This window comes from Hyperoodon ampullatus (genome assembly GCF_949752795.1).
Source record: "Hyperoodon ampullatus genome assembly, chromosome: 2".
In the NCBI taxonomy this organism is placed as follows: domain Eukaryota; kingdom Metazoa; phylum Chordata; class Mammalia; order Artiodactyla; family Ziphiidae; genus Hyperoodon; species Hyperoodon ampullatus.
The window spans coordinates 150,861,088-150,931,520 of NC_136915.1; the positions used below are offsets into that span (position 1 = coordinate 150,861,088).

Sequence of the window (70,433 nt, forward strand, 5' to 3'; positions counted from 1 at the left end):
GATCCTCTTTAGCGTTGACCTTCTCAGAGCCTGGAGGGAGCCTGCTTCTCACCCTTTTCCAGGGGAACATGGGGATGCCTTAGTCGCTGACTACTCTTCCCTGTATTCTGGCTTCTGGGCTGGGTGAGGGGCAGTGGGGCGTCCTGGGGGAGGGTCAGAGAGGACGTGTCTCATTCACATCCTCCCGCGTGTACCCTCACTGCCCTGGACAAGAAAGCAAACAGGAGTCATGTGAATGGAGATAAAACCCTGGAAGCACCAGTGGGTGGAGGGGAGGAGGCTAGGGTTTTAAGGGCTCTGCTAACTATTTGGATTTTCAGTATACACAGAACTGTGTGCTTCCTGGGAGCAAAGTTCAGAGCCTCGGAGCACAGTGCACCCTCACCAACATCCCCATGACCTCTGAGAACAGCATTGACTGACCTGTTCATTCATTCCTCAACATGTACTTTTAGCAGAAATGCCTGCCGTGGGCCACAGGATGGGGTGGGCTGAGGGACAGGTGGCCTTCATGCATCTTTGTTCCTACACAAGCAGGGGGCCGGGGCAGGGAAACACACCCATAGCTCAAGGGGGAAGAGGTGAGTTATTGAGCCGCAACAGAGCAAGTGCTTTTCAATTGAAAGGCCCTAGTATCCCCTTGGCCTTGCAGGAGTGGGCCCAAGAAGCAATTTTTTTTTGCTTTCTTCTGTAGACCTGACTGGTCTCGCTGTGCGATGGGAAGCTAGTCTAGGTGATCTCTAGTCCTTTCCAACCATGACGCCAGCCACCAGAGCAGGAGGGAGACTCACAGGAACGTCCCTCTGTCTCCTCAAGAGGGTGCCAGTGCTGCCGCCACTCCCAGGGCACTGTCTGGCTCACGGGCCCAGCCGCTCCACGGCATATGGGATCTTCCCAGACCAGGGCACAAACCCGTGTCCCCTGCATCGGCAGGCGGACTCTCAACCACTGCGTCCAGGGAAGCTCTATGCCCATGTTTTACTCAGCTTCTTAGAATAACCACAGGAAGTCAGAAGGACAGGAAAGGTTAGTGCCATTTTACAAGTGACAAAAGTGAGGGTCTGAAAGGTCAGCCATTTGTCCAAGGTCCCTCTGCAATAAGAGGTAGTGATGGGGCCAGAGCCCAGGACTTTTGAGGCCAAGCATGTGCCTGTCTGCTATCAGCCCTCCCTCCACCGGCCACCTTTCTTGCCACTGTCCAGCCTTTCTGCAGATGTCCCTAAGGTCGAGGTGTTGGAACAGGAGCTGGCGTGGCTGAAGGAGCACCTGCCTCAGTTGGAATCCCCTGTGGTGTTTTGCCACAATGATCTGCTCTGCAAGAACATCATCTACGACAGCACCAAAGGTATAGCTTCCCTGGCCCCGGCCAGGCAGCAGCAGGGCTCAGGCTGCTTGATCAGCTGGCGTTGGGGTTCTACTCCTCAGGCTGGTACTTGGACAAGCAAAGTGAGACCTTCTGGTGTAGGTCTCAAGTTAATTTGTAGGAGAGAAATGAAAAAGAAACAAATTCCTACTTAGAAAAATCTTTGCCAAGAAAGAACTCAAAATCATGGTTTGTGGAGCCATTCCCCTGACAACGAGGACGTCTTGGCTGCCCTGAGCCTGCCCTGTGTTCCTGATGATAGCTTCACCCCCATGGAGTACTTGCCTTTATTTTCTGGTCCTCAGCTATGCTGAGGACAGATGTCTTTAGTTGGGGAGAGTCTGAGGACCCAGCTGTGTGAGAGGGACAGCTGGAGCTGGAGAAAGGGCAGGCAGACAGACAGATGGAAAGATGGAAGGAAGCAACTTAGAAGAAAGTTGCCACTGAGAAGTTGGGTGAGGCTGGGTTGCTGCAGAGGCCAGTGAGAGTCAGTGGGTGCATTCCTGAGGTCTGTGAAAGCTTGACCAAGCCCTATATCCAGATCTGGGGCCAACCCTCACTGCCTTTCCTCTACCTCACAGGTCATGTACGGTTCATTGACTATGAATATGCCGGCTATAACTACCAAGCTTTTGACATTGGCAACCATTTCAATGAGTTTGCAGGTGAGAAGGGCATTACTCTTTGGCCTGTATCCTGCTTGTGATGGAGGGCCAGGTCCAGGGGAAGTGTTGGAGGGGGTTCTGTGCATGGGGAATGGAGGCTGGACAGCCCTGTCCTCAGGATATCACAGCTTGAGGGAGGGGCCAGGCACAGCCTGCCTTAAGAAAGCTCCAGGTCTCATGGGCAGGGGTGGGGGTGGGACAGTGTGGGGCAGACCCACATACACAGAGCAAGCCCCTGCTAGCCTATATGGCACTTTGGTACAAATTAGGAAAATGTGCCCTCTGTAGGATCCCTGAGGACATTCGGCTTGGCATGTGAATTCTAAAGAGACCCCTTCCTTCCTCTGGGCAGACACAGCCCGCGCCAGCTGGCCCAGCTCAGCTTGATGTCAGCCTCCACTCACCCCCTGTCCAAGCTCCTTTATGCCCAGTCAACCCGTGCAGTCATAACTAGGGGCCCTGCAGGCAGATAAGGGGCAGAACAAGCTGCAGGTAGCTATCTGCCTGGTGACCTGACAAGATTACTCATGGTGGAACTAGTTAAAAGTGTGTGCTTTGCAACTTGACTCCCCTTCTTCACATCCTGGCTTTATTGCTTACTAGCTGCATGACGCTTGGGGCAGGTTACTCACCTTCTCTGTGCCTCTGTAAAATGGAGATGATAATAGTGCCTGCTTCACAGTATTGATATGCGGTACACACACCAGTGTGGCACATACTAAGCTCCACGTTGGTGTTTGCTGCTGATGTCAGGCAGGGTAGCTTTTCTGCCTCCGAGGGAGGCTGGAGGGGTCATGGGAGAGGTTGGATTTGGGGTGTGTCCTGGAAGAGGTTGGATTTGGGGTGTGTCCTGGCATAGGCCGTCCTTCCATAAAGGTAGGTGTGTACAATAGAATCATTTGTGTAAAGGAAGCAGGGCAGGTTTTTCCAGCTCGAGGGCTTAATTGTTAAACAATTCGATGGGGCTAAAGAGGCAACTGGTGGATGGAGGTGGACACTGGGGCTGGAGGGACATCCCCAGGCTAGCAGTGCGGGGTGCTCAGCGTGATGTGGCCAGTCCCTATGGCTTAGGATAGGTGAGGCACGCCCAGGCCAACTGTAGAGCCGGCACCTGGGCCAGCCTGAGGCACTCCCCAGGCCAATACAGGCCAATCCTGCCCCTTCTGGAACCCCAGGTGACCAGGGCTGTCAAGCACTGCTTGTACGTGAAGGTATGACTCCCCAGGGTGGCCACCAGCTGCATCTCGGCACCCAAGGGACAGATGGGGCTTCAGCTGGGCAGAGCAGCTGAGCTGTGGGGTGTGGCCTGGAGCAGAGGCTGGCACCCGCACGGCACGGGGCCTGTGATTGCTCAGCTGACAGACCCACTGGCCTTTCCAAAAGGGATAATTTTTAAGCATTTTAAGTCCTTCTCACCCAGCGCTTGGAGCAAAGTCCAGCTGGAATTTCTCCAAGGGGGCAGCTTGCATCCTGCTTCCAAGTTGAGAATGAAGGAGGAGGAACCTAGCGTGGGGGAAGGAGGAGGGCAGTAGAGGAGAGAGGCATCTCCTGTGTTCTCAGGAGCAGGGAGACCCAGTGCTGGGAGCTAAGAACCAGCCTCTAACTGGCCGTGTGACCTTGAACAGCTTTCTTCTACCTGGGCCTTAGTGTCTACATCTGTGCCAGGACCTTCCTCCCCAGCCGTACTCTTGGGGGCCCAGAAGACTGAGTGTGTTTCTCCAGGGTTATAAGGGAAGCTTGGGAAAGATAGGAAGAAAAGAAGAGGGAGGAAGAGACCAGACAAGGTGGCCCAGTCCTGGTCCTATCTTTAATAAACTGTTTCTTTCTGTACCAGCTCTGAATCTAGGCTCTCTGCCATCATGCCCAAGATGCGGCTGGTGTGTACTGGGCTGGCAGTTTGAGGACTCAAGGAAGGGTGGGACTAGAAGGAGTCCAGGCCATTTAGCTTAGGGGTTCCAAGCCTGGCTGTGTTTCCGAATCATCTGGAGAGTTGGACATGGGTGGGTGCCTGGCAATCTGTATTTTCGCCAAGCACTCCAGGCGATGTTTTTAGGTTAACCAGCTCAACACTGGTTCAGGAAGCAGTATTTGAGGTGCATTATGTCCAGCCCTTGCTTTACAAATGAGATTTTGGCCAGTGAAAGGAAAGGGCGTTTGCCCGAAGTTAACTGGAGGTTATCATCAGATCTAAGACAACTAGGCTCCTGATTCAGGGCTTTGACCCAGCGCCTCCAGTGTGCCGTGGTTTTGCGAAGGGCTCAGGGATACAGTGGTGCTGTCTTAGGGGGTCCCCATCACTTCCAGGACTGTGCCTTGCCCCTCAACGAGTCTGCCTCTCTCTGTGCTTTCCTCCAGCTCAGCCCACTGAAAGCACTGCCCCCAGCTGGGATGGGGGTCGACCGTCCACACATTAGAGTTTGGTGGTCAAAGAAGCTGCATTCTTTGCACAGCCCCACAGGACACTGGAGATGGAGGTTTTGAGGGGATCAGGGAACACCTACTGAGCTGGAGGAGACCCCCAGGTGGGCCCGTCTCCCAGCAACTTCTGTGCGGCTGCCTCCCCATCAGGTGTGAATGAGGTCGATTACTGCTGGTACCCAGCGCGGGAGACCCAGCTGCAGTGGCTGCGCTACTACCTGCAGGCACAGAAGGGGATGGCTGTGACCCCCAGGGAGGTGGAGAGGCTCTATGTGCAAGTCAACAAGTTTGCCCTGGTGAGTGCTTGTGACTGGAAGGGGTGGGGGAAGGAGAGCTGGGAGGAGGGACTCAGGGCCCACCCCCAGCTCCTACCTTCTCACAGCCTTGTGGTGGAGGAGGAAGCAGAGCTCAGGGTCAGGGGTGAGGTCCTGGGGGAGTCACATCATATGCTCCTGAACCCCAACCTAGAGGGGGGTTCTGGGAAGAGCCATCTTGGGCATCCTCTTAATACTGACACCCTATTCCCTGCTTTCCTCCCATTCCATCAAGTCCAGGTTCTCTCCTTCCTAGAGAACTACTTCCAAGAAAGAGCCCAGCTTCCTATTTTAGCAATTCTCTCATTTGGACAAGTTCTTTCTAGTGTCTAACCTTAGCCTTTCGTGCCACAGTTAAGTATATCCCTTAAGTTTTGTGGGGTTTTTTTTTTTGTCTTTGGAGAAGATAGAGAATGTCAGTTCTAATCCTCCTTGTTGACTATCTCCACTGACTCACTCAGAACTCTATGTAAGCCTTTCCCATCAGGCTCTTTCTTCTCAAATTACTGTGCTGTCAGTTCTCGATTTTGAGTGCTGATTATCCAAGGTACATGGTTCATGCCAGGTCTCCACTGGAATGCACCAAGGGGATTGCTAACTAGTCTTACTAATGTCAGCAAGAAGACAAGTCAGCTGCCCTGAATTTCACAATATATCAGAGAACTTAAATAAAATCTTTAATTACCTGTATTTTAAATTGCCTATTCTATTTTCCTCATTGGTGTAAAACTGATTCTTATCAGGTTCTTCCTTTTTTAAAAAAAATTTATTGAAGTATAGTTGATTTACAACGTTATGTCAATTTCTGCTGTACAACCAGGTGATTCTTTTTCAGGCTCTTCCTCTTAACTGTTCCACCTATGCCTTCATCTTGCTAAATTTTTAGTAACCACTCCCACTTGCTCATTGATCTCTGCCCCTTTTAAGTCGTGAAAAGGGAATCAAATGGGGGGAGGTACTATAGAGCCAACTCTAGAGTGAGCAGGACTTGGGGTGAGGCAGGAGAGCCACAGAAGTGGGGGCCCTGGCCTGGGGTCGCTGGAGCAGCAGGAACCACGGCACTCTAGTTTCTTGAGCCTAGGGTGGCCTGGGCCCCGGGGGGGGTTCTGGGGAGGCAGTTGAACCCTTGGTCAGCAGCCCGGCTCATGTCTACACTCACTGTCTAACCTCACCCGCCTTGTGATAGAAGAGAGGGTAAGGGGTGAAAGAAGTCACTTTAGAGGTCTTCCAGCGACTGGACCTCTGATGCCCATGTGGCCAGGGCACTGCAGATGGGCTGCCACCCCCTCCACTGGCAACCAGGCCTGAGCTCTGCCTTAGGGATTTCTCTTGTCCTGGATACCTTGGGCTTGAAGATTCTCCTGGGTGGGGGAGCGGCCAGGGCTGGAGTTCAGGTCTGGCTTAGGCTGGGGAACAAGCTGAAAGTCTGCTTAAGCCTGAGGGCAGTAGAACCTACTCTGCTTGCCTTTTTTCTAGGAGTGGAGTCCCCAAATACCATCCAGTGACTTGACCTCTGGAATATCCCCCACCTGTGCTGGGGAGACCCCCACTGTGTCTCTGCCAGTGTCTTAGTTCTGTGTCTTCTACAGTGCCTGTGTCCCTCCAGCTATGGGGGTCCATGACAGGTTTGGGGGGCTCACTACACTGATCTTCTCTGATGTGTTTTCAGGCGTCTCACTTCTTCTGGGCGCTCTGGGCCCTCATCCAGAGCCAGTTCTCCACCATCGACTTTAATTTCCTCAGGTGAGTGCAGGGAGCAAGTTGAAAGTCATTGGGGGTGGGGGGCGTGGAGGAGAGGAAGAGCCTTGAGCCCAGTACGTGGGGGTAAAGGACACCCCAAACAGAATGTCCAGGTCCATTCCTCTTCTCTGCTCACCATCCCCATTCCAGCCAGCCCATACGAGGCGGGTCACTGCTCCAGGGATGCCTGGGGAAGCACGTGTGCCCAGAATCCCTCTCTGGAAGTGGTCAGAAGCCCTTGCACCCTGCCTCCTGATTCCTCTTTCCCTATAATAGCCTGCTATCTGCTTCACTGCCCGGCTCTTCTGCCGGTGCTCTTCCCCACAGAGCCCGGTGCTGAAGGGAATTGCTGGAAATGAGTCTGAAAGATCCTGAGTCCAAACCTCATTTTGTAGCAGAGGGACCAGAGTTCCAGAGGGGTGGATGACTGGCTGAGGTCCCTTGGTGGTTTAGCTGACTATGCTGCCTCCCTGCATGGGGTATCAGACCCAACTGCTCCTTTAGTGGCCCCTAGTGATATACTAGGGGCTGTATCGAGACTGTACTTGAGTATTGACTACTTAGGCGGCCCTGTCGTGCGAGATACACATGTCGCTAAAACCAGGAATCATTTTGTCTTCCATTCTGGTCCAGTCTCTTTGTCTTTGTCCTGCCCACCCACCCTCAGCTGAAAAGGAATCACTATGCTGGCTTTAAAGTGTTCACAAAAATTAGAGAAATGCAAGTCCAACCCACACTCACATCTGCCTCACCCCCATTAGGATGGCTACTTTTGAATAAACAAAATAACAAGCGTTGGTGAGGAGGTGGAGAAATGGGAACCCTTGCGCACTGCTGTTGGGAATGTGAAATGGTGTAACTTCTGTGGGAAACAATACGGTGCTTCCTCAAAGAGTTAACATAGAATGACTGTATCATCCAGCAATCTCACTGCTGGGTATATACCCAAAAGAATTGAAAGCAGGGTCTCAAGTTGGTTGTGCAATGGAATTTGCACAACCATATTCATAGTAGCATTATTCACAGTAGCCAAGAGGTGGAAGCAACCCAAGTGTTCATTGATGGGTGAATGGATAAACAAAATGTGGTCTATACACACAAGGGAATGTTATTCCTTTGAAAAGGAAGGAAATTATGTCACATGCTACAACACGGATGAACCTTAAGGACATTGTACTGAGTGAAATAAGCCAGTCACAAAAAGACAAATACTATATGATCCCACTTAGATAAGGTAACTAAAGTAGTCAAATCCATAGAAACAGAAAGTAGGATAATGGGTGCTGGGGGCTGGGCAGTTGCTGTGTGGGGGAGATAAGAGTCCAGTTTTACAGAATGAAAACGTCCTGGAGATCTGTTGCTCAACAAGGTGAACGTACTGACCACACTGAGCTGTAAAGACTCAACAAACAAACCAATATGTTTGGGGAGGGGTTGCTCCAGTCTAATCTAAGAAGAAAAATAAAATTATAGTTGAAGTGAAAACAAAACAAAACAAAAAACCCCAGCCTGGGCTAGGGTCCATTTGCCCAGACCTAGATGGGCTGAGCTGGTGAGAAACTTTCCTCATGGTGTGAGTGCCCCCAGCAGGGCTCACCTGGCTACCCTTCTCACCCCCATTTCCCTTCCCTGTCTTCTGGCAGGTATGCAGTGATCCGATTCAACCAGTATTTCAAGGTGAAGCCTCAAGTGTCGGCCTTGGAGATGCCAAAGTGACCAGCGTTCCCATCCCTCCCCTCCCATCTGCCTGGCCAGACCTGTTCTCCAGGGCTCCATTCTGCTCTGGGGTCTTCACCTTTGGACAAGGTGGGCGAGGGGACAGGTGGGTGTCCCAGGAGAAGGCTCTGCCCCTGTCGCCAGCCCCCAGTGATGCTTCTGGTGACCATTCTTGTTTGGAGGGGCTGATAGGCCCCAGCTCTGGGGGTCCTCTTCACCTTGCCAGACTGGGTGGGGGGGGAGTGCCTGCAGCCAGCCAGGGCTCAGACCACAACCACCCTGGAAAGGCCGGCATTCCCAGCCCCGGGCCATCCTGGCATCTGGGCTGCCTTAGATGTGTCTTTGACCTTCCTGGCTTGGGGAAGGGGGAAGGTGGGAGGGCTCCTTTCTACCTCCAGGGCCCTGAGCCTCCAACCTATCTACCCCTGCATGCCCCATGTGGGAGGTACTGAGCCCAAACCAGCATCCTGCCAACTCTGACAGATGGATGTACATATCTTGGGGCGGTGGGGTCTAGAATTGGGTTTGATGGCTCCCCCAGCAGCCGCCTCATCTGAGATTACTCCCTTTCTCCAAACCATATCCAATCAAGTAACCCCTTCCCAAACCTCAGCCTGAGGACATGTGCTCTCCTCCAGTGCCCTTTCTGCTCCAGGCTTGTGTTCTGCACCTCTGCCGCCTGCTGGGAGGGAAGGCAAGGGAATGGGCCACCAAAGCCTGGCTCTGCTTCATGCTGTGGCTTGGCCAGAGGGGACAGAGCCAGGAGTGGGGTGGCTGGACAATAGCCAGCAGCCTCCTGCCTTGTTCCCTCCCTTGCCCTCCAGGCCCTCACTTCCAAGGAACAGTCTCTCCATGTCCACCTTCTGAAGTTGACCCACGGTCTCCACACTGGGGAATGACTAGTGAGAGTCTAAGGGCAGGGGCCAGGGACCACCGGGGCTTGCCCAGCCTGCAGGAGCCTGGGTGGGGTCGGTCGTGAAGGTGCTGAAGGAGCTGTTGCCTCGACTCTCAATGGCCTCCACCTCCTTTCTGCCCTCACAGCCTCTCAGGCCTTTCTGGCTCTGGCCTATAAAATTATTCATTTGTAGGGCTTCCCTGGTGGCGCAGTGGTTGAGAGTCCGCCTGCCGATGCAGGGGACACGGGTTCGTGCCCCGGTCCGGGAAGATCCCACATGCCGCGGAGCGGCTGGGCCCGTGAGCGATGGCTGCCGAGCCTCCGTGTCCGGAGCCTGTGCTCCGCAACGGGAGAGGCCACAACAGTGAGAGGCCCACATACCGAAAAAAAAAAAAAAAATTATTCATTTGTAAATTATCATGGTTTTCTGCATTAAAACGGCCATTTATGGACCACTCTGTGTCTGAGTGCCACTGGTAGGATTTGACTCAGATGGTGTGACTAGTTCTCCTGCGGTGGGGGGGGGGGTGGCAGGGTGCTCCAGTCCCTCCTCTCTGGGGTCCCTTTGGGCTGCACACTTTGCACCACACCCTCCATTTATCTGGCTCACAAGGCCTGGGGTCCTGATTTGGGGTAGACCTGGGCAGAGCTGGTGGTCTCACAGCTCCTGTGCTTTTGACCATCTTGCTAGAATGTGTTGACCCTGAGAGGGCACAGCTTCGACGGAACTAGACCGTGGATTCCAAGAACTTGGCCTATCCAGGTGATGGACCAGTAAGACTCCAAATGGAAGTGCTCATGACTTCTTCCTTGGTCCTCTGGCCCCAAGCGGTTAAGGGAGTTGAGCGGGAGGTTGCTGTGCCTGGGAGCAGGCAAGGGTGATTTCTGGACCCAATATGTCACTTTCTCAGAAAGCCAGAGGGAGGGAGAACGGAGGCTCAGAGGTGAGTGGGGCACCCTCCCAGCTTCCCAGGCTGCACTCCCAGGGCCCCCAGAAGGCGCCTGTTACCCTTAGTGGTAGCAACCGCAACAGCAGCAGCTGCCTTCCAGGTGGACTCTGCCTGTTTGGCTTTTGCCTGCAGAAGTACCAGGGTGCCATGGCAACCACTGGAGCTGAGCTGGCACTGGCAGTTGGGGCCTTGTTCAAGGTCATGGTGATCCAGGGTGGCCAGGCCCCTGATGGGTAGCAGTATCACATCTAGGAAGGGTGCTAGTGGCGGACATGGGTGAAAGATCTGCCCCGGCATAGGGAGGGTGCCAGGGCTGGGCAGGTAGGGCCTCTGAAGGTCATTGTGGGGTCACGTGGTCATGGGCACCACCTTCCTGAGGACTGTATGGCAGTGCCCACCCTCCTTGTTCCTCTCAGATTCACCTCTGGAGCTGAGGGCAGAAAACCACTGTGAAGGCAGCTTCGTTTCCAGCCTCCTGGGGCCTTAATGTCACAGCACTGAGATGGTGGTACAGCGGTGAGCAGGGAATGGCGGGGACAGGGCCCCCCAGGTATCATCTTGTGCCCCTATGGCCCGGCCACCACCAGCACCAAAGGCATTAACCTGCAGGCACCATCCCACTACCGCCTTTGAGAAAGTATCCTCATTCCTCCAGTTCTCCAGGGGAGTGGGCAGGTGAGGGCAGGGGAGTTTAGGCACACCCCTCCCGCACAAAGCCTGGAGGCCCACCGTCTCGCCTTTCACTGCCACCCCGCACTAACCAGCCCCCCTGCCCACCAGGCTCAGCACCAGGCCTTGGAGACTCCCAGGGTGGCTTTGGCTCCACTCCCTCAGGCCACTTCTTGACACTTAGCAGGCTCTCCGGGCAAAGCACTCCTGGACTCTTCACCTCTGCTGGGCTCTCACCCCTAACCTCCGGAGAGGCACAGAGAGGGCAGAGAACAAGCTCGTGCCCCACCCTTCCCAGTAATGGTAATGTCCAGGACGCTCTGTTCCTGGCCTTTTAACCCATCTGACCCCGTCCCGCCTCTCCGGGGCCCAGGGGGGTGGGGCTCCAGGGCACCAACCACAGGTTCCCGGGCAGAGCTTTTCCCACCCTAGGAGGGTGCAGGGCACATGACTCTCTCTCAGCAGCTGGAATGAGGAGGACAGGACAAGGGTTGCTGGAGGGAGTACGGGGTGGGCAGTAGTGGCCTCAGGCTCTCCTGAGGCCAGAGAGGACCTGGGAATAGGGAAGTGAGAGGAACTCAGGACTGGCAGGAGGTGAGGGCGAGCCTGGCCAGGAGTGTCCTGACCAGACTGCCCAGATTTGGTTTGGAACATAGTGAGGGGTGGGTGGTGGGGACTGGAGGGTTGCGGAGATGGACAGGGAAGTTGAAATGAGCAACTCTCCCCTGTGACCACTAGGGGGCAGGCGCCACAGTCAGCCAAGCTCCTCTTCCCAAAGAGCATCTTCATCTTTTCCTCAAGGAGCCCAAGAGGCTGGGCTCTGCTGCTTGCCACTGCCCTGCCGGTGACCTGGGGTGGGGAGGGCAAAGAGAAGGAGACTCAAAGCTCTGAGAGGCTGGGCTGGGAGAAACCAGCAAAGGCTAGCAGCCAGGATCCTCCCTAGATCAGAAGATCAGGACCCTAATTCTTGGGGGTGTCTTTACTCCCAAGTTTGTGGCCCGGGAATCAACCATACCTACCTTCTCTCACCACTACCCTCTCCAATTTAAAAATCCATTTCCAGCATTCAAGAGCCTCTGCTTGAATCCTTCTGTGTTGGGAAGCTCACTACCGCTTTTGACCATCTTGGTCAAAAAGTTTATGTTAAGCCAAAAATGTTGACCCTTGCGACTTTCATCAAAAGGCCAAGTGCTAGTGCTACCTCATGAGCTACATCAAATATCTATGTGTTGCCCACCTGACAGCTTTGAAGAAAGCAATCTTGTCCTTTCTGCCCTACCCTAGTCTCCTCTTTTCTGGACTAAACATCCCTGGCCCTCTCAACCATTCCTTGAAGGACGTGTCCATCCACTAGGCTCCCTCCAGTCCTCTGTACAGGATGCCTGCCTCTGGGCCCCTCCAGTGTGAGAATCGCCTTTTCTATTGAGGGGCCTGGGACTGGCATGACACACCTGAGGCCAGGACTGTGTGGTGTACACTGGCCCATCACCTTGCTTGTTGTTAACACATGCTTCTGTTAATCCAACCCAAGTCCAACTCTTTGACACGGTACTGTTCAGCTTTGTTGCCCCCACTCCATATTGATGGGGTTAATTTTTCAGCTACAAGAGCTGGTCTTTTTATCAACTCTTGTTACATTTTGAGTTTCAGTCACCCAGCTCTTTTAGGTCTACGGGACTGTTATTTCTCTTAGTGGGACACGTAGGTCTTTGAAATCTCATTTCAAAGTGTAAGGTCACAGAGCCCTGAAGTACGTAAGTAGAGACCCTGCTTCATTAATCAGTATCCTGGGGGGCTTATAAGTGGGCTTGTGGTGCCCATGTGAGCCCTTTTCTGGAATGAGGGTCCACAGCTTTCATTAGATTTTCAAAGGGCTCCTTCTCCAAAAGAAGATAAGAGCCATGGCTAAGGCATAACCTCCTTGTTTTCAGATGAGGACAATGAGGCCCAAAGGGGAGACTTGACACACACACACACCCCCGCCCAACACACACACACAAGGCCATGTGGCTAGTTCTGGAGAGAACCTGAGCTTCCTGACTCTTATTACAGTGCTCTTAACCATTGCCTCCTCTCTTAGGACCTGGGTGGGCACTTTGCGGTGAGGTCTGCTCACCTCCTTGAAGCAGGGGCAGGGTCTCACTCGATCGTGGGCTCTGGAGGTGGCGTCTGGCCTGGGCCTCCCTTGCCTAGGATGTTTCCTCCCTGGCTCCATGCCTGAAGTTCCATGGAGCTGCCACCGGGGGCAGTGGTGCCCGGGCTGCTGGCACATTTAGGAATTCTGGACTTGGGCCAGCCTCACCACCCCATCCCGTCCCAGCAAAGGTCAGATTCTGAAATGGTCTGTCTTTATTATGTCAACAGAAAACAAAAAAATTCCCCCAAGTGTAAATAGGAGAAATGTGCTGGTTAAGTTACTAATCATTATCTTATTATTAACAAAATAAAGCACTATCTATGTTTACAGTCATAAAAAAAAGAAACAGCCTGGAGAGAAGTTGGGTTCGGGGAAGTAGAAGGGGAGAAGATGGGGGAACGGACACAGACTCCACATCTGTCCCTGTAGGATTTAGGGTTCCCTTCCCACCTTGCCCCAGGGCTGTTCTGGATCTTTGGAGTCAGGTGCCAACGGGATTTGATTTTCCTAGGGAAAGACCTTGTGAAAGGGATCCGGAGCTGAGGCAAATTACGGGTATAGAGTGGGGGAGGGAAGAGGAGCAGGCAGGTGTAGGGGCAGAGCTGGGTGGGAGAGGATGAAGCCTTCCAAGGACAGGGTGGGAGTGGGGAGCTCCCATCCCCTACTCAGGACAGAGGAGTGAAGACCAGCTGCACAAGAGCCCCCTCTCCAGGGCTTCTGTCACTTACAGAAGGGGGCACCATCAGTCCTCCTGCCCCCACTCCTGGCACTCAGGTTGGGACCAGGGGCTGGGGCACCATGACAGAGCCCCTTGGAGGCTGAGCACATTCCCATGCTGCTGGGAGCTAAAAATGGCTCCATGGGAACTGACATGCAGAGTCAGGGAGGAAGTGAAGGGGCAGGCAGGGGAGGTCAGGATGGCTGGGGAGCCCAGGGCAGACCAGGGGCTTACAGAGACCCAGCAGGCGTTAAAGGGGCAAGGGTAGACACGGAGGAAGGGAGAGACACAAAAAAAGGCCCTGCAGAGAAACGAGGACAGAGAAATGCACCAAGGACACACAGAACCTGAGACACCCAGACTGACAAAGAGGTAGCAATTTGGGGACAAAGAGAAGCACAGAAAGAGCCCCCCGGAGAAGCAAGAATGGCATCGAGACACACCCACAGGAACTCAGCGACAGTGCCTGGCACTCAATAAATACCTTGTGCAATGAAAGAACAGATGAAAACGTGCACATGCGCACATGGGTACACATACACACACACACACACACACACACACACACCAGCCAGAGGCACGAAAGGCTTGGCAAAAGATAGAGACATGGAGGAGAGCCAGACCTCTTTGCACAAAGTACAAAGCGATCCTCATGGTAGAGGAGCGATCTGGGGTACTGTGGTGGGGCGGTGCGTGTTGGTCCCGTGGTGGCTGGTCCAGCCAGGACAAGAATGGAAACAAAGCATGTGGCCCTGGGGGAACAGGTCTGTAGCTGCCATACCCCTGGGATGGGCAGACCTGCAGGAGGGGAGGGTCATACAGTGTCCCCTGGCCACGAGCCCCAAGGGCCACCACGGAGCTCAGCCAGCCCAGCCCATCACCGCCACGCAGGACCCACTCAGGCCATCATCAGCTCCTCAGGTGTGCCCACAGGTGTGGTGGGGAGGGGGCATCTCCCACCATGAATGTATCTACAAATGCACAGCTGTGCCCATCTCCCAGGCATGCCCAAGTCCAAGTACCAACGTAGGCCAGGGGGGGTTGCTGTGCCTGCTGGCGTGGGGCCCGGTCGTCCCCAGGGAGGAGGGCCAGGCCCACGTAGCCGGGATCAGTCTGTGAGTACCACCAGCTCCCCGTCGCTCTTCTCCTCGGCCTCTGAGTCCTCATCCTCGCTGTACCGGTACATCTCGCCATCAGCCACCGAGTGCCTGTCCTCTGTGCCGTCGCCCTCCTCCCTGAGGCTGCAGGTATTGACGATGACAGGCATGTTTGGGTCCAGGCTGCGGGGCACATAGTGCTCCACCAGGGGCTGTGCCAGGGGCACGCCTGCCACCCGAGGGTACAGGACATCTGAGGGGCTCATCTGCACCTGGCTGGCCTGCGGGCTGCGGGACAGAAGAAAGGCATGGTTACAGATGCACCCGCACTTCACCCCCGACCCTGCTCTCCTCCGGTCCTCCGCAGGGCGTGCCCTCCAAGCTCCCACCCTTTTGGCTCCAAGACACGTACACCCTGCTCCCTGGCTGCTTTCTGATGGCAAATTCACTGTCAGCTACAAACCCCCACACACATGCAGCCCCAGGGCCACGGGTCCAGACATTCCCAGAGGATCGTGTGTAAATCCAGTTTTGGGAAATTGTCTATTTCATATGCCCCAGGGAGCTTCCTATTTAAAGAAGTCCACTAGCACGCTTGTTTTGGTCAACTCCGGAATCCTCTGTATGACGATTAGTACCTTGATTTTTAGTACCCCTGAATTTTTATTGAGTTTGTCAAGGGGACCCACAGATACGTTTCTCCAGATACCCACTAGTCCCCAGTCAGTCACAAATCTATATCCTGAGCCACCAGGGACTCACCATAGTCACAGTCACCACTACAGTCACACACACACAATGCCCACACAAACGTATGCACACACACGCATGCACACACACAGCTCCCCTGGAATCCCACACTAAGGCCACACGCTAACCCCTGCCACTCACAAGAGCTGCGCGCGCGCGCACACACGCACACACACACACAGCGTCTCGGGCGCTGAGGAGGGCTGCTCACGGGGTCGTGTAGCTCTGCCGGGCATCCTGGCGCCGGGTCCTCATCAGAGCCTTGTACTCGCCCACCCGCAGCCGCTTGCCCTCCACGATGCAGGTGCGCTTGGGCCGTGGCTTGTACTTGTAGTCAGGGTACTTCTCCAGGTGCTGCCGGCTCAGCCTCGCCTGCTCCTCGTAGTAAGGCTGCTTCTCCTGGTTGGTCATGGACTTCCAGCGGGAGCCTGGCCCAGCCCCCAGGGGCAGGCAGTCAGCTGGGCTCTGCTGACACCCCCAGCCCCCTGCAGATCCTGGAGGCCCCGAGAAGGTTTTGGTCCCCAGATACATGTGCAAGCACCTATACACAGCAAGGGTCTGGCCCAGTGTGGGTGCTCCATGGATATCGAGCCAATGAATGAGGTTGGCATGTATAAGGATATCCAATTGCTAGCTTAAGACACAGCACCCACCCACATACCAAACTACACAGCGGACTCCGGGAGGCCTCTGGTCTGCATGTTTTGCATAAACAAAAGAGTAGCCACCCAGGCCCCCAACAATCCCCAGAGGCTCCCTGCTGAGGACAAAATACCTGGTGTCTCAGTTGACAAGAGACCTGAACTGGAGGAGCTGAGGTTTGGAAACAATTGCCCTCTTCTAGCTCCACCTGCCCCGCCCCACATTTCTCCTTGGCCTCCAAAGAGGACATATAATTTCAAAAACCTTTCTACTGACAGCCCAAGAATACCAGTCTCTCCTGTCTCCTGCCAGAGCCAGCTCCAAGGGTCTGGGCAAACAGGGGAACAGGTTAGGGAGAGATGGGGTGGGGGAGCTAAAGACTGTACACACACACTCTCTCCCGCCTGAGTTCTTCGGTGCAGGTGCTAGCAGAAGGGCCCTACAATGGTACCCGACTCCAGGACCCAGCAGTCCCACATCCTGCCTGCCTCCCACGCACCATCAGACTCCACTGGAGTTCACCACGGCGTGGACCATCACCCAGAAAGCCCCAGTTAGACCCAGCTGACTCCTGCAACTAGATCCTGCTGGACTATGGCTCCTGGAGCCCCTAGAGCCCCCCGAGACCCCACCCCGCCCACTGGCCCTTACCAAGGATCTTGCTGATGCTGGAATTGTGCATGTCTGGGAAGGCCTGGAGGATCTTCCTCCTCTCATCCTTGGCCCACACCATGAAGGCATTCATGGGCCTCTTGATGTGGCTGCTGTTCCGGGACTCAGGGAAGTGGCGGGAGCCTGGGGAGCAGGGGAAGAGTCAGCCAGGCAGGGAGGGCAGCCAGTGTGGGGTAAGGAAGAGTCCTCCAGGGCTGGAGGAAAAAAACATCCCCTACTTGACCACCAGAGGGCGCCGGGAGGCTCCCACAGGGCCAGGGATGGCCAGAAATAAGACCAGCAGGGGCCCAGAGTCAGGCAAGGGACAGATACATTAAGGGGACTCCACAGACAGACTAAGGGAGAGAAGGGACTGGAGACAGACACAACCTGACCCACCCTGGCCCTGGTGGGAAGCAGAGGTGGGCCCTCCTGCCCATCAGCCCAGTACCCAGAGCCCTCACCGTCCACATCACAGCCCAGCATGGCTTCTTCCAGTGGGTGCACACAGCTCTCCTCCAGCCGCTCCTTGGCTGGGGATGTGTCCAGGCTAATGAGGTCCTAGGTAGACAGGGCAACTTGTACATCAGCCCCCTCTGCAGCACCCCACTCCCCTCCCCTGCTCTTCCCTTTGGTAGCCTCAGACACTGTGTCTTCCAACCCCTGCCCACCCAGGTGCAGGGTAGTGGGAGCCCATACCTTACGGAAGGAGGTGTTGGGGGGACTTTCTAAGGCTCCACTGTGACCGTGCAGCAGCTGTCTGGCATCCTGGATGGCTTTGGTGACAGCATCCCCTTCACCAAGGAAGCCTATGGGACAGGGGAAGGAAAGGAAGGGAAAGGAGGGGCTACTGAGGGAGGTACACCCAGTTCATGTCTTGCCACCCTGGGGTGGTGCTCCCTCTTCCCCTCTGTTGCACTGCACATCCTCAAGGGGGCGCCATTTACACTGGAGTCCTGGTGACAGTAGACTGGAAATGAGAATGGCCTGATTCCCTGATTCAGCGTGCCCAGCCAGACACAGTGGGGAGAGCAGGAAGGGGCTCTTCTTCCAGGACACTGAGTGCTGAAACTAAAAGGGGCCAAAGAGAGCAAGTCTAACCCCTTGTTTTATAAAAACTGTAACCCACAGAGGGGAAGGGACATGCTCAGGGTCATATCCTACCCTCTTAGCTCTCTCCTAGAAGAGGGCTGAAGGGAAAGGTGTAGGGGGGGCTTACCCAAAGGCAGGCTGGGGGGGCTGGCCTGCAGGTCCCGTGTGGGGGCCCCATGGCTGGGAGGACGGGGTCCACAGTTGCTCATCTTCAGGCTCGGGGAGCTGGAGGCATTAGGCAGCTCGGGGGCCTTGGGCTTGGCCGTGAGGTTTAGGGGTTGGGAGGGCTCCTGAGGGAGACCCAGAGGGTTAGAGACACCAAAGGACACCTCCACGGAGGGACTGGGGGGACACAGGGTGACAGAGGGACAGAGGAGACAAGCATACCCAGAAGAGACAAGGAGACAGGAAAGGAAGATAGAAGAAGCAGGAGAACGAGAACAAAGGACCCCATGGTCCCCTAGGCGGGCAGCCAGCCACCACAGGTGAGGGCGGGAGCCCCCGGCCAGTGGGTGGGGGCAGTACCTGTAGGGCGTGGTGGGCAGACAAGGCCCCAGGCCTCTTCACCACTGGGGCGGCGGGGCTGTGCAGCAGCTGCAGCGGATACTCCACTACGGAAAAGGCGGCAAGGAGAAAAGTCCTGGATGAGCACAGAACAGCAGACGCCCTGCTTGACGAGGTCCCGGCAGCAGAGTGGGCAGAGGCTCGGAGCTGGCCCAGCTTGCTTCCAACCACTGCCCTCCCAACCCCAAAGCACTGCTGAGGACCTCCGGTGCCCTCGTCCCCCACTGCCCGGCACACTGATCGGCATCTTCACCCTGTTCCCGCCCTTCCCAACCCACTGACCGCAGAGTTCCCACCCGATGGTGAAACGAGATCAGGTACACCATCTACTCTTTCTACAGGTACTTGTGTTTTGTACCTACTACATGCAGGGTACAAAAGCAGCTGCCTGGTTTGTAGCCGGCCTCATGTGCATTATCTCAACGTAATCCCTAGTATGTGGCATATAATAGGTACTCAATACATCATCCTATTTTATGGATAATGAAGACTGGGAGAAGTTACATGGGTGCCCATTTAGTTAATACATGGGAGCACTGAGATCTGAGATCTGAACTCTGAACCCAGCCGCATCCTCTAGACCTTTCCCCCCTACATGCACTCTCTCTCTGCTACCTAGCTGGTTTCATTCTCCCTCAAGGAGGACCAGCATCCCTGACTTGACGATTGAGGTGGAGAGATAAGCCACGTAGACAAACCACTGACCACATGGCTGGTGGTGATATGGGCTGCATGGGTGGCATGCCAGGGAACTCTGTTCAGCTGGGGTGACTGGAGCAGGCCTCCTGGGGGGAGGGGAGGCATGAGCGGGCGTGCCAGGCGGGCAGGTGGTAAAGTGGGAGGTGGGAAATGAGGCTGGCACTCGATGGGCAAGCAGGGCTCGGGGCCTGTGAAGGCTAAGCCCGGGAGTTTGGACCCTATGCTATAGGCACCCGGGCACCACCTAAGGCTTGTGACCTGGGAGAGGTGTTACTCATACTCAGCCAGGCGGGGGTGGGGGGGTGGGGTTTAGCCGGGGAGGAGGTGGTGGCGCATCTGGCAGCCACAGGCTTCCTGCTTACTAGGATTCAGGAGCAAACAAAGCAGGGGACAGCCTAGCCAGTCCAGGTCTTCCACAACTTTATTTCCTGCCCTCCTTGTCCAGCAAGGGTGTGGCCCCTCCCCACAACTAGGCCCCTGCCCTCCTCACCCCTGCAGCTCGGCTCTATGGACACCTGTAGGTGCAATGGTTTTGTGCAACCTGTCCTCCCCCTTCACCCCTCCCCATTCCCAGTCCCCACTCCTTCACCCCAAATTAGAAACTGCCTTCAAAGTAGGGCCTGACTTTCTCAGTCCTTTGTTTTCCCTTCCCCCACCCAGGAGTCAGTGGTGCTGGCCCATGAACTGTGCCCAAGGCCCAAAACCCTTGCTGGTGGACCCATAGGAACTCACCCGGCTAGATTTCCCCTGCCTTCTCTCTCACATGGAACAGGGAGCATTGATCAAAGGGAGCTGACTTAAAACCCTTTCCCCTCCTGGATCAATTATGGGCAGCATCTCTGCCCTGTTCCCCAGGACCTCTCATAAGGAATCAATGATCGTAGCCTAATAATTCCATCTCTGCCTCCATCCCACGGTCACTGCCCTAGTCCAGGCTGTCATCCCCCATCTCTAGAATCCCCTCAGCAGCCCCTACCCCGTCTTACCTCCAGTTGGTACCCCTCTGTTCCCCACCACCCACAGCCAGTGTGACAACACATCCTCTGCTGAAATGTTCCCGTGCATCCCACATTCTACAAAATAAATCCCAGAGTCTGTGCTCAGCCCCGACTGCCCTCCCCAGGCATATCCCACTAGTTGCCATGTGCTCCCCTCAACTCCAACACCCCCTTGGGCTTTCTGCCTCAGGATCCAGGCCCCTTCCCTCCACCCTCAGCTCCCAGCTTCACCCTCACAAGTCTACTCCCCCAGCACCCAAGCGAGCACCACCTCCTTAAGAAGCCTTCCCAGATTCCCCGGCTGTTGGTATCCTTCCGTCTCCCTCCCCAGACCGTAAATTCCTTGAGCTCAAAGTCCACATTTTATCACCCTCGTGGCTGCCCAACAACCAGTCAGCACCTGACGCTTGTTGCTGCTCAATCTGTGGTCACTGAGTCTCAGCGACAGGGCAGAAGGCAGCAGTGCCACGGTCAGGGCAGAGCACGAGCATGAATTTGGGAGATGGATAAATCTCAGTTAACATTCCAAACATTAATATTCTGGTACAGGAAATGTCCCAGAACTGGGGGACTAGACCTAGATAGGCAACATCCTCTTATGTCTGGAAAACACTTCATGGTTTTCAATGTGCTATTTCTTTTCATTCTCCCAGTGAAATTCAGAAAGAAGGGATTATTCTTTGACTAGACAGATCCCAAAGTGAGGCCCAGAAAGGCCACACTGCACATTAATGGATGAGAGTGGCTCCTGGGCTCCTTCCCTGACCTCAGGTCAACCCTCCCCTCCCACACTCACCTGGCTTGCAGGGAATGGGCTGAATGGGCAAAGCCAGCTGGGACTCGGGGGTGACAGGCAGAGGTTGGTGGCTTGGGGGGAAGGCTGGAATCATGACGTAAGGCATGTTGATCTGCTGAGGGCAAAGAAACCCTGTGTGAGTCCCTGGGGGGCCCAACCAGCTACTCAGCTGTGGTCATCCCTGGACACAGAGGGTGGACCCGGGGATGAGAGACGCAGGTCTGGGGCAGGGACAGTTTTCAAAAGGATCCAGCTGACCCTATGCCCCCTTTGTGGGCCTCTGTCTTCCTGCCCTCAGGTCCCAGCTGGGAGGAAGATATTCTGGGCCCTGCCCTTGAAACAGGGGACAAAAACAGGGGAGGGGGCTAGAGCAGAAATGAGCCCCCCTCCTTAGGGTCATGCCTGCGTGGTTCTGCTCAGTCCACACTCCCTGCCTTTCCCTGTCTCCAGTACCTCTCCACACTGGTGTCAACCCTCAAGCCCCTGCTCCCCCAGAGCCCAGACCTCCCCCGCCTTTACCTGGATCCCAGCACCCAGCCCTCCTCTCTTTTTACCTGGATCTGCTGTTGAAGGAGGTTGATCTTATGCTGCTGCTGAATCAGCTGTTGCTGCTGCTTAGCGATCTGGCAGAAGGAAACAGTAGGTGATGGGAACATGTACCTTGGGCCCCAGGATCCCACCTCCCGCAAGCCTTTGTGGCCCCATCCACACCCTGCCCCCCATGCCTAGCGCAAGGACATGGAGGACAGCTGGACAGGGCAAGAAGCCGAACAGCCAACCCTCAGGATTTATTCTCCTTTTATGGAGAGCTCACCCCTTCCTCAGAGACCAGAGATGGAGGTTAGGCAGGAAGCAGCCAGCTGCTTTCACTCAGAGCCCCGCAGCGCTGCTCCATGCCCTGGCCCCTCACAAGGGCTGATGAACCGCCAGAGGTGGGAATGCCCAGCCCCTGCCACGGCCCCCTCCCCGCCTGCCCCCAGGCCAGCTAGGCCTGCCCCCACCGTGCTCCTCTCTATGCCCTGACAGACCCCCGTCCCTGGAAAGAAAGCCAGACACCAAGCAGGGCCTACCTGCTCCTGCTGCTGCCGGGCCAGCTCCATCTGCTGCTGTTGCTTCTCAAAGAGCATAGCGGCCATGTTCTTCTGCTCTGAGTGGGCCGTCAGGAGCTGGTCCCGCAGGGTGGACAGTTGATGGATCATGACCAGCAGCTGGAGCTCCTTCTCTGCCAGGCTCTCCTGGGTCCCTGCTCCACAGTGAAGCAACCACCACTGAGAGTTTTTGTTTGTTCACCTGTTACCAGTCCATCCATATGACACTGAACAATTGCTATGCCCCAGGCCCCTGTCAGGGGCTGGACCACAGAGATGATTGCGATACAGTCCTTGCCCTGGAGGGGGGGCTCCTCATCTTGTCACCTGACAACTAGCTGCTCTAGAAGGTCCCCACCATCAGTCATTGATTCCAGGCCCTGGAAATGCTGATGGTGGGGCATCTCAGACCTGGCCCACCTCTGGGATGTCCTCAAGTGCCCAGAGCCACTGGGTCAGGGTGGATAACGAACCCACAGGAGGGCCCAGAGTGACACGCTTAGGCTTTGGAGCAAGACAGATCTGGGTTCAAATTCCCCTTTTAACTCATCCCTCCTGGGAGCTGCTGGGCAAGCTACCAACTTCTCTGCACTTCAGTTTTTTGAATCTATAAATGAGCACAATGATCGACACTTCACAGGGTTGCTGTGAGGGTTAAAGGTATTGAATGTCAAGCTTAGCCCCGGATCTGGCACATGGTCCTCAACTAGCAATGTCAGTGCTTCCTTGTCTCTAATCCAGTTCATGTCAGATGCAGCAGTTACTCCTAAGTGCCAGGATGCAGACCATCTGCATCAGAATTACTCGGGGAGCCTTTGAAAAATACAGATGCCCAGGCCCCCATCCTCTGGGGTTCTCATTCAGTAGGTGGGGGTGGAACCTGGGGATCTGCATTGTTTTAAAGATTCCTCTGGGAATGTGATTAACCACACTGGGAAACTTATCACCCTGATGAACCCAGGCAACAACACTTTAATTCACTTAGTGAGGTCCTGGCGGCCTAGAATTAATTTCCAGCAGTGAAAGGGAATGTAAGGCTCATTTTATAGTGAGATCTGAGAAGTGGCTAAGACATCCCCAAGGTCTCAAGGGTCCCAGGGGATTTGATTCCCACCAGGCCTCTGCTGCACGGGAATAAGCCTAGTGCTTGGACCCCCCGGCTGAGGGATGGTGCAGACCCCTAGGGCCAGGCAGGAGCCAGAGTGGCACAGGCCAGGTGTGAAGGCACCAAGCGCCCCAGAAATTGCCCTACAGGCCTAGACTGCAGGGCCAGGCCTGGAGAAGGGAAAGGGGTTCAGACATCTGTCCCCTGCCCACCCATATGGGCCTTCACCTTTGACATCTTTGGTTTCCACACAGCTCCTTCCCAGAAACCTCTCCTTCCAGTCACTGGACAGCAGCTTCTCGATGGCCGGCACGACTGGAAGATACCAAAGGGCTAAGGAGTAACTGTCCTAACACCTCCCCACCCAGGCCCCCGTCTCTAACTAGGGCAGACGTCTTACCTTCTTTTAAATTTCGGTTGAAGTCCAGCTTCTCCTGGCTTCCAGAAGCAGCCTCGGAGCCTCCTGGTCTCTTGGGTTCTGGGGACCCATTGCTTTCCAGGGAGCTGCTGTCCTGTAAGACACACTGAATGTCACTGTCACCCCCAAGGGAATGGGGGCAGACTGCAGTGTGGGGGGCTGAGCGCCCCGGGGATGTGTATCCTAGGGGAACTCCAGAATCTACCCAGCCCCACCCTCCAGTAGGGCCCTCCCTTCCCACCTTCCCGACCTTTGCTCTGACTTGGCTTGATAGATTTGGTGAAAAGAACTGAAGGTTTCAAGACAAGAGACCTGGGCTCAGTGATTCACAAGGTGCTTGAGCCCACACGAGTCCCTGAACTTCTCTGAACCTGACCTCCCTCTTCCGAAAATGGAAATACTAATATGTCCCTGCTATAGGACTTAAGAGGCCAAAAGCCAGCTATTAAGTATTACTCCCTTGTATGCACCTACCACTCCAGCCCGGCAGGTTACTCTCAAGGCCCCCACCCCACCCTCTTTAAGATATTGTCCCCTCTCTCTTCTCATCTGAGTCCTCTCCATTCTTTAAGACCCAGCTTAAAGCCCTACTTATCCAGGAAGTCTTCCTCGATCACCACCCCTACCCCTGAGCCCCCTTTCACATACTCCTCCTGGCTGGACCCCTCCTCAGAGCCCTAAAACTCTCACTTGCATTCATTTGGCTTTTGATTAGGTATTCCCTTTTTACATCTCTTGCATGGAATCATGGAATTTGTAAGAGCTGCAAGAATCTTCACCACTCATGTAGTTCAGCTCCTTCATTTTAAGGATGAGGAACTGTATTGTCTTTAATGGCAATTTAACTCTGGTTTGGTTAACAAGGCTGCTTTTCTCGAATCACATGAAAAAGCTAGATTATCTTTAAGCCAGCCTGTGAGCGTGTGTATCCTATTTCTCAACTAGCCTTCAAGGGTAAGGACTGCTCACACGTAGGTGAGCAGTTCATGCCAGGTGAGTGAGGGCAGAAGTGAGTCCATGTCCTGCTCAGACAGGTAGCCTGACCCACTCACGCACCTAAGTCTTGCCCCAGAGGAGAATGCTTCTGCCTGCCCCTCTGCCCAGCTAGGCTGGTGGGTGCCCGCTCCACCCACTAGGGGGAAGGGCACAGGCGTAGGAGCTACAGAGGCGGGGTGGGGACACTGACCCAGGAGCCCCTAGGAGAGTGCTGGGCACCTGGGCTGGAGCTTGAGGGTCAGCACCATCCTGGGGGGCCCGGGCTGGATCTCCGGGCCGGGGTTCAGCTGCGGTGGCCAAGCCCTGGGGGGCCTCGTGGCAGGGCTCCTTCTTCCCCTCTGACTTGACAGTACAGTTCACCATGGTGCCAACGTCATCCAGGGCCAGCTGGGCAGAGCCGGGGCTCCTCATGGACATCCTGAGGGAGGAGGGACAGAGGGAGGGGGGCGAGTCCTGAACCCCGAGGCAGTGACTGTTCCCCCAGCCCCAAACAGGTAGGCTCATGCAAAAGGCAAGCTTCCATTTGGAACTCACTGTGACAAACTAGAAAAGATTCCTGTCTCCCCCCCACCCACCTTTCTTTTTTTTTTTTTTTAACAGAAAGGTCTAGAGAAGACTGGGCCAACATTTGGCATGCCCTGCCTGTTGCAATGTTGGAACTAGCGGGCTGATGGGTCTCCCTGAGAAGGCTAGAGATTGTTACCTGGCTCCTTCTGAGCCCGATAAAGCCAAGATCCTATATACAGTACGTGTCTGTGTAGGTCTGTGTATGTACGTATTTGTAATTAGTTACCAAAATTTAAAAATCAAGAGATATCCCATAAAAATCTGGATTTGAACTTCTCTTGAAGTTGGTCTGTGGCAATAATTGGCTGGAATTGAGCAGCAGTTACTCTCTATGAACAAGCCAGTTTGCCTTACTCCCCACCACTCCCTCCTACTTCCCAAAAGGGAAACCAACTATCAACTACCCTATACACTTACTCTTTGTTTTCTTTAGAGTAGAGGCAAGATAAAAGTGAACTATTTGGAACAGTTTTTTATACCCGTGTATCTATCTACCAGAAGTGAGGAATGAAGTAAGCTGAGAGATGAGTAGCTTTCAGAAAAATATTTTCTTATATTAGAGTCTCTCAATTAGAGTCTGGCCCCTGTGGGCCTCTGCAGCCCCTGGTGTAACATACGCAGAAACTGCATCCCCTGCCTCCTGCTGCTGACTCCCCACTGCGTGGGATCACTACTATGTAGGTGAGCAGGATCCTGGGAGTAGTTTTCAGTGGTTATGCCAAGCTCAAGGCCAGAGGAGCAGTTGCCCAGAGCTCACTTGCTCACCCTCCAAAGTGACTGAGACAAGACAGGTGGGGACACACAGCAGGTTCCAAGTAGGCATGGGTCTTGCCTCAGCTACTTCACTAGCTGCTCAGTGACCTTGGGCAAGTTACTTAACCTTTCCACACCTGTTTCCTCATTTGTAAAATGGGTGGTGTGAGGGCTATGAATTGATATTTACAAGGTGTTTAGAATAATGCTTTGTATTAGTAAGCGCCGAAGTAGCCTTTGTTAAAGCACTGCAGGGTGGAACGCAGCACAAGGACAACAGCCTCAGCATAGCTGGGGAGGTGGGTGTGGGAGGCTTGTTTGAAAGACGAACTCATGGGTCACCTACAAATCAGAAATTCTGTGGGTGAGGAGGGCATGGATCTGTTTTCACAAGCCCTCCAGGTGATTCTGATACATACTAGTTTGAAAGCACTGTTAAATAAACAATTTTTAAAACTTTGCTTACATGGGCATTAAATTTTTAGGAGGGGAGTGTAAGGCAAAAATTATATATAGTAAGACATCCCTTAAATTCAACTGCAGGTGCAGTATAATATTTGTATATTACATCAACTCTGTATAATAAAATGTTTCTTGTATAATGAATGATGCAATGTGCCATGTACAATAGATGTATACACCGTGTACAATACATGTACAGTGTTTTACATGAAATAACTGAATGTGTTTGATTCGATGCCATCCTACAGATCAGACGAGACTAAACTCTCCTGCCATTTTCAAAGGGCAGGGTGCCCGGGGGGTTGGCGTGGGACCCAGGACAGGGCACTGCAGGATGAGGAGAGGAGGCATACGTCAGCCCAGGAGAAGACACCCCAGCCCAGCTCACCCTGAGGCCTTAGGGTGCAGCTCTGGGTCCCCTCCCACCACCCAGGGACCCGGAGAGCGGCCAGGAAGCAGGCGCTCGGCCCATCCGGGCACAGGGAGGGGCGCAGAGCCAGGCCCCGAGCGGGGGGGCTGGGCGTGGGGGAGGGGAAGTCGGGGAGTGGTATTATCCTGAAGCTGAGGGCAGCGATTACATAACAAACAAACCCGAGGCTCAAGCTGTGAATTAATCAAACCGCTGAAAATAAAACCTTCCTCTCAGGAACTTCAGACAAAAGAAATGAAAACAACCAGGCTGGCTGGAAAATAAAAGACAGCAGCGCTGAAATGGGGACAAAAGGAAACCAGACAATAGGGTGTTGGACAAAGGCAATAAAGCCAAAGGAAGTGTGACAGGCGAACAATGCGGGCCTGTGGGCTTCTGATCCCCGGCCGCCTCCGCGCCGCGGGCCCACACCCACCGCGCCACTGCGCCCGCCAAGCCGCCGGGTGGCCTCCTCGCTCGGGACTGGGGTCCGGAGGGCTTTCTCCTCCCGGCGGTCCCAACTTCATGGCCTTCCAGCGCCTACCTCAAAGCCTTTCTTCCCACTGCAGCCCGGAGGCAGCCGCAGGGCGCACAGTTACGGGAGCGTCGGACACCGGGCTGGGCCCCCAGCGCCAGCCGCCCACCCAGAGCTGCGGACCCGCTGTGCATCCCCCCCAGCTGAAGGCGGAGGCAGAGGAGATGATGATCTGCCCTAATGAACTCCAGGACCGCACTGCCCAGTACCGTGGCCACTTGCCACGCGGCTGCTGAGCACCTGTACCAAGGCCGGTCCCCATGCAAACGTGCTAAGTACCAACTACATCCCTACTTTGGAAGGGTTAGTACAAAAACAGAATGTAAAACAGCTCATTAATAACTGGCTGTTGATTTACACGTTGAAATTACACTTTGGATACTGTTGGGTTAAATAGAATACATTGTTAAAATTCGTTTCACCTGTTTCTTTTTGCACTTCTTATTGTAGCTACGAGAAAACATTAAAAGTATATATGTGAGGACTTCCCTGGCGGTCCAGTGGTTAAAGACTGCCTTCCAGTGCAGGGGGTGCGGGTTCAATCCCTGGTTGGGGAGCTAAGATCCCACATGCCTTGTGGCCAAAAAAACCAAAACATAAAACGGAAGCATTATTGCAACAAATTCAATAAAGGCTTTAAAACTGGTCCACATTAAAAGAAAGTCTTTTAAAAAAAGTATATATGTGGCTCACATTATATTTCTGTTGAGCGTGCTGCACTAAGACATCTCCTCCCTTTGAGCCTGATGGCCTTTTCTACCCACACTTAACCCCCAAGAGTACTTCCACCTGGGTACTGGGATTATCTTTATTTGGGGAGCCTGCCTCCTGGAGCTCCCAACAGCTCACCCTGGCTTCTGGCACAGCACCTGGTAACAAAGAAAATGGCTCCTGGTGACCAGCCAAGGTAGCGTGGAGGTGTCAGTCTGTTCACCAGGGCGTGGTACCCACCAGATAACCCTGCCAGACCCTGCTAGCAGCCCAGACAAGGGCCCTTCATCCCCACAGGCGCCTGGCTCTACTTCAGGCACTGGCACTGGCTCTCCGTTGGTCCCCTCTCTGGACCCATTGGTTTATGGAGAAGCAACAGCCCAGGCTTGATGCAGAGTGCAGGCTTTTGGGTTCAACAATCTGGATTCAAATCCATGCTTTGCCACCAGCTGACTCGTGTGACCTTGGGAAGTTAACGCTGAGCCTCCATCTCCTAATCCATATAATGGGTGTAATAATCCATGTCACAGGTGTCCATGAAAATTAAATAATACAGGGTGAGCATCCATTAAGTTGTCATATAGCCCAGGATGCTCCTAGAGCCAGGTGGTTGAGAGAAAAGTCTCTGGGGTCAGATAGACCCGAGTCCATTTGAATCCCAACTCTGATTAACTAATTGCCTTGCAACGGTGGGCATGTGACATAACCTCTCTAAACCCCAGTTTCCTCCTCAGTGAAATGGGAATAAAAACCCCCAATATGAAGGGATGAGCCTTCCATTAACACTCCAGACCCTATGAGATGTGACTGTTTTACATTCTCTTGGCACCCTGAAACTTGGCCTTCAAAGTACTTTTCGCAGTTGGTAATGATACCTTCACATGTTTTATTTCTGACTCGCCCTGTAGCCTGAGAACGCATCCAACTTCACACCGTGGAAAGGTGCTTGTTTTTGCTCTTCATTGTAGCCCCAGAGTCTAGCACAGTGCCCGGAACATACAGATGCTCAATAAATCCTTGTACAACACTCAGAGGGTTTAATATAGTTCAGCAGCACAGCACAAGGCAGACCTGAATGCTTAATAAGTGACAGCTATTATTACCAACATTAGTAGATAGATGTTGCTCTCTGTGGTTTATTTCCCACATCTCCACCTCCCCACACCCAGTTATCCTCAGTTGCATCTTCCTTGCATCTAAGTTCTTCCTATGAGTAGCAAAGCAAGTCCATTTCCTTTTGTTCCTACCTTGGGACAGGTAAGAAACATCTTCCACACCACCTTTTGAATTTAAAGACCCTGTTGGGGAGTCTTCCCTTAAGTCTCTTCCAGAGACTTAAAAAAAAAAAAAAATTCCCTTCTTACCCTTTCCCTACAAAGCATGTTCCATGCTTCAATCATACACATGGTTTTTCAGGAGGTTTTAAGGTCAGCAGCCACATCCTCCCCTCTCCCCAGACACCCAGAAGTCAAAGACTCTTTTTAGTACGCAGGAGAGGTGAATTACTAGGCTCCACCAGTTCCCACCCAGGTCCTGGTCAGAGGCCACAAGCCCACAGGACTCTCCGGTGGGACTCTCACTCGGCTGGAAGTGCTCCCATGTACCCCATCTCTTCCCTCTCACCCAGCCTTACTCATATTTTATAAATGGAGAAACTGAGGCCCAGAGAGGTCAAGTTCACGTGGCTTGTTTGGGCAGTACTGTTTCAGGAATGCAAAGTCAGAAGACCTTCAACCGGCTAGGACACGGAACAGTATTCCTGCTCTGCCTTCCCTTCCATCTGGGGAACCTAACCCATAGACCCTCTGCTGTCTTCTTCTCCTTGGCCTTACCTCACCTGAGCATCTGTAGGAGGTGAAGGCCCCTAGGGAGAGAGAGCTCTGGCCAGCCTCAACCTGGATGCCGCAGCGTCTTGAGTCTCTGAGCTGCTGTCTGTGAGGCCCTGGGCCCCCAAATCCAGGGCTTAGGGCAAGGCATAGAGAGATGCCTGCCCTCCACAGAGGGCCAATGGCTCAAAGCACGGTTCTTATGTGACAAAGCAGACTACAGGTGCTGATCTCCTTTTTTCTCCTCCCCACAACCAACCCTCTCCCAGCCCCTCTGACCCCCACCCACCCCAGGCGCACACACACCAAGCCTCTTTCTCCCCCAGACAAATCACCAGCCACTTCCTCTCCCAATCAGCCAACAACAGCCCAGCTGGACTGGAATCAAAGGACTTCTTACTCTCAGACCTTTCTCCCTCCACAACGACAGCCCTTTCCCCCCCCCCGAAATATCTAGATACAGATAAAGATAGAGATAAATTCTAGTCATCGGAGCATGACAGGTGACTCAGACCCAGGGGTACAGGAAGACCGTCTGAACGGACAGGCAGACCCTCCCAGGAGGGCCAATGACAACACTTCTCCACCGGGCATACACCTAACCTCTCTACTGAGACTCCCACTCCCAAGCTGACCCTGAGTAGGTGGTGCCGTGCCGAGGGGCACTGCCAGGGAGAGAACCATGTGGCAGAGAAGGGCAGGGCCTGAGTCCCAGGGGAATGTCACTTCCTTTCAAAGCCCCAGAGGGTTGAGAGCCTCAGGCAGCCCTAAACAATAGCCCGAGGCGTGGGTGCCCAGAACGGTGCCCCGGTGCCACATCCTGCCATTCTTCTCCCAGGCCGCACCCTGCCACCCTTCCTGGCTACGCCCGATCCTATCTCTGCTGTTTACTCAGAGCCGAGAGCTGGGCTGGCTGCAGGCTTGGAACAAAGCTTTCCTGAGAGGCCCCCCCACCCTCTCCGGCCTCTGTGGGCCCTTGGGGTATCAGATCCATGGCGTGGCCCAGCCTGGTCTAGCCCTGCTCAGGCGGAGGCCACAGCCAACACCCCCCGCTCCTGGGCTGTTTCTGGGCTGATCAAGCGGATAAGACCAGCCAGACTGAGGCTTGCTGAACCCCCAAGAGCTCCTGTCCTCCCGGTCAACAAGAGGAGGCAGCCTCCCCCGCACCTCTGGCCCAGAAGCCCAGCTCCAGACAGAGCCTTGGAAGCTGCCAAGATTCAGCTGACCCCAGCCCAAGGGCACGAAGGACTGAAGAAGCCGAGGAGAAACTAGCTGTGCTGTTCCCATTCACAGCCCCATCTGAGTCTTCTCTTCCTGGAGAGTCCAGGAAGAGACAGAGAGGGCAGCGTGGAAGGACTGCTGAGGTTCCCAACAGGATGGCTGCCTGCCCCACGGGCCTGAGTAAAATTGAGGAGGTAAACTGTGTCTCCAGGATTCCCTTCTCTGGGGGCCCTCCTGCCTTCAGGACCTGATGCTGTCTCCAGCCCCTCCCAAGCCCCATCAGCAGCCCACCCACAATGCTAGGAAGCAGCCGCAGTGCTAGCCTTACCTCCCAGTGGCCAGGTCCTAGCCTATGTCCTGGATTCGGGAGTGTCTGGCCTTTTACACGAGCAGTGCCCAGCCCAGAGCAGGCACACAGCAGAAATGGTGCAGCTGAGGCCGACTGGCCTTGTCAAAGGCCTCCCTTCTGGGATAGCCCTGAACATTAACCAAAGGGAAAGGAGGTAAAAGAGCGTGCAATGACAGAACACCCACTTGGCTGACAGCACTGGGTGAGGGGCTCGCCACTCATTTTTCCGACCCAACCAAGGCCCAGTGGAGCCGTCTGAACTCAGGCCTCACTGATGCCCAAACCCATGTCTTTTCATCTGTTGGCTGGTGCCCTGGCTGCTCTTCCTCTACCCCAGATAACAGGATCCGGTCTAACAAAGATAGATTTGCCACTGTCTTTGGTGCTTACAGGATTCTAGTTGCTTTTGACTTGAGTCATGGCCAAGGAAGAATTAATCGAAAGAAACCAAGGCCACTTTGGAAACTCAGGGGAAAGATTCAACCTCTGAAAACCTTAGTTTCTTCATTGTAAAATGGAAATTCCAATACCTACTTTGTGATTAGAAGGTAATCACAAGCTTAGAGAATCTGGTACAGAATATATGTTCAGGGAAGGAGAGAGGAAGAGAAACCTAAAGCAAGGAGGCTGTCTTTCCCTCCCTACCCCCAGAACACCCAGAGTGAGACACCTATCCCTGCATGTCCCTGGCTTTCCAGAGGCTGGCAGGTATGTGTGACCCTCTGGCATTGCTGGGAGGCATCCTGATATGGCTAAAAGAAATGGGCTTTATTGTCACCCAGACCTGTGTTTGAAGCCTGGCTCCACCATATACTACTGTGTGACTATGGGGAAGTTTCAGTTTCTCCATCACTAAAATGGAACAAATAATAACTATCTCGTAGAATTATTTTTTTTTTTTTTTTTTTTTTTTTTTTTTTTTTTTTTTTTTTTTTTTTGCGTTATGTGGGCCTCTCACTGTTGTGGCCTCTCCCGTTGCGGAGCACAGGCTCCGGACGCACAGGCCCAGCGGCCATGGCTCACGGGCCCAGCCGCTCCGCGGCACGTGGGATCTTCCCAGACCGGGGCACGAACCCATGTCCCCTGCATCGGCAGGCGGACTCTCAACCACTGCGCCACCAGGGAAGCCCCTCGTAGAATTATTGAGAAGACTGAATGTGATGTTTGTAAAAAACAAAAAAAAAGTTTGCTCACTGAACCCTCTCATTCACCTTTTGGGGAAGCCTCCCCCACCCCTGCACGCCAAACACGCAGAAGACCCACACCCAAAGGACAACTGGGAGTGTCTTCTTCCATCTCCACCTGTCCCCTGTAGGTCCCCCTCTCGTTGGCGCTGTTTCACTACCTACTTAGGTTGTCTGCATGTTCTGTCGGTGTCCCCAACCACCCTGAAATCTCCCCTGGCCGGTGCCTACGCTGAGCCAGACACCCAGGCCACAAGGACCTGAATTTGCCCAGGAAACCCACATCCTCCGTGTCACGGCCTACCTGACCAACCCCCCGTGCCTTCCCTTCCCGACGGCACTGAAGTTCTGCAGACCCTCACAAGCTCCCTCATCTCCTCCAGAGCCGGAGCTAGAGGGTAAAGTGTTGTTCCATTAACCCCTGCCATCCCCTGCCAACCCTAGGAGGGGACAGGAAGGTGGAGACTAGAAGAATGACTGCAGAGGGGGAAAAGGACAAGCGGGAATGGCCTGTAAACACCAGGCTGAACAAAGTCTCATCTTTGCAGACATCCCTTTTGTTGGGGCTGGTGTGGGCCAGGCAGCATTTGGCTTCTGCTTGGTGACAAGTCCAAGCCGTGTGGACTAGGCTCTCAGGGTCTATGGTGACATGGAGGCTCTGGAGACATGCACAGTCAGTCCAAACCCCAGCAGCCCTCTAACTAGTGGCATGGATAGGCCGACTTCTTCAACTCTCCAAACCTACTACTTTCTTTATAAATGGGATCAGTAATAGATACCCACTAGTGTGGTTGTGAGGAGTAAACAATATAACAGGCAAAGGCCAGTGTCTGAACACAGCCGTGCTAAACAGCTGTAACCGGTATAACCATTGTGATCTGGAGCTGGGGGTGACGGCTGAGAAGTGGAGAGTCAGCCAGTTCCTCGCTGCTCCAAGACGGAGCCCAGTGAATACTTGAGACTTAACCTCTACACACCTCAGCTTCTTTATCTGTAAAGGGGACCAACAATAGCTACTTCTCGTGGTTGTTGGAGAGTTTATAAGTACTGGATATAAAATACTAGTGCAATGCCTGGCACAAAGCAGACTGGCACTTAGTTTTGTTATCGTGATCGAATGAATGAGTGATTGTGCTTCCAGGGAACTTCTGCCAGCCAGAGCTCTCTGCCCCAAGCCAGTGAACGTTGTGAAGGCCCTTCTTAAAGGTATTTCAAATATCAGCCTCCAGGGCTTCCCTGGTGGCGCAGTGGTTGAGAGTCCGCCTGCCGATGCAGGGCACACGGGTTCGTGCCCCGGTCCGGGAAGATCCCACATACCACAGAGCGGCTGGGCCCGTGAGCCATGGCCGCTGAGCCTGCGCATCCGGAGCACAGCAACGGGAGAGGCCACAAGAGTGAGAGGCTCGCGTACCGAAAGGAAAAAAAAAAAAAATCAGCCTCCACACATCTGCGAGCCCACAGCCCCCTCTCAAAGTGGGCACCTTCACCACATCCTCAGGTCCCTGAGGGCTCAGGAAAAGTATCTGATTCCTTCCCGACTTCTTCTCCCTCTTCCTGCCTCAGCCAGCCACTGCAGGGGCAGGGGAAATGGGGCAGCGATCAAGATAGGTAAGTGGTACAAGAAAGAGAAGTCAATAAATGCCAGTCACCAAGAAAGGCCACCAGGCAAGCAAGTGTTGACAGGACACGGTCTTGACCCAGAAGTTCAGCGTGCAATTATTCAGCAAATACACTTGGCCTCATCTTCTCCTCCCTGGGATGTACCTCCCTAAGGCTCTATAAAAGATACACCTTGAGGGGAGGTCTGGGGGCTTCCAGAGGGGTTTGAGCATCCAGCTCCCCAGCTTGGGCAGACAATGGAGGAACAAGGTGGCTGGCAGCACTGCAGTCATGATGGCCGAGGCCCATGGGTTGAACCGGGCGGGGCCCGTGGGCTGAACTGGGATGCATTAGCCTCACCTTTGGGCACCCTGCTCAGGTCTGCTGCTTCCCCCATAGCCTCCCCTTCCCCCAACCCAGGGTTTCTGCGTGGGACGCCACCTGTGCCTTATGAAAACCTAATCACCACCATCTCCCCCAAGACAAGCTCACTCATAGGAAACCCCAGTTGAGCAGCTCTTGCTCAAGCAGCATTCATTCTTCCAGTGAACAAAGTGTTCCGTTCTGTTTCTCTGCAAAGGCCATGTTTCCTCTCCCATTATCTACCACATCGGCACACAAGACTGCCACAAAAGATTTCTTTTTTCTTTTTGTTATTTTCATGGCCCCCTTTATTTATGAGTGGTTGTTTTTTCTTGGCTTTGGCTCCTTTTCAAAAGGGCAGGGGAGCAAGGGGAGGAGAACAGTTTCATAGTCTTTGAACCATCTAAAATGCTCATCCAACAATCCCCAAAGCAGCCAGCCTGCACCCCAGTCTGCCTGGGACCCCAACTTCCAGCACCAGCACCCTTTGGAAACTGAGGCAGAAAACAGCCAGATCTGGCAAAGGGGTGGGATATGGTATGATTCTGGGAGGGATCTTGACATCTGGAGCCCCAAATGGTAATAATAATAAAATAACAATGGTGACATTCAAAGTATTTAACAACTGAATCATGGGCACTAACCAGTGAAATGGGACTCTTGGGACAATCAGATGAGTTGGCAGATGCCAGACACACACTACTGGTTGCCGCTCTGGTGTGTACCCCTCTGATCATAGCTAACATTTTCTGAGTATTTACTATGTGCTGAGCCCTGTTTGGATCACTTGAATCGATCTTCACCATAACCATCTGAGGTAGATGATATTATGATCTCCATTTTACAGATGGAGAAACCGAGGCGCAGAGGTGATCTGAGCCCGGGCCGTCTAGTGTCAGAATCCACCTCTCAACCAGACATCAGGAATCAGGCACACAATAAGTTAAGGCTACGGATAGGCATTAGCTCTTTTAATACTTTCCCCAGCCTTGTGAAATAGTTACTGTTATCATCTGTTTTACCGATGAGGACACAAAGGCTTAAGGAGGCTAAGCAACTGCCAGTGAGTGGTGGGCAAGACACTGACCCAGAGACTGGTTGTCGAGTCCCTTCTTTCAAGCACTGGATTACACTGGCTTCTCTTCCACTTGTCTGAGGTCCCAAGAGCCATGGAAAATCATCACCTGGAGCCTGATCACCTGCCCCTCAACCCCAACCTCTGCTGGCCCTCTGCTGCTCTCATGATGTGGGGTCAAGGGACCCAAGCAGGTCTTAGCTCAGTTGATGTTAGAAAAGTCAAAGGCAAACGCCACATGCAGACATCAAATGACTCAAAGCCAGGGTCCTAACATAGCATCCTCCAAGTGAGTTCAGGGCAGCACTGGAGGGCGCAGGGCTGCCCCAGTCCCTGAGCTCCCTAAGCTATCACCTCTTCTGTTTCCTGGCCATCCTTCCTTGCCCTCTACCCCGACACCTCCACTCCCTCTCCCTTAGCTTCTCACCAACAGCAGCAAGCAGAGCTGTGCACTTCATAGATCTCCCCAACATATGTGCCTAACTATTGTTGCAGTCATCTTATTTTCTTACCAACTTTTTTCTGACTCTAAAAGGAATGTGTACTCATTGTAGAAAATCTGCAAATTTAGAATAACATAAAGACAAAAAGAAATTAAAGTCACTTCCCATTAATCCAGAGGTGGCAACTGATAACAATTTGGCCTCTCTCCATCAAATATTTTTCCTGTGTGTCGTTTTCTTTTTCATCATTCAGCTCATAAGCAAGCTTTTGTACTATTCCCTCCCCCCCCCCACACACACACACTTAATAATATATCAGGGGAGGTTTTCATGTTACTAAAAACTGGAAATTATTTAAAATTCTTTAGGGAATTCCCTGGCGGTCCAGTGGTCAGGACTCCTCGCTCTCACTGCCGAGGGCCCAGGTTGGATCCCTGGTCAGGGAACTAAAATCCCACAAGCCGCACGGCCAAAAAAAAAAGAAAAAGAAAAAGAAAAAAAGAAAGAAAATTCTTCATGAAGTCATTTGTAATGGTTGCACATCTCTTCAGTGGCTGTACCATAATTTACTTTATCCAATGCCCAGGGTTAAAACAATACAACTCTTTCAATCTCATATTACTGAAACCTCCTCTTCACCCACAAGGTCATCTACCCTCCAGATACTTCTGGTGGGCCTGGGCCATTCTGCTCCTATGACAGATGGGAAGGAAAGGGCCCTGACAATCAGCAGACACGGCAAGGTAGCAGAAGGACCTCACCTGCCTCTTTTTTTTTTTTTTTTTTAATTTTAAATTTTTAATCGAAGTAGAGTTGATTCACAATGTTGTGTTAGTTTCAGGTGTACAGCAAAGTGATTCAGTTATACAGATATATATATTCTTTTTTAGATTCTTTTCCCTTATAGGTTATTACAATATATTGAGTATAGTTCTCCGTGCTCTACAGCAGGTCCTTGTTGGTTATCTGTTTTGTATTTCGTAGTGTGTGTATATGTCAATCCGAACTCCGAATTTATACCCCCTCCCCTCACGTGCCTCCTCTTGATGGGACAAGTATGTAGCAAAAGGAGTACAGGACGGAACATGGAGGCTGTGACAGAGGCCCGGAAGCGTGGGCCCAGGGCCTGACTGCTTCTGCAATGGGGAGCACACATCTCAGCGTTTCTCGGGGCCTGGCTTCCCCATAAAAAGTTGGAGAACCACAATGAGATGCCACTTCACACCCCTTATGATGGCTACTGTTTTTAAGAAAAGAAAAAGCAAAAAGAAGTGTTGGCAAGGATGCAGACAATTGCTGGTGGGAATGTGAAATGATACAGCTGCTGTGGAAAACAATATGGTGGTTTCTCAAAAACTGAAACATAGAATAACCATATGATCCAGTAATTCCCCTTCTGGGTATGTATACCCAAAGGAGGGAAAGCAGGGCCTTGAAGGGATGTTGCTCACCCGTGCTCATACAGCATTATTCACAATAGCCAAAAGGTGGAAACAACCCAAGTGCCTGTGGAGGAACGAATGGATAAAATAAAATGTGGTATACATATACAACAGAATATTATCAGCCTTACGGAGGAAGGAAATTCTGGCACATGCTACAATATGGATGAACCTTGAAAACATTACGCTAAGTGAAGTAAGCCTAAGTGAAATAATAAAAAAACTAATATTTCTTGATTCTGCTTATACGAGGTACTTAATAGTTAAATTTATAGAGACAGAAAGTAAAATAGAGGTTACTAGGGGCTGGGGAGCGGTGCAAAGGGGGAGTTATTGTTTAATGGATACAGAGTTTTAGTTTGGGATGACACAAACTTCTGGAGATGGACAGTAGTGACAGTTGCACAATGTAAATGTACTTAATGCCCCCAAACTATACAATTAAAAATGATTAAAATGGTAAATTTCATTATTGTATATGCTACCACAAAAAAAAAGATGGAGAAAATGAAACTGCTAATAATTTATACCTTCATGGCACCATTAATCTTGCAGACAGGCAGAGGTGAGAGCATAACACAGACTCAGAGGCTGGGGACTCATGTCCGGCCAGGGGTCAGGGAGCTCGCAGGCTGGAGACTGGCTGCCTTTAGAGAACCCCTTGCTCACAAAGCCATAATTAACGTAACTAATTGAAGTGTCTAAAAAGGCCAGAGCCAGACAGTGCCAGACCCGCCCCACCAGCTAGGCCTTCCTTTCAGGGCCTCCCTCACCTCTAGGAACAATGAAAGGCTTTTACCTGCCATGCAGAGACAGGTGTATTGAGGATTCCTCAGCAGGGAGGGAAAGGGATCTGGGGGCAGGAAGATGGGGATAGAGGAAGAGATTTCGGTCACTCCCTCTAAGTCAGTTTCTTGGCTCTCCCGGAAATCCTTGCCTCAATTGTCCTTCTTAGGGTGGCAGTTTCAAGGAAAGCGGCCGACGCCTGGTTTCCAGAACAGCTCTCTCCCCACCTCCCCACCCCCGACTTGCTGAACAACCCTGGGCAGTTACTCTACAGCTCTGGACCTCCTTGAGGTCTATTTGGGGAGGACAGAGGGACAATAATCCAAACAAAGACTCTAAAGCAGAAGGTCTGAGCTAACAGAGGGGGTGACTGCGGTGGGGCCCCCTGGGGAGAGAAGGAGGGAAAGGAGCAGCCTTCCCAGTTTCCAGAGTCATCCACTTACTACTGAACAGGTGCTGGTTTCTGTGGGCCACTCGAATCATCCTTTTCCTCTTCAATGAATGACAGGCTGGGACCAAAGTCCCATCCTGCCCTAAGGTTCATTTGATATTTCCGTTTTCTATTACTGGTACCTTTACCGGTAAAAACTATCCCAGTTCGCACTTACCCAAGAACACATCCCAGCGTTGCCAGTATCTAAGAGCTGCCGGTGCTCCAGGGCCTGATTAAGAGTTCAGGCCACGCTGATGGCCTTCTACTGCAAGAGAACCTTAGGGATTTTCTATGGAAACTGAAAAAAGCCACTGGCATCTCTGTCCATCTTTGTCCAAAGAAGAAGAGAGATGAGCGTCCCCTCCCCTGCTCTTGCCTCCCTAGGCCCTCCCTCTGCCCGCACAGGGCCATTAAAGCTGCTCGGCTTCCCTTCCCCGACAGCCTGTCGCCCTGACCCAGGGGGTGAGGGTCAATGATGGGGTCACTGGAGGCGCCCAGCTCAAAACCAGCTCCTTCGCTTAGGAAGGAATTTAACCCTCTCCCCTCCTGGCTCATGACTATCCACCTAGCAGATCTACGGGTATGGAGGGGAAAAGTTACTGCAGAGAGGATCACACAGACCCACGTGATAATTCTGAGTGCACCGTGGAAATGAGCCCTGGATTTGGAGGCAGAAGGTCTGAGTTTGAGCCCTAGCTCTGCCACAAAATCAAGGTGCAATCCTGGGCAAGTCTTAATTCTCTGAGCCTCAGCTTTCCTATCTGTAAATTGGGAGTCAAAATACACCCCACCAGATTGCTTGGAGCCTCAACGTAGTGATTTTCTAAATGTCAAAGCACTTAATACACTTGATGGTTTAGAAAGCCCCATGTAAGTATAAGGGATTTGGACGCCTGTAACTCACTGTGGGGCCTGAGACACACCACCCAACCTTGTAAGGTCTCAGTTTTTCCATTTGCACATGGGATGAATTATTACTTCTCTCAGAGATAAAACTTTAAGCTTGGGGTTGGGGTGGGGGGGCGTCCAAGGTCTTTGATGTTGCGGAAATATAAGTGCTGCTAAGCCCCTGGTTTCTACCTTCAGGCTGCAGCCCAAATCAGCAGAAAGATCGTGACAGCACCTGCCATTTTTCGAGTGGGCACAACAAGCTAAGCACCTCACAGATATTTTTGGCAGCAACAAAACCCATTTTATAGTTGAAGCATCTGAAGCTAAGGGGTGGAAGCAAAATCCCACTGAAGGTCCACCTGACTCCAAAACCACAGCACAAGGACCTTGGAGAAAAGGCTGCTTCCCCGCAGGCACTCCCAACCCAATTAGCCCTCTCGGCTGTGGGGCTGGGTGCCGGGGGACAGCCTCCACTTCCTGCCGGGTTCCTGCAGGCAGCTCCCAAGGGCCCAGAGTCCAAAGGTTAGTTAAAGGCTGTCTATTACTATGAATTATTAAAATTCACCAGCAGCTGGGTTTGGTGAATGTGGTGGTTTCATGCTTCCAAGCGATCCCAACTTATACGTGAATTTCACCAGTTTTGCAAAAATCCATTCTACTTGGTGTAGAACTGTCCCCTTAGTGACCGGTTTAAGGGACAACACTGGGCAAAGGACAAAAGGCAGTGCACTCTGAGCCATATCATTTCTTCTATACCTGGCAACACCCTGCCTGCAGCTGGTGTGTGAGAGAGTTCACCCCCTTTTCTGGGCTGCTCCCCAGCACCAGCAGAGCCGGGTCCACGCACTGGGGTCCATGCCCCGGCCCACCTCCATCCCACACCCCCACCCCTGCTCCAAGCTCCTGGAACACTTGGGGCAGCAGCTCATTCCCTCGTTTCTTTGAGTGCATGGGTCACTCCTGTAACAGAATAACCACAGCAATAATTACAGCAGTAAATGCCTGGATAAGACACACACCCCTGTGCCAGACACTGTCTGAACACTTTCCATATAACCCTTTTTATTTAATCCTCTCAGTATCAGGTACGACTGTCAGCAGCATTTTACAGTTCTGGAAGCTGAAGCACAGATTAGTTAAGTAACTTGGCCAGGGTCACACAGCACATTTATGTGCCAAATCTGAAGGAAGAATACAGTGGGAGGCCGAGAGAGGTGTCAGAGCCGACCAAGTCTGTACTCACCACACTCTGGAGAGGTGCTCCTCCCCCTTCCCCAGACCCACAGAGGCCATGCTCAGGACCCAAGGGAGGAGCTGCCCCACATCCATACAGGCCCCAGGAGAGCCGCACTGTCCCACCCCAGCACAAGCCCTAACAACCACCACCACAGTGGCCGCGATACTAATACCAGTTCCCACTTACTGGAGTCTCCTATGCTGCAGGCCCCGAACTAAGCACTGTAATATATACATCACTTCACTGAATCCTTTTAACCTTGGGAAGTAGGTATTCATCTTTTCCCACTTTGTAGGTGAAAAAACTAGGCTCTAAGAAAGTTCTAGTATTTGCCAGAAATCTCACAGCTCAGAAGAAGCAGAGCCAGGACTCAAACTGGCATCTGTCTCATTCCACCTTGTACGTAGCCTCCGAAACCAAGCCCATGGAGACAGAAACGTCGCCAGCAGTCCTGGTGCCCAGGCCAACTCAGCCGAAAGGGCTCGTTCCCACAATGCAGCTATTTCCCATGATCCTGTCTCACCTCCCCAGACAGATTACAGCTTCCCTGTGGGCAGGGTCTGGTCTCCTCCCCAACACACACACACCCAGTGCCTTCACATAATAAGGAATTGGTAGAACTTATTCATCCCTGAATAGCTTATTTGTTAAAACTATGTATCAAACCACTGCCTTTAAAAAAAGACATCCAGAGATTCATATTGATCAATCCTGAACAAAATAAGTTTGCTCATTCATCGAGGAATGGCACATCCCAGGAAAGCTGGCCACTCTCACTCACTTGAGCCCCTGTGGGACCAAAGCCGGGGTGAGTGTGGGTCAGGGCAGACCAGGAAAAGGGACCTCCCCTCCGCAGGCTGCCAGGCTTGGCCTCACACCCTGGGAAGTCGCAGCCCTGCAGGGGAAGGGAAGTTGTCTGATTACCAGATGGTTCAGCACGACCCGAAGGCAGCAAAAATGTCTTTGAATGGAAAGAAAAAGCACAGGGTTCTGTTGGAAGTTTGTTGCAGGATAATGAGAGAGAAGTTTCAGCCTGAAGGAATGAGCCACCCATTCTGAAAGTTCTCTGAGACACTCTCTGGTTCCTCGCTGTCAACAAAGTCCTAGCTCCTTGGCCTGCATTCAAGGCTCCCTCTGACCTTGGAGGTCTCTTCCTAACTGAACTATAAGCTAATGCCCCCCCGCCCCCCGAGGGCTCCTTAGCCTCTCGGCTTAGTCCCCGTTGTTCCTTACAGCACCTGGCACAGAGGAGCCCTACTAACATTTGTCTTAGCAAGACACAGGGGTTGCTAATGGAGCCCCGAGTCTGGTGCTGGGCCCAGAGTACGTGCTCTATACACACCTAATGAACTTATCCATGCCAGATCAAATCTCAGAGTTCATCCTTTCATGAACCCCTGGCAAGAGCCTTGAGCTGGCCGGGCAAGAGGATGTCAACCCATAGAACAGAGGACAAGGAACCCGTCTCAGGACTGAGTGGCTGTCAGCTGTGTGAGGATAATAATAAGATAATAGTCCAATCCTCACAGCTGGAAACCAGGCCCATTCTCTCACTGCCCAACATCCCTCTCCCCCACTACCCAACGCATTACATTCTCTGCCCTGGCTCTTTCCAGACTCCCACAAAAGCTTCTTATCCTTCCAGAGAGTCTGCCCTTCAACAACCATCCAACGGCACCAAGCTTGGGGACATAGTTGGGATGCGAGAAACAGCCACTTGGCTGGTTCGCTCTCCCCGAAGCAGCCTGGGCTCCTCCCAGCCGTGAAGCAGAGGCCCGGGGATCAGGCACCACCGCCCCTAACCCTGAGAAGTCCTCCACCAACCAAAGGTCTCTGCCCTTTGGCACCTTGGCCCCCTGGGGGAACACTGACCCCTTGAAGAATGGCTAATGTAGCTACTTCTAGTCAAAGCCAAACAGTTGGGAGGGGAATGAGGGGAAATCAAGGGAAGAATGAAACCAACTTACGGGAGGAGTGGATGGAGGAAGGGGGCTTGCGTCCAGGAATGGGGACTGGTGATGAGTCCAGGGAAGCGTCGAGGCCAGCCTGGTGGAGGGGGCGCCACGGGTGCTGCTCCTGCCCTCTCCATTGTCTTCCGGGACCCCACACAACAACCTGCACACACAGAGCCCAGGCGCCCGCAGAGCTCTATCTACTGCCCCGATCTCGCAGCCGCGGAGCTAAATTCCACCAGCTCAGCTCTTTTGCAGAGAGGGGGTTGTTTTGCTTGTGCACCATTCTTTCCACGAGGGTGGTCATCTTGCCCACTCCCCCTCTTCTGGGGTCTTCTCCCACACAGCTGCTGTCCTTTTCTCTATAGGGTTCTTCCCAGGCCCTGCCATCTTAAGAAACTCTGTAGTGACTCTGCTCTGAGAGTCACTGCCCTGACCCCATTTCACAGAAAGCAATCTGCAGCCCAAGCCTCAGTGAGCATGATGTGGGAGGGGAGCTCACCCCACTTACTGAAGCCATTTGGGTTCACATGGGGAGGCCATGCCATCCCCACACAGGACTGGGCTCAAACTGGCCCCGTGCTAAAGCTGCCCCGGGTACAGGCCGAGGCACCGAACGGTCAATCATAAAAGTGTTGACCTGGTTGTCTTTCCTGTCCAGCCTCTTGCCATGGCCCTGCGAGTCTCCCCACAACAGTGGAGAACAGTATGTGCTTGGCTGCAGACCTGGTCGTCATAAATTGCTAATAACAGACTCTCAATCTGAAAAACAAAATAATAGAAGGCCTGGCCCTTTCTTTCTGCTCCTCTCATCCCCACCACTGTTTCCTGCAAGGCCAAGAAGAGAAAGAAATGCCTCCTTTGGCCACAGTCAGGAGAGAAATCTACTCCTCAGAGGGTCACTTCTCCCCATCAACCTCGTCCTTCACGGGCACAAAAGCTGGGCACCAAGGAGCCTGAACAGGGTATGTCTTTGTTTTCCAAGGTTCCTGCCTGTCTCTAATCTCAATTTATCCTGAGGTTTACTGAGCACCTGCTAAATGCCAAGCTCTGTGCACCTGCCTGTGAAGGTGCCCTGAGCCACATTCATAGGTGAGAGGGCCGCTGGGGAGCGGCAGGGAGGCCAGGCCTGTGTGTTCAGTGGCGGGGGCCACCCTCTGTGCTCACCCCAGGGAGGGCGATCACTAGCAGGGCTGACCTAAACCTGACCCTCTGTCTGTGTCGTTTCGCCACCCCCTGCCCCCCCACCCCCATCACCTGCCCTCTGTGAGGAGGATGGGGAGAAGAGAATAGAAGTGAGGCCGGACAAGAGTAAAAAGCCAGGAGCAGCCATCTTTGAAAAGAACAATAGTAAAAGGCAAATCCGCCTGGGGATAGATTATAAAATTGTGTTCAGTGTATTCGTCATATGCAAATGACATGTAAACATGTACATGGCCCTTGGAAAAATCCAAGTGTCACTGCTGCTCTTTCTGCCTCTGTCTTACTCAGGTAGTTTCCAGGGCTACCTAGGAAGCTATTTGACCACCTGGCCAGGAGACCCCAGAGGACTGTCCCAGCCCCATCTTCCTGAATCAGCTTCTCTCCCTGACCCCACCTCATCCTGAAGCCACTGGAGAAACGTGAGTACAGAGAAGGAAGAGAAAATGGGGTCATGCCCACGATGGGCACAACCAAGGTAGCAAATGAGGGAGGAGATGAGGATGGTGGCCTCGCCAAGGCAAACACCCTTCCAGATCTGGACCCGGGATGGGCTCCCTGCAACTGTTAGGAGACGAAACGGACTCCAGGCATTCCTCGATGCCCCTAGCCTGTCCCATCACCAGTTCCTCAAAACCAATGGCAGCATGCCAGGGCAGGAGACCAGGGGACCTTGCAGCAGGATCCTGGAGTGGGTTCCCTCTTGTGTTGCTGCATGGTCAGACATGTCACGTGGATCAGCCTCATCCCTTCAGACCCACAGTCAGCGTGGAACTATGAGATCCCACCACCCTGTCTCTAAATCTCAATTTCCTCATCCACAAAATGGGGGGCTAGGGGCTTCCCTGGTGGCGCAGTGGCTGAGAGTCCGCCTGCCGATGCAGGGGACGCGGGTTCGTGCCCCAGTCCGGGAAGATCCCACGTGCCGCGGAGAGGCTGGGCCCGTGAGCCATGGCCGCTGAGCCTGCGCGTCCGGAGCCTGTGCTCCGCAACGGGAGAGGCCGCCACAGTGAGAGGCCCGCGTACCGCAAAAAAAAGAAAAAAAAAAATGGGGGGCTAGATACTCTCTGCCCCTCCTAACTGACAAGGTTTCATGAGGCACCCCTGAGATGAGCTGCGTGGAGGGAAGCGCACCGTGGAGGGCACCACCAGGTACACACGAGGGAGTGTGACTAAGTGACTCCATATCTGGATTTTGAAACGGCAACAAAAATTACTAGGGTAGCTGTCATCGTCCTCATCTGACTCTATTGCCACAGCAACACAGCATTCTCGTTTTATCCCAGGAGGGGTCCAAATGGTCCTCCCCAAGTTGTGGATGGGAAAAGCAAGATTCTAAGAGGTGAAGTGACAGGCCTGAGGACGCACAGTCTAGACCAGGGCCTTGGTTGCCTCTGGTGCCCACTGGCTTCTACTGCCCATCGGCCCCTCAAACACCAGCACAGCAATTGTTAGAGGAACCCTGGAGGGCTTCACCCCCATGGGAAAGGCAGGATGTGGAGCCCCACTGCCTGCTGCACAGGGAGCAGCACCTGGGCTGGACCACCGGAGGTCAGCTCCCTCCACTCAGTCCAGCAGGACCAGCTGGTGCCCTGGGAAGGCTGCCAGCTGATCCTTCTGGTCCTGGGTCTTGGGCCTGACTGATGTACCCAGGAAATGGGCAGCCTGGCCCATTACCAGTTTGAAAATCATGGAAGGAAGTAGACAGACCACTGTTTCCCCCTTACAGATAGAGACCGAGGCCCAGAAAGGTTTATGGCATCGGCAAGACCACACAGAGAGTAACCCTAAGAGCTCCCGTTTACTGGGCAAATGCTATATATCTAGAAAATTCCTCCAATCCCAACCATAACTCTGCCAGAGGGGAGAAGCCATGACCCCAATTTATGCAGCTCAAAGAAATTAGGTAAATGGCCCAATATCAAGATTCAAAATCCAAAAACTTCGAATCCAGAAATTTCTGACTCTAAGACCCCATGGTGTTTTCACCAAACCATCCTGCTTCTCTATAAGTTGAAGAACATTCCAGCGTTACACCGAGTGATTCATAATGTATTGGTGTGGGGAGGAGGAAGAAAGATACTGAGTGACGACCAAAGTTGGCACCTGACCCTGGAACAGACTAGGGATGAGCCCAAACCCCCTGCCGCTCAGGCCCTTTGCAGCCCAGCCCAGTCACCCTCCAGCTGTCGGGCTCACAGACCCTAATGCAGGTGCAAACAGGCGCCTTCACACCTCAGGGCTGCAGCTCACACGGTGCCCATGCCTGGAAGGCCCTTCCTACATTCCTGACCAGAAAACTCCTATACCTCACTCAAAGCCCAGTTCAAATGTTGCCCCTCCTTCATGAATCACTCCCTAATAATCCTAGAAGAGTTGATTGTTCCTCCAGGGCATTCCAGAGCCCTTGGACATCCCTAGTCTCTAGCACTTGACTGGACTGCAATTATTTGTTTACCTGTCTGCTTCCTGCACTCTGGCAAGATTTGAGCCCCTGATATTCTCTCAGGGACAAGGACAATAGCGGAACAATAATGGCCTTCTCTTATGTATCCCTTACTATATACAATAGGCATCTCTTCACACATTTAACCAACATAACAGTCCCATGAGGCAGCGGCTATTATCACCCCTATGTTACAGATGAGGAAACTGAGACACCGAGAGGTTTTAAGTTACTTGCCCAAGACCACACAGGCAGTCTGGCTCCAGTCCGTCTGTCTGTGCGGGTACTATGCTATTCTTCCTTGCCTCTCCATCCCTAGTACAGTGCCTGGCACATGGCAGGTGTTCAGTAAAGGTCTGTTTCGTTAAGGGCTATGGAGGGAAGAGGGTGTTGCTGCACCCCAGCCAACTCCACCCCAAATCCCAGCTGGAATCCCTTGGCCCAGGTCTCCCTGCTTCTTGCCCCACCTTCCATTACTCCTGACATGTGCGGCTTCTTTTTCTTCTAAAAAGCTCCAGGTCCTTTTCCTGTCTCCCATCCATTTCTTCCTTGGGTGCCCCAGCAGCGGTGAGGGTCTTTCTGTCTTTCCGGTGGGAAACTGAGACCTGCAGAGGCCTCATGGCCAGTGGATGTGTTCAGAGGCAGGTATCCTGCCTCCAGGGCTCGTGCCTCATAAGGACTGGTTTTACCTCTGCCTCAAGCAAGAAAAAACAAGCACCAAGATGCAGGGGAGTCTGGAGGTCAGCACCTGCCCTTTCCTCATTCCCAGCACCCCCTGGCTGACCTGGCCACTGGTCTCGAGGCTGGGCCTGAGACGGGGGGAGGGGGCTGCTCCCTGGGGCCGGAGAGGAGGAGACAAGAGGCCCTTTGTTTCCGCAATGCTCCTGAGACACCTGTTCTCCCTCCTGCCTGCCTGCGGCCTCCCTCCCTCCCAGCCAGCCTGTGTGAGGCCTTGTTTATCCTGCAGCCCTGGCAGCCAGACCCAGCCTGCTCCCAGCGTGGGGCTCGGCAGCCCCTGCCAGCACCTGCCTGGTCCTGGAAGCCCCAGAGGCTGCTGGCCAAGCACAATTACCCCGCTGTTGACACAGTTGTTGATTTTCGGGAGGGCAGGGAGGGACAGGAGGGGAGGAGAGAAGCAGCAAAGGCATTTAACGCCAGCCTGGCTAATTTGCAGTTGGTCCTAGCAATCCTGCACCCCATCCCCGCCCCCCGACTCCCACCGCAGCTGCCTGGGAGAGGTTTGGGCTTCCAATCCCTGGGCCACTTGGGCCACACACCACAGGCACCCCCGCACACCCCATGTTTATTAGTGCACCCCAAAACCCATGCTTCCCCACGCTGCCATACACAATTCATAATCGAACAAGGCTGTCAGGAGCCCCTAGCCACCCCGTCTTTGAGTGGCCACCAATCACCCTCCCCCGCAAAGTCATGATGCCCCAGGGTCCTTGGTGAGGGACAGGACCATTGGATATGCCCTTGGAGACCCAGGTGGGGGCCCTGGAAAACATGGGGGGGTATCTGTCCTTACAACCTTCTCTTCTCTCTGACATGCTCTTGACAAGCTATCTCTTCCTCACCCTCCAGGTCATTATGTTTCCTCTTACAGGGAGCCTTTCCTGATGGCCCAAATCCGGTTGTGGGGCCCCTCCCTGATGCTTCGATGCTCCACAGCCCTCCCCCTGCACCTCCCTACCTTCACTTTTGTCAGTGAATATCTAATCTTTATCTTCCTCAAAACTGTGTAAGGGCTGCACTGGTGTCTCTCAGCCCCAGCGTACAGGGCCCAGCTTTGAGGAAGGCGCTCCCCTCCTACCTGCTGAGTGGATGGGCAATGGAACAGCCCCCTCGGGCCCAAGCACCTACCCCACCTCCACACCCCAGGTTCCCACTTTGACAGTCCCCCCCTTGGATTGATAAGGCCTGGTGGCCAGTTAAAAGAGCTTCAAGAATTACCTGTTGACTTGCCACCAGCACATGGATTTAGATTGGTACATCCGATTAGCCAGTCACCTCTTCAGAGATCAAAGAGCAGGATCTTGAGGGACAAGGGATGAGTGAGTTGGGTGATGGGAGTGGGAGAGAGGAAGGCAGGGACACAGAGACCCGGGGGGTCGCAGGCCAGCAAAGGCGCCCGGGGGAGGGTTACTGTCGGGGGAGGCAGGGCCCCGCCCGCCTCCCCACCTGCCCGCCCCATCTGAGAACTCCTAAACCCAGCCAGCCTTCACTCAGGAGTCAGGAGGTTCGCTGCGCCTGTGGCCAGTTATCCAAACAGGACTCTGACTCCACGAGGGGGGTGGTGGCAGTCAAACGCTCCAGACCCTCTCTAAACTGCCCAACGCACCCATACCCTCGCTCACACCCAAGCCCGCTCCTCACTTCTGGTTCCCCAAACTCCAGGTCAATCAACACCTAGAAAGGGGTAACACGTAGCCAAAGATCACCTCCAAATTGAGGGTCTCATGCTGAGGCGTATGGACCTAAGGCCAGGCAGAGCTGGCAGAAGAGGAAGGAACTTACTTTGTGAAAACCACAGGGACCTGATGCTCTGAACCAGTTCCAAAAGGGCCAGCATGTACAGCTGTGCAGACTGTGCACTGCACAACTCCAAGAACCTCATTCACCCAGACCTGTATACTTATTCCAACTTGACAGTCACGTTCATCCTTTGACTTCCTCAAATACCAAAGAGAAAGCTCTTCTGCTACCTACCTCTACCCCAGGCAAGATGTGACAGATCCCCTTTCTCTGTTCTCTGCCCTGTTTCCTGGCTCCGGTACCTGTGACAGCTGAGCCCTTCACCCCGACTAAGAGGAGAGGCCTCCCTCTCCCGGCCCCACCAGCCCCAGCTAGAGGAGCCCACTGAGTCTCCAGAGCTCTTCCCGGACCCTCTCCACCCTCACCCTGGCTTGGTGGGGGGCGGGGTGACTGCAGTCCCATGCTCACAATGACACAGTGGGAGGAGACTGCATCTCTGCAGAGAGGGAAAGGAGGCTGGAGGGTGATCACCCACTGCCCGCCCTCACCAGGTGGACTGGAATTGAACCCCCAATCTGTGTGAGGCACCAGAGGCTCTGGAGAACTTAAGCTCAGGGACGAGGGATGAAAGGAGGCCTCGCTCTGCTCTGCGGGCCTCCTCAGCAGCGCCCCGGCCAGGCTCTCTCTCTGCCTCCCAGTCCACTCTCCCCTTGCCTTCCTGACATTGGTCTAATGTCCCCACTGTCCCCTGGGGGCTCTTAGAGGCACAGCCTTGTCCCCTGGGGTCCAGCAGGGGCTGACCAAGGTCTTCAGGGTGTAGGCCCCGCCTGGCCACTTACACGCACATACCCTCCCTCCTCTCCACCGGCCACGGAGAGGAGAGCCGGGCAGCCAGAGAAATGTCAGGGGCTGGAGGGGCCCCTCCCCTCTGCTTTCAACGGCTCCCTGTTCACTCCCCACTCTCCTCTCCCCACTGGCCTCGGACAGCCTGCTTGTACCTGCACACAGGCTTCCTTCCAGTCCCTTCCCAGTAATCTTTTATTTGTCCTTCCCTCCTCACCACCCCCACCCCACCCTTCGAGGGACAAGCCAGGAACCAAAGCCTCACAGGAATGGGTGAACGACTTTAGGCTCCTTCAGAAGGGCTGTGTTTCAGTAGGAGCAAGGTTTCCAGAGCTTCACACCTCACAGTGAGACAGGAAACTCCTCACCCTCCGCTCGGGGCTGCAGGGACCTGTCTTTGTGTGGCCAGGCAGGGGTTAATTGTTTTGAGTCAGCGTGAGGGCAGCTTAAGCCAAAGCTCACTCCCCTTCCTGCCTCCCCCCAGGTGCCAGAGCCAATGTAGGAGGCCTCTGGGCCCAGTCCCTGGACAGCCCACCCCAGCCCAGAGCCCCCGTCCCAGAGCCCACCGGGGGGATTCATAGGCCTATTCAATGGTCATCCTGAAAGGGTATCAGTCCAGTGTTACAGGCCTTCTTATCATATTCCAACTATTGCCCCTCCTGCCAGGGACCCCTCTTTCTGCAGAATATTCTACTGTTTGGTCAAGCCCTGACTCCCAGTCTTCCAGAGAAGAAACACTGACTACTTTGTCTGTTTCCCTGTCTGGCAATTCTACATATATTTTAAATCCTTTCCATCCTGATTACACAAGTAATACACATTGTTGTACTACTTTTGGGAACTACAGAAAATAGGAATTAGAAAATATAAGCCGCAATTAAAACAAAACAGAAGTCAACAAAGGGTGGAGGTCTGGGGTAGGCCACCCCCAGCTACTAGAGCTGGGGATGGGTCTGCTTGGCTTGCTACACCCCTTGGACTCTAACTGGCCACCCACCAACGTCTTGGACTTATAAAGAAATCCCCCCACCCTGGCTGCTCCTTCAAATGGCTGGACCTGGGTCGCCGTGGTACCCGCCTCTGTCATCACTCAGCACAGGGCCTGGGATTGGAGCGGGGCACCTCCAGCCCTGCCAAGGAGCAGGACCCAGCCCTGAGGCTCCTACCCGCTTTGTGGGGGGAGGGGAGGGGAGGGGAGGGGAGAGATGGGGACCAAGGCCCTCTGGGAACTAGTTCCCACCCCATCCTGTTCCACAGGCTGCACATTCCATTCTGAGTCAAGCAGGGGGTGGGGACTGGGGGAGGTAAGGCTGAGGGGAGGAGAACAGTCTGGCCTCCTCTGGGGCGAATCCTCCAGGGAGCTCCAGGCCTGGCAGGGATTACAGACCCAAACCACCAGGGGAGAAGGGAGCCCGAGTGTTTCTGCTCCATCTGTGGCCCCTTCCCGTTCCCCTCTCTTCAAGCCAAAACACTGACACTCTACCTCGGACATGTCCCCAGAAGACACAGAGGGACAAGATGGGGAGTAACACTAAACCCTCCCCCTGCCCTGGCCACAATCCCTAGGGCTGCTTATGGGGCTCTGTGCCAAGGCCATTTAAATGCTAAGGCCACTGATGAGGGGAGGGGAGTCTGTTGTGCGTATCAAGAGAACTGAATTCAGATTTGATGGCATGTGTCAGGCTTCCCTGAGTGGCCAAATGAGCCTGGGTAATCATGCTATTTAAGAAAAAAGGTGGCAGCTAGAGATACTGTCCCCACTTCTTCCTTTCTCTCCTCTACCCCCCAACACACCCCTCCCCCTAAAAACACTCCTGGCTGGGATCTTCAACCTTTGGGTACAAATCTCAGTCCCTGCTGCTCTCCTATCTTGCCCTCATGTGCACACTCTGAGATGCTGGGCCACATATAGCACATCCTGGGCCATGCCCAGGCCTTGGATTCACCCATTGATGACCTTGGGAGTAGGCAGGGGAAACCCCAGCCACTTCCTCCTCACCTCACAGCCTCTCAGAGTTCTGACCACTGTCACTCTGGACAGAAACCTGCTCCTAGGAGAGCCACAAGGGCCTTCACCATCATAAGGCTTGAGCAGGTCCAGTCTCAGGGGTTTCTGGCTAGACCCATGGATGTAACAGGCCCTCGGACGGAAGTGAATGCCCCATCCACCCAACTCCACCCCTCTCTTAGGAGGGAATTACCATATCACTGCTTCTTAGAGAAAGTATTTGAATTTTTAAAAGGAACAGAGTCAATCCTGATCAGAGAAGCTGGCAGAGGCTGAAGGTGGCCCTGCTGAGCTGGCCTGTAACAAATCTCCTAATTGAGTCTTCCCAAGGAGCTGGAAGGAGGACCAAGGAGGGGGCAGTCACCCAAAGAAGGGGTTCTTTGTCACCCAGCCAAAGAACCCCATCCAGGGCATGCCTTCCTGCTTGGGAGTGGGGAGATAGGGAGATGACAGGAGATATGAAAGCAACCCTCCATGGGTCCTGGTCCCTCGAGTGGTGACAGGCACTGTTACAGCCTTCCTGGCTAACATATCCAGGTTCCAGGAAGAGGACTAGCAAAGGGTGAGGACTGCAGCGAGTTCAGGCAGGAGTGAGCCCTCTTAAGCAAACACAGAGCACAAAAATAATTCCCATTCAAAGCACGATTTACTGTGGGCCTGGCCAGGCCTTCCCAGCACAGAGCCCTTTTCAAACACTCAGCTTCACCCCTGAATACGGCTGGGGAAGGGGGCGTGTGGGCACAGCTGCATTTGAATTCCACTTTTTCCAGTGGCATCAGCTTCCTGGTGACCTACTCAGGGAGCTGCCCAGTAAGGGCCAATCTCAAAAAGCACCCCCAGAGAAGAGAAAACCTGTGTAGAATCAGGTGTCAGCCCCTCAAGGACAGGAACACCTAGATCCTCTGGAGGAGCAGGCCTCGCTCAAGCAAACACTTGTCTGGCAACAGCAAACCCAGACCCTTACCATTCATGGAGCACTGCTGCGGACTTCATCAGACGTGAGCCTCCCAAATTCTAAGAGATAAGTATTGCTGTTACCCCATTTCATAGATGGGGAAATGGAGGCTCAGAGATGTTATGTGATGAACATCTCTCCTGGCTCTAAATCCTTCGTATTGTATATATCATGTTGCCCTGAATCTGCTAATTATCATAGTAGCAAAATGTTCAGGATGGGACTCTCCCTATTAGGAGGAAAGATGGAAATAAGGCTGTGGATAAAACTCAAGACATTTCCAAAGCCAAGGCGGCACTGGAAATTGTCTGTCACCATTACTGATCCCAGCATTCCTGACTACAAAATCTGAGCTGGCGGTGGAATGCCCTCTCTAGGCAAGAGCAGTGCATCGTGTTAGGCAACGGTGTGCTGGTGAGACCCATTGGCTCTACCTCCAGAATGATCTCCCATCGGCCAGCCTTATCCAAGTCATCATCTCAACTCAGAATCAGCCTCCTAGCCAGCCTCTCTTCTTCCATTCCTGCTCCCCTTCAAACTATTCTTTATGTAGTAGCCAAAGCGATGTCTCTTTTTCACATCTTTCCCACTTATAAAAGTAATTCATGACCATTGTAGAAGATTGGAAAAATCAACAGAAGATAAAGGAGAAAATAAAAATCACCCATACGTCCAGTGTCCAGAATTAACCTCTGTAAACACGGAGGCAGCCATCTAGTCTTCCATCTATGTAGGTGCGTGATGGACGTGCATGTACGTATCATTATCTTTACAAAATTGGTACTATAATAGTACCAGTTTTAGATTTTTAAAAAAACTTTTTATTATATACATTTTCCAGGCTTAAGCTATTCTTTTTTAACTATGCTTTCTGGTTTGGGTTTTTTTTTTTTTTTTTTTTTTTTTTTGGCATAGTTGATACATGCACATGGTGCTACATTTGGAAAGGACAAAAGAATCTACATTGAAAACACCATCTTTCCTTCATCCCATCCCTCATCCACCATTTCCCTCCCCTGGGACAACTCTGATTACCAAATAAGCTGGGTTTTTTCTTGTGTACCAAATAATCTTTTATTTTATTTTATTTTATTTTTTTTGTGGTACGCGGGCCTCTCACTGTTGTGGCCTCTCCCGTTGCGGAGCACAGGCTCCGGATGCGCAAGGCTCAGCGGCCATGGCTCACGGACCCAGCCACTCCGCGGCATGTGGGATCTTCCCAGACCGGGACACGAACCCGTGTCCCCTGCATCGGCAGGCGGACTCTCAACCACTGCGCCACCAGGGAAGCCCCCAAATAATCTTTTAAAATCGTAAAGCAGATCATGTCACTCCCCTCCTTAAAACTCTCCAATGGCTTCCCATGGCCCTGGCCGTAAAATCCAGGCTCCTAACCAGGTCCCGTGTGACCAGGCTCTGGCCCTCCTGGCTTCTCCAGTCTCCCTCTCCAGCCCCACTGTTACTGCCAACCCTGTTCTGGCTGCAGGGATTTTTCTTTTGCTGTTCCCTCTGCCTGGAATCCCCTTCCTTCAGGTCTTTGTGCAGCTGGTTCCTTCTCATCCTTCAGGCCTGGACTGAGCTAGTCTCTCTCCAGGGCAGGTTTCACTGGCCTCACCATCTAGGATCTCCCCTGCCTGTCCCCACACATACATTGTCTATCACATCACCGTGTCATATTTCTGAAAATCACATAGGATCTTAATATTGTCTTGGTTACTTATTTCAAGTTATTTATTGCCGGTCTCCTCCCTCTAGAAAGAAGGCTCTCTGAAGGCAGGCACACTACCTGTCTTGGTCACCCTTGAAGCCCTGCTGCCTAGCACATGGCCTGGCACATAATAGGAGCTCAACAAATTTCTGTTAAAGGGATGAATGAGGGTGACTGCAATGCTGGTTCTCATCACTGAGAGCCCACCTGCAGGATCTCCAAGCTCCGAGAACCAATCTCCTGGCCATCCTCTCCCATGACTGGGGAGGGGGTTAGAGGGTCAGAGAAAAGAGAGAGAGGAGCCCATTGTCCAAGGCAGTGTGGGTGGGCAGCAGCTGCCTGCTCTTCCTCACTGTCACACAGCTTACCCCTTACTTGTGTTGTGCATTTGCAGGGTCCAGAATCAGACAAGGAACTTATGACAAACCCAAATTCCTAGTAAACACTCCAACTGCAAGTGGAAAGTTGAAGGTGAAACTTTTGCCCCTTACTTACCCCAAACCCCACATTCAGTCTGCCCAGGCAGCTGGGATATTCCAGGTTACACAGATGCCACCTCGGGAGCAGAGCTCCCCCTGGAACAGCCTCAGCCCATCCCACCTGATTCTTCCCCAGGGCCGCAGACACTGGGGCTCCTCTCTCCATGAATTCACCCAGCCCCAGAGACACAAATGCGCATCCAATCCTGAGCCAGCAGCCCGGGTCAGGACACTCTTGGGGATATGCTTCCTTCCTGGGGCCTGATTTGCACTGAGAACACTACAGTTGGGCCAAGATTTATTTTTAAGAATGAGGAAAAGGAGGGAATAAAATGCCTTTCACAAAAGTTGTAAAGGGAGGGAGGGAGGGAAGAAGAGAGGAAGGAGAAAAAGACAAAAAAAGATTTCACAAGATGGAACTATACAAGGAGTAGGGAGGTGCTAAAATCAGGAAAGGGTGGGAAGAAGTGTGAGGTTTCTTCCTTCCCAGAAGTGGACAATTATTATAATCGATTAAATGAGCACAACCCCAAAATGCTCTTCTGGGGTCTGTACAAAGTCAGGTAAGTAATAATGGCAATAACAGGGCACATTTCTCCAGCACTTACTATGTGCCAGGTACTGTTGTATGAGCTTCACTTTATTAAGACAACCCCATGAAGTAGGTACTGTTCATATTAAACCCATTTTACAGATGAGCAAGCAGATACAGAGCAGTAAGATTAAACTTCTCAAGATCATGTCTCCAGTGGCAGTATCTGGGATCCAACTCCAGAGCCCTGTCTCTTAACCCTAAGCTAGGCTTGCAGTGGTCCAACTACCATCCTGGCATTCATACCTTCCAAACCAGTATCCCTTAACTGATCATTAGATGCCAGTTTCAAAGATGTGTGCATAACTCTGACCATTTTGCATAGGGGAAAATCTAGAAGAGTTAAGGGACTCGCCCAAGCTCACACTGTCCATAGACGGGAAATTAGGACCAAAGTATGCTGAACCCCAGCATCTCGAGCGCCACTCCCCAAGGGCGCACAGTAGAAAGCAGGGTCTCTGGAAACTCCGCCCAGAGCCCAGAGCAGCAGCATCTTCTCCGGCTGTCTTTCGCCAGACCCCTTCAAGCGCCAGCACCAAGGCGCCCTGCCCGGAAATTCCCAGAGTCAAAGCAAACTTCCCAGGAAAACTCCTCGGCTTCCTCCTAGCCCTTGTCACGGAGGCGGCTGCCAAGAGCGCCGCTGGAGTCCTTGCAGCTGCCGTCGGTCCTCCAGGGCTGGAGGCCGCCGCTCGTGCGCTCGGGGTCCTCCCGGAAAGGTCCAGGGCTGAAGTTCAAAATTCACTTCCCGCCCAGGCCCAGCTCGCGGCTCCGCCCGGGACTCTCCGGCAACCCCCACGTCTCTTGCCCTCCCCAGCTCCAGTTAAGTAATGGAGCACCTCCAGACTGGAAAACCAGGCGGGCAGATGGGAGAATCCCGCGGGCGATCCCTGCGCGTCTGGGGACTGGAAGCAGCCGGCGCGCACGTGTGTGTGTACATGTACGTGTGTGTGTGTGTACGTGTACGTGTGTGTGTGTGTGTGTGTGTGTGTTTACGCACAGAACGCGCGGGGTGGGAAAACAATGGCGAGCCTCTGGGAACAGAGCGACTAGCCCTCCTTCCCACCTCCGTACCTCCCTACCCCCAGGCACATTTGCTTTTGCAGAGAGACAGGGATGAAAAGATTCACCTCCGACATCCAAAGGCAGGAGGTGGAGGGGTGGTAAGAAGAAGGCTAGGGTGGGAGGAGAGAGGGGTTGAAACTGGAGCAGCCGGAGCAGAAAACAAACAGGATGCAGCGCCCGGCTGGTCCGCTGGGAAACGAACCTGGAAGGGTGAGAGGGGCTGCGTGGCTGGCCCCCGGCACCCCACACAACCAGGGCAGGGGTTGATCCGCGCCTCGGTGCGGGCACCGGAGCCCCAAGCCGGACGCGCACTGGTCGCCTCGGCTTCCCGCTGGGAAATCCTTGAACTGGGCGCACAGACGGGCTGGTGAGAAAGACCTAGTGCCCCCGGCCGGTGGGCGAGAAGCGGCCGTGGGGGGGGGGGCACCCCAAGCCCGGCTCCTGTGGTGCGCACACAGACACAGACACCCACGGCCTTACCAGGCTGCCACCCCTCTCCACAAGGACCCGGGTCTGCCCGCGAACAGACGCCACCGCCGGAGTAGTGAGGGGTAGGTGGGGGTCCGTTCCTTTTTGAAAAACTTTGCAAAGGATGGAAACTCGCAGAGAAGGGAGCCGGCGTGTGCCCAGAAACGCGAGGTCGCGAGTGTCAAAACTTCGGAGGGCTGGAGAGGGGGGCGCGGCGGCGCGCTCTGGGCACAGAGGGGGCGCACTTACTACTCAGCCGGGCGCTGGGCTCGCGGCTCGCGGCTCCGCGCTCCTGCTACTCCTCCGTCCGGGTCCTCGCGGCTGGCAGCCTGGGCTTCCCGCTCACATTCCCCGGCGACGCTACGAACGGGCGCGCGGGGCTGGGGCAGCTGGGCTGGGAGGAGGCACACCCCCAGCCGTCGGCCGGGGAGTCGCTCGGGACTCGTGGCGACCCCGGGTCCGCACCCCACTACTGGCCGCCGTCCGGGGCGGAGAGCTCGGTTCCGGCCGGGCGGCGCCCTCCGCCGAGCCAGGTCGCTCTCTGCACTCTGCCCTCTGCCCTCAGCTCGCGGCCGTCTCCCTGCCTTCCGCGGTCCTGCTCCCTGACTAGCCGGTTGCTGCGCCGGCCCGCCCGGCTCTCCCGCTCCGCGCTCAGCGCCTCGGCTCGGTCCCAAATCAGGGCCTCGGAGGCTGACCGCTGCGCCCCAGGTTCAGACCCGGACTCGCAGCTCCGGGGCCGGGGTTCCAGAACCCGCACTCATACAGTTAAGTTCCAAGCCGGGACTGGGAGCAGGGCGCTCGTTGCTCGCTGCTGCGAGGCGACTCCACAGCCTCAGAGGAGAAAGAGGGAGGGAGACAGAGAGCTGGCAGGGGGAGGAGAAGGGAGGAGGAGGGAGGAAGGGTGGGGAGATGGAGAAGGAGGGAGGGACGGAGAGTTCCCTCCTCCTCCCTGCAGCCAGGTCCCTCCAGGCATCAACAGCCGGAATCCTCCGTTGGAAAGGAAAGAGCTGAGGTTCCTGGGCGGCGGAGGTGGGTGGAAGTGGAGTGAGGGGATGGAAGGAATAGAAGAAAGAGGTGGATTCTGCCCACTCTCACTGCCCAGGTATGAGGTCGTTATAGAGGATCTTCGCTCCTTAGAGCAAGACCCAAGAAGTTGTCAGTCCAACTCCCAATCGCCTAACCCCTCCAGACAGATAACCTGGATTTAGGGTTTCTTAAAAACCCTGTTTCAGAACGTCCCTTAGGAACCTGATCCCACCTGCAGCTAGACTGCTTCCTGATGTGTCAGACCACTCCCTAGTCCTGTCATTTTGCACTCTCTCAAGTCTTTTATTTTTTTCCCTGACCTGTTCGATATGGGGGGGGGGGAGGGTGATTCCTTTAAATCAATGTATTTATTAAATGGCTATGCCTGGCCCAAATGAGTGCTGGGGACACCAAGATGAATGAGAAATGCCCTGCCCTTTCTGGAAGGAGACAGGTAGTGAACACATGATTGCAGTGAAGTGCAAGAGTGCTGAGATCAGCCAGGCACGTGGGGCATGGAGACCATCACGACCAGCACTAGGGTCTGGGACAGAGATCAGAGTCTTCTTGGGGGAGGTGTCATCTGAACTGCATCTTGGAAAGTAGAGCAGATTAAAGGCGTGGCAATCCTGGATCTGCAAATAACACTGTGCCCACAGTGCAGGTGGCCAGCATCTCAGCAGGTGATGGTCAGCCAGGCTCTAAGACTTTCTGAGGCTTTGGATTTCATCATTCCCCACCACCTTCCTTGGCTAAGTTGTCTTATTCATCTTTTAGGTCTCAGCCCAGATATATACTCTTCCAGAGCCTCTCTTGATAGCCACATCTGCATCAGGTACCCCACCCATGTATGGGCTCGGGAAGCCCCGCAGTCATAGATAGTATATGGTAACTGTTCATTTGTCTGACTCCCCAGTAAGCAGCACAAGGGAAGGGATGTGTCTCTCTGGCTCACTGTTAGATCCCTTGTGTTTAGCCAGGTCTTGGCAAAGAGCAGATCCTTGATAAATATTTGTCGATCAGTTGGTTGATTGAAGGGAATCAATCAGTCACTGAGGAATTCTAAGCAGGGCCTCTGATGAGATCAGTCTAACTGAAGGTAGGGAGGCCAGTGACCAGACAATGGCGGTAACCAGGGTAAAAATAATGTGGGCCTGAGCTGGGGGTAAGGAAGATGGAAAGGAGGAAACAGGTGGGGGTAAGGAGACGAGGGAAGTCAACATTAACTCTTCAGAGTCCGGCTTTTGGACAACTGTGGATGAAGCCCTTTCAGAAACTATGAAGCCAGGTGCCAGCAAGTCTTTCCTCCTCCCAGCCAGCATACCTGTGTTTTCCATAGGTCAGGCTGTTTTCTCTGGCCCCTGATCAGCTTCAATGGGCAGTCTCATTGTGGATCCCTCCTTGTAGCTATCCTTAGCTGTGGCAAATTGAGACAGGAAGAAAGGAGAGGTGGGAAGTGGGCTTTCCTCTCTCCAATATCCCCACCCACTATATCTTACTTCATTGGTGTCCACCCTTCCCAATCACTGCCACTTGAATTGGGATCTTTATAGTACCTGCCTACTGTGTCTTAGGCACAGTACTATTTTCATATATAACATCTATTTGTACCTTATCCCAACTCTGTGAGGGTGGTATCATTATCCCCATTTAGGTAAGAAAAATGAAGCTCAAAGTCATAGCCAGTAAGTGATGGGAGGAAGTTATTTGACTCTGAAGATTCTAGGTCTTTCTATACTACCGCACTGTTTCCTGGGAACACAAATCAAACTTACACATTTAACCACTCCCTCCTTAAAACACTTCAGGATTCCACACTCTCCTGAATTTCTTCTGACCTCGCTGGTTGCCCTTTCTCAGCCTCCCTTGTTTATATTTATTCCTCCACCGTTGTCTCCAGGTGGGTGTGTCCTGTGGGCTCTCCTGTACCCCATTTTCCTTTCTCTCTACTTTCTCTCCCTGGGTGAAATTTTAACTGTTTCCATAACTTTAAATACAAATGAGGCACTGATGATTCTCCCAATTTTTTATTTAAGTCTCCAGGATTGTCTAATGTACTTTGGACCCATGTATCCAACCATACCCTTGACATTTCTACCCAAGGACTCACAGACATCCTAAACTTAACATGTTCAGAATTGAGCCTATAACCACCCCCCTAAGCCTGTTTATATCCTGTACCATCTTTCCCATCTCAGCAAATCGTACCACCTACCCAGTGGCTTGAGCCTAAAACCTAGGAGTCATCTTTGATTCCTTCTTTCTGTTCTAATCTACTTAGTGAGTGCTGTTGATCTGTCTCCAAAAATATATTCCAATCCATCTACTTCTCTGTCTTCACTGTCCCCACCCTAGCCCAGACCATCGTCATCTCTCAGCTAGACTACCACAGCCTTAGCTGCTTCTGAGAACTGAGACTACTTGCAGCCACATAATTTAACTAAGGCTGCTTACATTGACGTGACTTTAATATTTGTTCCAGAAATTTCTTGCCCGGGAAGATAAGACTGTAAACCAGTAAATAACTTCATTATTTGCCTCAGGAACTTCCTGAAAATCAATTTATCTGAACAATAGACTGCTCAAACAGCCCCCTTCTCAGGACAATAGTTTGTTTAACATGGCAAACCACTAGCTTATCAAACAATTGTTTATTTTTCAAGACCCTCCCCTTGCTGTGTCCTCCAATCCTGAATGGTAATCTCACAAACTTTGCCCAATCCCCATATTAAAGTATCAGCCTTAAACCAGACCTCAAACCCTATAAGTATCTCTTTACCTGGAAAGTGCCTCCCCAAACCCTGCCCTTCCCAGAGTGGCTCCATTTCCTTCTCTGCTCTCAACACAAATGTCCTTCCCTTCATCTTCCCTCCTTCCCCACCTACAGTCACCCCCTACCCCCATCTCCCACCTTTATTCTCCTAGGCCCCATTTGCCGCCTTCATATCACTTACAACAATTGATATTTACTTATTTTATCGGTTTTCTCTTTTCTTGTGCTTTTCTGTTTCCACTTTAGATTGTAGGCTCTGTGAGGGAAGAAACTTGTCTGCTCTACTTTCCATTTAATTTCCAGAGCCCATAGGAGATGCTCAGAATATATTTGCTGAAGGAATGACTTTGATTGGCTTCAGTGAGTGTGGTCTCCAATCCACTTTGTGTGGTGGCAAACCTGCTCCTGAGACACTGGTGGGGGCTGCAGTGTCCGGGGTTGCCGAGGTTCTCCACACTGCTTTAACCTCCAAGGTTAGAGACAAAGTGTAAAATGCAAATGCATGTTGGAGAAGTATAAAAGGATTAAATTCACAGAATCTTGTGAATTGCTTTCCTCACTGTTACCGGAGCAGGGCCTGGGAGAGAAGCTCCAGGAGAGGAAGTGAGCTGAGAGCACATGGAAATCCCTGTCTGGCTGCTTTGCCTGAAGCCCTTCCTGTTTCCCCGCAAGACCACCGGCACCTCCCAAGGGCCATTTTCTCTGTGCAGCCTAGAGGAGGGAGCTTGTAGCTTGGGTCGGGTCAGGGTAGGCCCAGCCCAGCAGAGCTTGCCTGGGCACCAGCTCTTCCTCCTACTGACCGAGGAAGTGCTTTTCTAGATCCCTATAGTCAGACATTTGAGTCAGGAGTGAATCAGGGGTATTCGCTCAGGTGGGCCTCGGCTTTCAGAGAAGGCACTCCCTTCCAGCTGACGCTGGTGGGCCTCTAACTCAGTTTAACCCAAGTTTTTCCAGAGAGTCGCCCTCAGTCTTGATTAGTATGGAAGCTGATCGGGAAGATAACAGGTGGATTCATAGAATGTTTCATTTGCCTATCGGAATCTGAGAATATAAGATCTGGAAGGAATCAGCCTCCCAGAACCATCTCCTCCGGTCCTCTCTTTGTGCACAGAAAGGAGAGGTACCAAGGCTGGTACTTTATACATATGATCTCCTTTTTTTTTTTTTTTTTTTAAATTTTTATTTATTTATTTATTTGGCTGCGCCAGGTCTTAGTTGTAGCATGCGGGATCTTCACCGTGGCATGCGGTATCTTCAGTTGTGGCGTGAGAACTCTTAGTTGTGGCATGCATATGGGATCTAGTTTCCTGACCAGGGTTTGAACCTGGGCTCCTGCATTGGAAGCGCGGAGCCTTAGCCACTGGACCACCAGGGAAGTCTCACGTGATCTCCTTTAATCTCTCAACAACTCTGTGAAGATGGGAACAGTTCCACTTTACAGATAAGGGCAATGATACTCGGAGTGAGGAAGGGTAGTCTCCAAGACCACATAATGAAGGGGCAAGAGTTGACATTTGAATCCAAGTTTCTGGCCCTCAAATCCATGCTTTTTCTACTATACCACCCTGCTTCACTTCTTATGGGGTCCTTAGACTCTGAACCATACAAACTAACACTTGAGTATTATTTAACAGCCTAGATTCTAGCTTAGACCCTAGAAGTAGAAACAGCTCTTTGCTTCTTACGTGACAGTCAGCTTCTTGTCCCCCAAGTGGAGGACTTTCTCCCAAGGAAGGACAGAGGTCTCAACCCATACCACCCCCACCACCCCCACCACAACTGCATGTGTGCACACACAGGGACCCCACTCAGTGCATGTGCTCTTGAGTGCGCTAGTGCTGATGACTTGAGTCCTTTACATATACAAACACATGCACACACACACGCACGTGCGTGCTTCTAAAACATCTTTGCTCTATTCTTCACATGTGTAGCTACTATGGGGAATCGAGCAGGGGGAAGAGGGCTGGAGTAGTCATTCTCACCTCCAGAACTAGCACGCATTCTCTCTGTAAATTTAATTACCAGTAGTCCTAAATGCTGGGGATAAAAAGCAGGCCACATATCTCAATGGTCAACTTGGAATGGGTGCAGTGCAAGGACAGCCACCTCCCTCTGAGAGGGCACCTGCCACACACACGCATGCATGCACGCACGCACACACACACATGCACGTACACACAATGGTTGTTTTTTTCTTCTCTCTTTCTATTCTTTCCCATCCCCTCCTTCAGAGGGGGGCCATTGGGCCCCACCTGAAAAGGCAGCTGATGGAGGGACGGAGTGAAAGAGGTAAAGAGGGTGTCCGCTTCCCAGAAGCCTGGGCCATTTAGAAAATCCTGCTGCCGCCTCCTCCTCTTCACCTCCACCCCACCCCGGGGCTTACACTGCCCCACCCCCGCCCCCTAACTTTTTTTTTAAACTCTCTTTCCTGTCTTGAGGAGACCTAGATCCTCATCCTGGGAGGGACTGGCAACAATTAACAAAGGCACCATGGAGTAAAGACAATTAACAATCCAGAAAAGAGGGGAAAGAGAGGCTTTGTTCTGGTCTCCATGGCAACGGGGGGGAGGAGGGAGGAGGAGGAGGAGAAGGGCCATCCAGAGAGGCTGATACTTTCACTTTCCTTTCATCCCTCCCCTCTCCCGCCCCCTCGGGTTTCTGCCGGGGAGACTGAGGGGATGTTGAAGAGAACAGGGCTAGGACAGGCCAAGTCTGCAGGCTGCAGATTCGAGGTGGGTGACTGAGGCTCGTGCCCCGGCTGAGGACTCACTGAGGAATCGAGGCCGGAGGGACCGCCTTGGACCTGAAGCAAAGGCGTCCTCCCTTCCTCCTCCTTCTCTGAAGGGTTTCTCTTGTGCTTAAGAACTGTACCCAAAGTCTCTGTTCCAGACAGCTCGTGGCCAAAAAGAGCTTGGGTGGCTTGTGCTTCCTTCCTCATCAGAGCACAGTGGGAAGTGGGGCGACGGGCAGGACTGGCCGCCACAAATTACAGGGCCCACTGCAAAATGACACGTGGCGTCTTTGTTTCAAAGTATTAAGAATTCAAGATGGCGAGAGCAGAGCATTAAATCAAGCACAGGGCATGTATGGCTGCACAGGTTGAAGGCCCTGGAAGCTGGCCCTGTCAGAAGGCAGCCTGGGGGCTGGGCTCTGCCTGCCCGCTCAGTGAATGTGCGTGTTGAGGGGGGAGGGAGAGAACACTTGGGAGCAAGTCTTTCCTTCCTGGATTTCTATTTCCTCATCCATTAACGAGGAGATTGAACCAGCTGATCTGGGCTAGGTCATCTGTGAGTCAGGGCTTCCTCTTCCCCAGGAGAAGGACTTTCCAGGCTTCTCTCCACTGCACACAGTTCTGAGCTCCACCTCAGAGAGAAACCAAGTACAGAACGCTCATTCCTAAGAGTGGGGTGTTCCAGTGCCCAGCTCTCCAAGGCTTCCCTGCTTGGAAAAGGCAGAAGACAATGATGTACAAGCACCAAAACCCAGCTGGAGATCATTGCTGTGGGTTTGCAGGGAATTAGAAGGCACCTTCCATATCACAAGGTGTTTGTAGCCAGAGCAGAAGTGTCTTGGCAGGAGAAGCTAGGCACACCAGCCCAGCCTTGTGGGTGGGCCTCTCCGTTAGGCACAGGAGACTGGCTGCCAGGACATTTCTTGCTCCCAGCAGCCCTAATGTCATGAGACAAAATGGCTCAGGGACTCCAGAGTCTTATCCTTCTCGGGCTCAGCCTTACTGCCCTGTGGGTTCAAGTGAAATGAAGAATATTAATCAGAAATCCAAATCAAGGAGAAAAAAATTCAGCTCCTTCAGAGGCCCCAAACTAGGCAAAAAGTCAAAGATTCTGCTCTCTGCTTTTCTCTCTCTGCCTGGAGGGTATCCTCCCAGGAACTCCTTTTAGGGATGCTATTATGGGCCCTTCCCCAGATTCGTATATCCTAGCCTGTAATACTTCAGAATGTGACATATTTGGAGACAGGGTCTTTACAGAGGCAATTAAGTTAAAATGGAGTAATTAGGGTGAGCCCTAATCCAATAGGACCGTTGTCTTTATAAGAAGAGGAAATTTGCATGCAGACACACACAGAGGAAAGACAAGGAGAAGATGGCCACCTCCAAGCCAGGGAGAGAGGGCTGAGACAGATCCTTCCCTTGTGGCCCTCAGAAGGAACCAACTCTGCCAACACCTTGATTGTGGACTTCTAGGCTCCAGAACTGTGAGAAAATAAACTTCTGCTGTTTAAGCCGCCCACTCTGTGGTACTTTGTTAGAGCAGCCCTAGCAAGTTACTATGGATGCTTAGGGGTTGGGAGGTCTGCACAACCTTGAGGCTGCCTGGACTCAGAGAATGAGTCTGCATGAAGGGGAAGGCTTTTGCACTTGCATTGCAGCACTATTTTAACTTGAAACAAAACTGATCTATTACTCTCTTCCCTCATAGACCAGTCTTTTAAATTTTTTATTTCTTCTGGTATTGGTTTAACACGTTTTATTGTTTTTAATCCCTTTAGTCTTTTATTTTTCTGGTTTTAATGATTTTACTTATCTCAGTCATTTTTAATCTCTGTTTGTTCTTTCTTCTAGATATTTTATACTCTTTTCTTTTATCTCATCTTATCTTCTAGACTTATTGTTATTGAATTATCTTTTTATTTTCCATCTTCTATTTCTAACCTTTGCCTTACTGTGTCTTTGTTCCATCTTTTAATTTGTTTTTAGTTTATTTGGTTTGTTTTTAGTTCATATTATCACTTTGCCTGCTGCCTTTTTTTAGAACTGGTCTTACCATCTTTTTATTTCTTCTTAGTTTACTTTATCTTTTTGTTGACTGTTGTATTATCTTCCGTGTTTTACTGTTTTCGATTCTCTCAGCTTATTAAATGCCGAGGGTGGAAACACAGCCCTCAGGGGAGAGCTGGGAGGCTAACCCAGCCCCCAAGCTGAGGAGGCTGGAGGCTCTACCTCCTTGAGCTGACCCTACCAGCAATTCCCAATAGATGCCCAGTTTGCTCCAAAGCTGGCTCCTCCCATCTATAAGAATTAATCTGTGTAATATAAGAGACCTTGGGAAAAAATTCTGCCCGGAAGATATCAGGTTTGCTTACAGTAATAGCACATTAGAACTGTTGGAAGAGCCTAGCTTTCTCACAGCAGATGCCATCAGACTGCTCCATGTGCACTGCCTCATCTAACACTTAACCATCACTAGATGTTAGACCAAGGCTGTAAGGAAACCACACTATTTGTAAGGGTGGCTGTGGTGGGTAGGAATTTTGCTTCGGGAAGGAATCCCAGCACAACTCCTCAGGTTTTTAATTTTGACAAGAAACCAAGTTCTCTGGATCCTTGCAACAAAAGTCCTTGGGAAGAGGCACAGTGGAGGGTCTTCTGAAGTCCTTACATCTTAGCTGCCTCTCATTCATTCATGTATTTGATAAATATTGAGAACCTACTATGTGCATGAACTGTGTGCTAGGCGATGATGACAAAGTGAAGAGCAAAAAGAACTAGGCTCCTTGCCGTCATTAAGTTTATAGTCTAATAAAAGTATCTTTTCCTATGACTAATCTGATTTGCCCTGCTTCCATGCAAGATGAAAAGAGGTTATTGTGTCAGAGACTGCTAGTTGTCCCACAAGATGTTTTTCTCTTCTAGAATAATACAAGTTTTTGCTGAGAAACTAACTGCCAATCAAAAGGCTGCATTTCCTAGTCTCCCTTGCAGCTAAACATGGCCATGTGCCTAGGTTCTGCCCTACAGGACCTAAGCAGGAGTGATAATACAACTTCCTGGTGCTGCCCTATAGGACCTACACAAAGTAATACATGCAACTCTCTGGTCATGTCCTTAACAAGAAAGGAAGTAATCTGCCCATTCTTTCTCCTTTATGGTGGCAGGAGCTGTACTAGGTATCTCAGGTCATGAGATGGGGCATTAAAAAAGGAGTCTGGGTCTCTGATACTACAGAGCCCCCATGAAGCTCTGTACAGCTTATTTTTGGAAAATTACAGGAGAGACTAATAAACCGAGACACTGTGACACTGGCCTTTTGTTACGGTAGCTGAATCGGTTCTCTTTAGCATGTAGGTCTCCCCCAAAACTTTCACTTCTTTTGAGGTGAGCCTGGAATCATGTCCTTCTGAGAAGTTTCAGAGAAGAGTTAGATATATCCCTGCTGGGTTGCTCCTGTAGGCAGGAAAGAGAACCTTTCCTTGTCACCAGGGTGCATGAGGGTGGATGAGCTGCCACATTTCATGACTGTACAAGCCTCCTCGCTGTGTTCTGTTTTCTTGAGTCCTGGAAAAGTAAGCTAGGTCTTAGCTCTTGTTCCCACTTTAAAAATCCTTTTCATGAAAAAACTATGCAAACAGAAGAACCTATTCTGTTAAAAACTATCTTTCATCAGAGGAATCTACACCAGTGACCATACTGACCCCACCCCTCTACCAGCAATGTGATTCCTCTCCAAATTTTCTACTGTTGGCTTAGAACTCCAAGCTGGCCCTTAAAATGGTTACTTTCATGCTCCCCAGTCACACTTTCAGTTAATTCTTCAGCTGTTAGAGCTCCCTGCCATCAGCCCGGCCCCTCTACAGACAGAGGCTTCTGTGAAAGCCTGCAGATTCTTCCACCACTGAAGCTCAGTAGAATCCTAACACTATGAGTTTAGTCTTGCTTCTACTCAATCAGGTGACAGTAACTCCTTGTATTTGTCTGCTCAGGCTACTGTAAGATGCTGTAGACTGGGTGGCCTAAACAACAGAAATTCATTCCTCACAATTCTGGAGGCTAGAAGTCCAAGATCTAGGTGCCAGCCGATTGAATTCCTGATGAGAACTCTCTTCCTGGCTTGTAGGCTGCTGACTTCTCCCTGTATTTGTACTTGTTGAAGAGAGAGAGCTTTCATCTCTCTTCTCTTCCTCTTCTTATAAGAACACTAATTCCCATCATGGAGGCTTACCCTCATGATCTCATCTAGACCTAATTACCTCCCAAAGGTCTCACGTCCAAATCACACTGGGGGATTAGAGCTGCAACATGTGTGTTCTGGGGGGACACAAACATTCAGTCCATAATACCCCTCATCCCCACTCCTTTCTGTCTTCAGTTCTTAAGATAAATAAATTGAGTCATAATCCTGTATAATTCTAAACTATCAAAGGATAATAGTTACATCCTTCCAGAAGATTCCTTGAAGTTGCCTCCTAATATCTAAAGTAGTTCTCCCAGCACGGGGCTGGATAGGTTTCTCAGTAAAAACTCCTATTACTTTTTTTTTCCTTCCAGTTTTATTGAGATACAATTGACATACAGCACTTATAAGTTTACAGTGTACAGCATAATGATTTGACTTACACATGTCGTGAAATGATTACCACAAAATGTATTGAACATCCATCATCTCATATAGATACAAAATTAAAGAAACAAAAAATTTTTTTTTTCTTGTGATGAGAACTCCTAGGATTTACTCTCAAGAATTTCATATATAACATACAGCAGTGTGGGTTGTATTTATCATGCTGTATATTATATCCCTCGTACTTATTTGTCTTATAAGTAGAAGTTCCTACCATTTGACCACTTTCATCCAATTCCCCCTCCAGCCACCCCTGCCTCTGGTAACCACAAATCTGCTCTCTTTTTCTATGAATTTGTTTGCTTTTTAAAAAAATTTTTATTGGAGTATAGTTTATTTACAATGTTGTGTTAGATTCAGGTGTACAGCAAACTGAATCAGTTATACATATACATATACCCATTTCTTTTTTTAGATTCTTTTCCCTTATAGGCCATTGCAGAATATTGAGTTGTGTTCCCTGTGCTATATAGTAGGTTCTTATTAGTTATCTATTTTATATATAGTAGTGTATATAAGTCAATCCAATCTCCCAATTTATCCCTCTGCTCCGGCCTTTTTTTTTTTGCAGTATAATTGACGACCTTCAACACTATGTTAGTTCCTGTAACACAACATAGCATAGTGATTTAGTATTTCTATACATTTCAAAATTATCACCATGATAAGTCTAGTTACAATATGTCACTATAACAAAGGTAATACATAGTTATGTACTATATTCCCCACACTGTACATAGCAATATATATATATATATGATTATTTTAAGTTGCTGATCTCTTAAATTCAAACACTCTTTTTAACAACCCTCCATTTTTATTCCTCCCACCCCCATCACATTTAATGTTTTTGACATCATATTTTACATCTTTTTGTTTTGTGTATCCCCTAACTACTTCTTGTGGATATAGCTGATTTTACTGTTTTTGTCTTTTAATCTTCCTACTAGCTTTATACATGGCTGACTTATACTACCTTTACTGTATATTAGCCTTTACCAATGAGATTGTTCCATTTGTAATTTTCATGTTTCTCATGGCCTTTTCTTTTTCGGTTAGAGAGGTCCCTTTAACATTTCTTGTGAAGCTGATTTGGTGGTGCTGAACTCTTTTAGCTTTTCCTTGTCTGTAAAACTTTTGATTTCTCCATCAAATCTGAATGAAAGTCCTGCCTGGTAGACCATTCTTGGTTGTAGGTTTTTCCCTTTCGTCACTTTAAATATATCCTACCACTCCCTTCTGACCTGCAGAGTTTCTGCTGAAAAGTCACCTGATAGTTTCCCTTGTATGTAACTTGTTGCTTTTCTTTTGCCACTTTTAATATTCTCTCTTTATCTTTAATTTTTTTTTTTCATTTTTAATTACAGTGTGTCTTGGTGTGGTCCTCTTTGGGCTGACCCTATTTGGGAAACTCTGTGCTTCCTGGACCTGGATGTTTCATTTCCCAGATTAGGGAAGTTTTCAGCTATTATGTCTTCAGATATGCTCTCTGTCCCTTTCTTTCTCTCTTCTCCTTCTGGGACCTCTGTAATGTGAATATTAGTGTGCATGATATTGTCCCAGAGGTCTCTTAAACCGTCCTCATTTCTTTTTATTCCTTTTTTTTCATTTTCCTGTTCAGCTTCAGTGATTTCCACTTACTGTGTCTTCCAGCTTGCTGACCTGTTCCTCTGTATCATTTAATCTACTGTTGATTACTTCTAGTGTATTTTAAATTTCAGTTATTGTATTCTTCATCTCTGTTTGGTTCTTTTTTTATATTTTCTAACTCAGTTAAAAACTTCTAACTTCTCACTCTGTTTATCCATTCTTTTCCCAAGTTCTTTGAACATCTTTGCAGTCATTACCTCAAACTCTCTATTGAGTAGATTGCCTATTTCCACTTCACTTAGTTCTTCTTCTGGGGTTTTACCTTGTTCTTTCATTTGGAAGATATTCCTGTCACCTCATTTTGCCTAATTTGCTATTTTTATTTCTATGTAACTGGTAGGTTACTGGTAGGGCCACTAGTGCTGGCCCACTGGTGGGTAGAGCTGGGCTCTGCAGTGGGTGGTTGTGAGTCTGAGGGTCCCAGATCTAGTGTCAACCTGCTGGTGGGAAGGGCCAGTTCCTGACATGGCTGGCTGCAGGGTCTGGGGTGTTGGCCTGCTGGTGAGTGGGGCTGGATCCTGGGACAGCTGGCTGAGGGGTCCAAGGTGTCTTGGAGCTGGTATGGGCCTACTGGTGGGTGGGGCTGGGGCCCAGGGGGTCCTGGAGTTGGTGCTATCTTGCTTGTGGGTGGGCTGTGTCCTGGTTTGGGAGGCTGCAAGGCTATG

General features: G+C 52.1%; 2 protein-coding genes across 6 annotated transcripts in view; one reads left to right on the plus strand and one right to left on the minus strand.

The window, feature by feature from the left end:
• ETNK2 (ethanolamine kinase 2) overlaps positions 1–8,216 on the plus strand; it is a gene marked incomplete at both ends in the record, with an annotated part of 16,667 nt that extends 8,451 nt beyond the window's left edge. For 2 of the 3 annotated variants that reach the window (XM_079698417.1, XM_079698419.1), the window contains 5 exons: positions 1,203–1,345; positions 1,945–2,028; positions 4,597–4,742; positions 6,430–6,503; positions 8,144–8,216. In XM_079698417.1, coding sequence (XP_079554543.1) covers positions 1,203–1,345; positions 1,945–2,028; positions 4,597–4,742; positions 6,430–6,503; positions 8,144–8,216 — 520 coding nt within the window. The remainder of the gene's footprint in view (positions 1–1,202; positions 1,346–1,944; positions 2,029–4,596; positions 4,743–6,429; positions 6,504–8,143) is intronic. The other variant, XM_079698418.1, reaches the window with a different exon arrangement.
• A 6,477-nt stretch (positions 8,217–14,693) lies between these two features.
• SOX13 (SRY-box transcription factor 13) lies at positions 14,694–42,790 on the minus strand (the record flags this gene model as incomplete). 3 transcript variants are annotated; one of them, XM_079697848.1, is made up of 14 exons in its annotated part: positions 14,694–14,970; positions 15,644–15,860; positions 16,726–16,869; positions 17,190–17,286; positions 17,425–17,534; positions 17,945–18,107; positions 18,343–18,428; positions 20,875–20,989; positions 21,429–21,497; positions 21,945–22,117; positions 23,296–23,382; positions 23,468–23,579; positions 24,701–24,899; positions 42,735–42,790. In XM_079697848.1, the coding sequence occupies 13 exons, from the start codon at positions 24,896–24,898 to the stop codon at positions 14,694–14,696; spliced, it is 1,848 nt and encodes a 615-aa protein (XP_079553974.1). The 3 variants fall into 3 exon arrangements, with proteins under 3 accessions (XP_079553974.1, XP_079553972.1, XP_079553973.1); XM_079697846.1 differs by lacking the exon at positions 42,735–42,790 and having other exon boundaries at positions 20,875–20,986; positions 21,945–22,142; positions 23,303–23,382; positions 24,701–24,898; XM_079697847.1 differs by lacking the exon at positions 42,735–42,790 and having other exon boundaries at positions 20,875–20,986; positions 24,701–24,898.
• Between the last annotated feature and the right edge of the window lie 27,643 nt (positions 42,791–70,433).